This window comes from Rutidosis leptorrhynchoides, chromosome 2 (genome assembly GCF_046630445.1).
Source record: "Rutidosis leptorrhynchoides isolate AG116_Rl617_1_P2 chromosome 2, CSIRO_AGI_Rlap_v1, whole genome shotgun sequence".
Classification (NCBI taxonomy): domain Eukaryota; kingdom Viridiplantae; phylum Streptophyta; class Magnoliopsida; order Asterales; family Asteraceae; genus Rutidosis; species Rutidosis leptorrhynchoides.
The window spans coordinates 240,303,634-240,375,722 of record NC_092334.1 but is presented as its reverse complement, the minus strand read 5'-3'; positions in this window follow the sequence as shown (position 1 = coordinate 240,375,722).

Here is a 72,089-nt window from a genome sequence, read left to right as displayed (position 1 = left end):
CCGTGACATGCTTTTGATTATGGTCTATAACGTGTCGGACGCAATTACTATCCTTGGTAGGAGCAATAGTAAAGCTCACCCTTATAATTTGTCGGTTTGACACAAGGTCCTGTCTTTGACCATGCTATGCAACCACCGTTCTTACGGTTGACACCCGATTTAGTTCAGGTGACCTAATGAATTCCAGGTGAATTCCTAGGATTTTACGTTCAATGGTAATGAACGCATTGAAAATAGGGTTTTCAGAAAACAAATCGATTTATAATTTTGATCAAAATATTTTCTCGTTCAAGCTCGAGTTTAGATATCATTGAATTCCATGAGTTTGTAATTCTCAATCTTTAAGGTCAATCTCTAGGATTGAGTAATATCAGTCTTAAAAGCTGATTTTTAATCTTTAAGGAGATTATCCTTTCTGGGGATCTGATTCATTAGTCTTATCAAGCTAATTTGCACGGTGCCTCCCCATTGTACGAGATAAATCCTTCTCATGGTTAGGATAAATCTGACCACTTGGCGACCCTGTTTAATGCTGAGGTCCGTGGATTTTCTGCTGATTTTAGTGATGACTTTTCTAGATTTTTCGTCAACCTACAGCTGGTCTGAACGACAACTTCATGACCTAAATCAAGAAGCGCGTTTCTTTTTCGGAAGACTTTACTTCCTTTTAATGATGGAATTGATTCATCGTGTAGATCCATCTCTTCTTTTCTTTCATTGGGTAAAACAGTTTAGTTTAGTTCAAAGCAAAAGTATTTTCAGTTATTTGTTACAGACATATGTTAAGATAACTTGGTAAATTTTCCCACACTTGGCTTTTACTTTCTTTTTTTTTATCGTCCTCTATTCCATTTTAAATGAATTTTAACATTTTAGTTTGTTTCTCAATTTATGTCCTTTCCGAGGTAACAATAATTTCGGTGTTAAAACCTAGTTTTATCGTTCATAAATATGTATAAACATGATTTTGAATTCATTTAATTGAAAATTTTTACTAGAATTGGGTAGTCAGTATATAAGACTAGGGCTGTTCTTTTTTATCAGAGAGCACTAGATTCTAATACAACTACTGCTTTACTAGTATTTTTAATAGTAACCAAGTGTATAAAGTAAAAATTTTAAAATCCGAAAGAATTTAACCCCTTCCCACACTTAAGATCTTGCAATGCCCTCATTTGCAAGAAATCAGTAACAATTTAAATTATTGAGGGTGATTTGTGTGAAAATGATTAAATTTTTACCAAAGTTTCCAAATATATTGGCGTTTGTTTGCTGAATGATAAATGGTGCACATCATTTGTTCATTCCGTCTTGTTGTTATTTCACATATATTTTGCATCTTGTCGTCAAAATTAGTTGCTTTTGCTGAACTTAATGCCAGTCTTTGAAAATGCGTTGTTTTACCCTGTTGTGTACATAAGATAAACTGCAAACATATATACATATTTTTGAAGTTTGGTATATTACCCCACATTCAAAAATTATTAAAATCTAAAAATAAAAGTTAGATAATTATAAAAATGATTACAATATTAACAAAAATATTAAATGTATCAATAATTACAAATTACAAAATAATAAAAAAATAATAATTAAACTAAGGATGATATTGGTACCAATAGGGGTTCCAGGCATAACCATAAGTGCTATAGAATGCTTCGGCAGGGTCATACGTAGGATATGGTGGCTGCATCTCTATAGACCAAGGAGGGAAGACGGGTTTCGGTGTAGGAATATAGTTTCTACCTATATGTTGGCAATGCGCTATGATCTGGTTCTGATGAACTTGCCAATCTTCAAATGCTCTCTGTCTAGCATTTTCGTATTCCTGAGAAGCTATAAACCTATGCATTTCTTGCATCTCATTCCCCCCTCCTACATTACCTTGCTCCTGGTTTCTCTCCACCTGTGGATGTCTACCATGGTATCGTACTGCGGCGTTATTTCGCCTCTTCAAAACTTTCGCACCATGGTATACATTTAAACCTATAGTGTCGCGGGGTTCCGGCTCTTCTAGTAATAATCCCCCCCGACTTATATCCACACCGAGATATTCACCAATCAAAGTAATAAAAATACCACCTCCTATTATGCTATGTGGTCGCATCCCCCGAACCATAGCTGATAAATAATAACCCACACAATATGGTATACTTACAGCGCTCTGTGGGTCTCAAATACACATATGGTAAAACAAATCTTGTTCATTTACTTTTTCTTTGTTCTTACCCCTTTGTGTAATCGAATTAGCTAAAAACCTATGTATCACTCTTAATTCGGCTCTATCTATATCCAAATAAGAGTAGTTTCCCCCTTTGAAACGGTGATGGCTTGTCATTTGACTCCACACACCGTGTGTATCAAAATTCTCATCTATCTTTCTACCGTTTAGTATCAATCCTCTACAATCGGCAGACGCTAACTCCTCAGGCGTATATATACGTAAAGCCTGAGCCATGTCCAGTAAAGACATGTGGCGCATCGAACCGCCTAACAAAAATCTAATAAAAGAACGATCGGTTAAACTAGCTACCCGATCATTCAACTCTATACTACATAACAACTCTTCACACCATACTTTATATACAGGTCTGCGTATGGTGAATAAACATATCCAGTCATTAAAAGAAGAATTACCATACCTCTGTACAAGTAATTCCCTAATTGGCCCGGCCAATTCTACAGCTTCTAAGGGTCCCCATTCTATGACCCTCGGTACCTCAACAACCTTGGAATGAAGAGTATGCAAACCCCGTTGATATTTTGGATAATCTATCCAAAGTCTGTCAAATCTCAGGTTCGGGTGCAACTCTTCCAAATGCATATCGGAAAAGGTCATGACTGGATGAGGTACATCCTGCTTGTAGTAATTATCCACCTCCTGTTGTTCTAAATTCTCGGCAGGAGCATTGCGGGCTTGGGATGAAGATTCACCCCTTTCATTCTGCAAAACACATCAAACACAATTTTTGTGCATCCAAATATGCATTAGTGTCAGCAAAATCATCAATCAAAATAATTACAATGACATTATCAATTTATATCAAACTTAAGCTTATTTTCACATTTTTATCAAATCTACACTTTTTCAAATAAGCATATACGAAAATTTTCGCCAAGTTCATAAGCATTCAACTCAAATAACATGTCAAAATAATCATTACTAGCAATTAAACAAGTCTCAATGGCATTATCTTTCAAAAATCAAGTTCATGAATTTTAGACTTGAAAAAGTCCACTTTAATTCTCAAAATCATGTTTAGGCTCAAAGTTTTGATCATTTAACTACCTAGACATGTTACACTACTCAATTTAGCAACAATTCATGACAAAAATCGGCCATAACCTGTTTATATCAAAAAGCCCCAAATTGCTCAAGAACACAAACCCTAGATTATTCAAAATTTGAAGTTTAAGGCTTCTAATCATGTTAAACAACATCAATCTAGGTTATACAAGCATAATACATAAACAATTTAAGTCTAATTACACTAAAAAGCATCAAAATCAAATTGGGGAAAAAATAGCTCAAGAACACCAAAATTCGAATTAAATGGTGTTTAGGTGTAGAAATTTACCGTTTTTCTTGAGTAATTCTTAGATAGCATCCTTCTCAACATGATTTTAGCAAAAGATTTGGTGATTAACGGTTAAAAATTGTGATTTTTGAGGTTTTTTCTCGAGTTTTTTCGGGTTTTTTCGCTGTGAAATTCGCAGTGTTTTGTGTGGGAGAGTGAACTGATCGTTCAGCTCTTTATATTTTTTTCCTGTAATTTGGTCCCTCCGCGAGTCGCGGAGGTTTTGTACTTCAAACTCCGCGAGTCGCGGAGTTTGATATATTTTTTTTTTTTTTTATAATCAATAACTTATTAAAACAATTAAGTAATTAATTTTAAAATTTTGTTTCCTTTGTTATTTAGGACGAGGTCGTTTCGGATCGATGTCCTAGTCCGTCCCTCGACAAAATTTTAAAATTTGTCTTTTTGTAGCGATTGTTTTAAAAGCTAAGATTTTTGGGTTTTTTCAATGTTTTTGGCATACTCTAATTCAATAAGATTAAAAATAATGATAATAAAAGTTCTCGTCCCTCCCTCGGGTAAAGCAATTTCGGTTCAAAGACCTAGTCTTCAACTTACGATGAATTTTTAAAAATCATATTCTTAACTTAATGAGATAAAGTAAATTTTTGTTTTTAAATTCACACAACTTAAATATAAAATTCAAAATTAAAAATTAAAAATTCACACCAAACTTAAAATTTGAAATGCATAAAATTAAAAATTCATATTTTAAAAATTAAAAATTCACACCAAACTTAATTTAAAAATTCATAAATTCATACCAAACTTATATTAATTTTTCAAATATTTACAATTTTAAATATATTGTTTTTACAAAGTTTACAATATTAATTTAAGATTTAAATATTAAGATTAAAAACATGGTAAAAATAAAATTAAAAATCTTTTTGTCTTTTTATCCCACTTTAATCAATCAAATATTATCAAAAATATGCGCCCCTCTTTTCGGTAAAGTAATTTCGGTTCCAAGACCTAATTTAACTCATGACGAATTTTTGAAATATTTTGGGTTGATTGATTAAAGATATTTATACCTTAAGAATAAACGTTAAATTTCGCAGTGATGTAATAAATTTTTGAATGATATCAATAATTTCGGTCGCCAAACCTAATTTTATTTAATACCAGATTAATACTTTTTAGCGAACAAATTAGCGTTTATTATCAAAAGGTTAAAAATAAAAATAAAAACTAAAAACTGTACAGACATACCTGTGAAATAGATTTCTTAGTTATATGATCTATTCCATTCATAAGATAGTCGGTTTAATTGATTTTCCATGGCTACATAGGCGTAACCTCGAGCATTCAGTGTCTTTTCTTCTAAACATATGAACGGTCCGTCTCTGCATAAAGTAACAAATTCGGTATTTGAATAGGTTTGATTATTTGAACATTTACCTCCATGTGACCATTTTCCGCATTTGTGACATCTTTCTAGGTGTCGTGCTCTTCTTTTCACTGCGGATTTTGATTTTCCTTTACCAAATTGTAACTTATTATCTTCGCATCTGGATCCTTTTCTAACTCCGTCCATTCTTTCTCTGATTACTGATACTAATTCGCTCGGTAGTATATCATTATTTCTTTTAGTGATCAAAGCGTGTAGCATTAGACCATGGTTTAGTTCACAGGCAGTCTTCATTTCGTAAAAACCTAAAAAAAATAAAAATTCAGAATGGGGGGAGAAGACTAGTTCTTTAGGGTCTGCTAGGGAAAGACCATACGTGTTCCATTTTCGAGAACTACACGAAAACAGACAATCTAACTCTAACAGAAATACATATTATCCTTTAAAGACTTGATTCTCCCCACACTTAGTTAGCTGTGGTATCGAAATTGTGATTAACTTCGTTGTCGACTTCCATCGGACCATGTATGTAATGTTTAACTCTGTGACCATTAACTTTAAATTCAATCCTATTTGAATTTATTAATTCTATCGTTTCGTATGGGAAAACTCTTTTGACTATGAATGGTCCAGACCATCTTGATTTCAATTTTCCAGGAAATAGCTTGAATCGTGAATTGAAAAGAAGAACTCTGTCTCCTTCTTTAAATTCTTTTGAACTTCTGATTCTTTTATCATGCCATTTCTTCGTTCTTTCTTTATAAATTAACGAATTTTCGTATGCTTCATGTCTTAATTCTTCTAATTCATTTAGCTGACTTAATCGTAGACGTCCGGCTTCATGTAAATCAAGATTACATGTCTTCAAAGCCCAAAATGCTTTGTGTTCAATTTCTACTGGAAGATGACATGCTTTTCCATAAACAAGTCTAAAAGGTGTGGTTCCAATTGGAGTTTTGTAGGCTGTTCTAAAAGCCCAGAGTGCATCCTCCAATTTAATGGACCATTCCTTCGGATTTGATCCTACTGTTTTCTCTAGAATACGTTTTAAAGCTCGGTTGGTATTTTCAACTTGTCCACTTGTTTGTGGATGATATGCGGTGGAGATTTTATGAGTTACTCCATATCTTTTAAGAACTTTCTCAAGTTGATTATTACAGAAATGAGTACCCCGATCACTTATTAAAGCTTTCGGTGTTCCAAACCTTGCAAAAAGACGTTTTAAAAAGTTGACTACAACTCGTGCATCGTTAGTTGGGAGAGCTTGTGCTTCCGCCCATTTAGATACATAATCAATGGCTACGAGTATATATAGATTATTATGAGATTTTGGAAATGGACCCATAAAGTCAATACCCCAAATGTCAAATACTTCACATACTTGGATGACATTTTGTGGCATTTCATCACGTTGACTTATTTTTCCGGCCCTTTGACAAGCATCACAGGATTTGCAAAGAAGGTGTGCGTCTTTGTAAATTGTAGGCCAATAGAATCCAGCTTCATAAACTTTTCTTGCTGTTAGTTGAGGCCCATAATGCCCTCCTGTTGGTCCTGTGTGACAATGGTTTAATATTTTACTGGCTTCATCTCCGAATACACATCGGCGTATTATTCCATCGGGACAACTTTTAAACAGATGTGGATCTTCCCAGAAATAGTGTTTTATATCACTGAAGAATTTCTTTCGTCTTTGGTACGATAATCCTTTTTCAAGGAATCCACAAACTAAGTAGTTTGCATAGTCTGCAAACCATGGAATTTCTTTATAATCTATCTTCAATAGATATTCATCAGGAAAGTTGTCTTGTATGGCTGATTCATTTAGAACTTCTAATTCGGGATTTTCAAGACGAGAAAGATGATCAGCGGCGAGATTTTCTGCTCCTCTTTTATCTCGGATTTCAATATCAAACTCTTGTAAGAGTAAGATCCAACGGATTAATCTTGGTTTAGCATCTTGTTTTGAAAATAGGTATCTAAGAGCAGAATGGTCGGTATAGACCACCGTTTTTGCTAGAACGAGATATGATCGAAATTTGTCAAAAGCAAAGACAATAGCAAGGAGTTCTTTTTCAGTAGTTGTATAGTTCGTTTGTGCTCCTTGTAACGTCTTACTAGCATAATATATAGGTTGAAATCGTTTTTCAATCCTTTGTCCTAAAACGGCTCCCATTGCAAAATCACTTGCATCGCACATTAGTTCAAATGGTAGATTCCAATTTGGTGTTATCATGATCGGTGCATTAGTGAGTTTTTCTTTAAGAATATTAAAAGATTTGATACACTCATCCGAAAAGATGAATGGAGCATCCTTTTCTAGGAGTTTATTCATAGGAGTGGCAATTTTAGAAAAATCTTTTATAAAACGTCGGTAAAAACCGGCATGCCCTAGAAAACCCCTAACTCCTCTAACATTGGTGGGATGTGGAAGTTTAGCAATTACATCTACTTTAGCTCTATCCACTTCAATTCCTTCTTTTAAAATTTTATGTCCAAGAACGATGCCTTCTTTAACCATGAAATGGCATTTCTCCCAATTAAGTACTAGATTTGATTTTTTGCATCTAATTAGCATTCGTTCCAGATTAACTAGACATGATTTAAATGTATCACCGAAGACTGAAAAGTCATCCATGAATACTTCCATGCATTCTTCTATCATGTCGTGAAAAATCGCCATCATACACCTTTGAAAGGTTGCAGGGGCGTTACAAAGTCCAAATGGCATTCTTTTGTAAGCAAAAGTACCATAAGGGCACGTGAATGTGGTTTTCTCTTGATCTTCGGGTGCTATTGGAATTTGAAAATATCCGGAAAATCCATCTAGAAAACAATAGTAACTATTTCCGGCTAATCTTTCCAACATTTGATCTATGAAAGGTAAGGGAAAGTGATCTTTTCTGGTGGCGTCATTTAATTTTCTATAATCAATACATACACGCCATCCTGTTACAGTTCTAGTAGGAATAAGCTCATTTTTCTCATTTGTGATAACAGTCATGCCACCCTTCTTAGGTACGCATTGAACTGGGCTTACCCATGGACTATCAGAAATTGGATATATCAAACCTGCATCTAGCAGTTTAATAATTTCCTTTTTAACAACATCTTGCATATTAGGATTTAGTCTTCGTTGGCGTTGCACATACGTTTTATGACCTTCTTCCATAAGGATTTTATGTGTGCAATACGAAGGACTTATTCCTTTAATATCATGAATCTTCCATGCAATGGCTGGTTTATGAGCTTTCAACACAGAAATGAGTTATGATTTCTCATTTTTAGTAAGAGAAGACGATATTATTACAGGTAATTCAGATTCACCATGTAAATAAGCGTATTCCAAATGGGTTGGAAGTGGCTTTAACTCTAATTTCGGAGGTTCTTCTATCGATGATTTATATCGATATCTGTCTTCTTCTTTTAGCATTTGAATTTCTTCTGTTGTTGGTTCATATCCATTAGCTATAAGTGTAGCTAACATTTCAGCTTCATCAATTGGTTCATTACCTTCTCCTAAAGAACATTCTCCTGTTCCTTGTAATTCTGGAAATTCTTCTAATAATTCTGCATGTGCATCTATAGTTTGAATATAATAACATGTATTATCTGCAGATTGTGGCTGTTGCATTGCTCTATCAACTGAAAAGGTAACACTCTCATCCTCTATACTTAGGGTCAGTTTCTTACCGAACACGTCTATCATTGCTTTAGCCGTGTTTAAGAATGGTCTTCCTAATATGAGAGGAACTTGAGAATCTTCTTCCATGTCCAAAACAACAAAATCTACTGGAAATACTAAAGTACCAACTTTAACTAGCATGTTCTCCATTATCCCTCTAGGATATTTTATTGATCTATCGGCTAGTTGTATGCTTATTCTGGTTGGTTTCAATTCTCCAAGGTCTAGTTTAGCGTATAGTGAATACGGCATTAGATTTATACTAGCACCTAAGTCTGCCAATGCTTCTATTGAACTAAGACTACCCAGAAAACATGGAATTGTGAAACTTCCTGGATCAGATAGTTTTTCTGGTATCTTATTCAACAGCACTGCTGAACAATTAGCATTCATAGTAACAGCCGAGAGTTCTTCCATTTTCTTTCTATTTGAGATTAGATCTTTCAAGAATTTAGCATATCTTGGCATTCCTGAAATCACATCAATGAAAGGAAGATTTACATTTATCTGTTTAAACATATCCAAGAATTTGGATTGCTCGGCTTCAAGTTTTTCTTTCTTCATTTTACTCGGGTAAGGAAGTGGTGGTTGGTATGGTTTAACATAAGGTTTATCCTTAACTGTGTTATCTTCATTAACCTTTTCAACTACCGGTTCTTTTTCCTTATCTTGATCAGGTTGTGGTTCTTGTGGAGTAGGAATAGTTTCATCAGAAGTTACAGGTATTTCAGGTGGTTTAAGTGTTGTACCACTTCTTGTGGTAATAGCTTTAGCTGTTTCATTCCGGGGGTTAGCATTTGTATCACTAGGTAGACTTCCCGATTTTCTTTCACCTATTAACCTTGCTAGGTTACTTACTTCTTGTTCCAGATTTTGAATAGAAGCTTGTTGATTTCTAAATGCTTGAGCATTTTGTTCATTAGTTTGTTTTTGAGATGTGAAAAACTGCGTTTGAGTTTCAACTAGCTTCGTCATCATATCTTCTAAATTCGGCTTTTTATCATCGGTTTGTTGTGGTGGTTTGTTTTGAAAATTAGGTCTTTGCTGATTGTAAGTATTATTGGATACTTGTTGATTGCTAGGACCTTGTTGGTTGTTGTATGGAATATTTCGGTTATAATTCTGGTTTTGATTGTAAATCGGTCTTGGCGGTTGATAATTATTCTGATAATTATTTCCAGGCCTTTGGTTTATGTATGAAATATTCTCTCTTTGTTCCATTGTTAATTCAATACTGAGACAATCTTTTGTCAAATGTGGTCCTCCACACTGCTCACAACTAATTCGTATTGAGTGAATATCCTTAGTCATCTTTTCCATTCGTCTCTCGAAAGCATCTATCTTTGCGGAAATGGAATCTAAGTCATGGCTAGAATCGGCTCTAGCTGCTTTAGATGATCTAATGATGTCTTTTTCTTGGTGCCACTCATGTGAGTGGGAAGCAGTATTATCAATAATTTTGTAAGCATCAGTTTCGGTTTTCTTCATAATAGAACCACCAGCTGCTATATCTATGTCTTTTCTTGTAGTGATGTCGCATCCTCGGTAGAATATTTGTACTATTTGACAGGTGTCTAAACCATGTTGCGGACATCCTCTTAACAACTTTCCATATCTTGTCCACGCCTCATATAGAGTTTCATTTGGTTTCTGTGTGAACGTAACAATTTCTGCTTGAAGTCTTACGGCTTTAGATGCAGGAAAGAATTGTTTAAGAAATTTGTCAATTAAAACATCCCATGTATCGATCGCCCCTTCAGGTAACGATTCCAACCAATCTTTGGCTTCTCCCTTTAAAGTCCAGGGAAATAACATGACATATATCTGTTCATCCTCCACTTCTCGGATTTTAAATAGTGTGCAGATCCTATTAAAGGTACGTAGATGTTCATTTGGATCTTCCTTCGGCGCACCACTAAATTGGCATTGATTAGTCACCATGTGTAGAATTTGTCCTTTGATTTCATAATCTGGCGCATTAATGTCTGGATGAGTAATTGCGTGACCTTGGCCAGTGCGTTTAGCTCTCATTCGGTCTTCCATACTTAAAGGTTCCAGATTCTCCATAATTGAATTTGTTGAATCGGTATCACTAGATGATTCTGTTTTAATAGTTCGTTCCTCAACAATCTCTGTTTGAATGATTGGTGGTTCCGGAGGAAAGTTTAATGGTTCAGGATCTACGAACCGTTCCTGAATATTTTCTGGATTCTCAATTGTGAGGTCGGGTTCAAAAAATGGATTATTGGAAATTTGAACTGAAGTACTTGGTCGACTGGATGACGATTCTAAAGAAAAATCAACGGCGGTTATATTTGTTAAACGATGTCTTGATCGAGTTACAGGTGGTGAACGTACAAAAGGTGATGAACGTCTTGCTCGGTGCATTCACTGAATATCCTATTAGTTTTAAAAAGGAAAGAAAAATTATAATAAGTTATCCAATCAATAGACTTTTCTGATTTTGCCCACGTTTCGAATAGCCAAAAGATGCAGCAGAGGGGCAGGATTCGTTTGGTCTCAATATAATTGAGGACTGTTTGGCTCCAATAACCCGGTCCACGTACAAATCCAACTATTACTAAGAACCAGAAAATTTTGATGTCTATTAATTTAACCACTTAAAATAAATTTTCGTAATTTTAAGAAATTTAGATAAGAAGTAGAATAAAAATCTATGTCCTAAAACTAGAATAGCGAGAAATAAGAGAGAAAAAGAGTTCGTCGAAAAAGGTTGAAAAAGAAAAAAATGGTTGAAAAATAAAAGGTGACGGAAAAATAAAAGAAACTTATAAAAACTTAAAAATACTTAACTAACCTAACCTTATTACTACAACTAACTTAAAATTATAATCGCAAATTGAAATTACTAATTGGAATGATAATTGGTACATAGTAAAAGGTCTAAAAATATTAAAGCTTACAGGAGAAACTAAATCCCAAATGGAAATAACTTAAAAAGAAACTAAAACTTAAAATGGCGTCGCAAAATTCTAAAGCACCTAAATCTTAGTCTAAAGAAAAAGCACTTAAGGAATTCTACGGCAAAGCCTAAAAATCTTAGGAGTAAAAATGACTATAGCAAAAACTAAGTTTAAAATTAAATATGAGCTAAAAAATACAAATATTACGCTACAACGATTAAAAAGGTACAAAATATAAAAATATACAAAAAGTTATAAAAAGTACAATTTTTATAAAAATATTATTTTTATATTATTTTTTTTTTTTTTAAAACTACAAATTTTACAATTTAATAAAAACTAATTAATACTAAATACATAAATAAATAAAAAGTAAAAATAAAACTAAAACTAATAATAATAATAATAATAATTAGGTTTAAATAATAATTATAATTAATAATAATAACCCGTAATTAATGCAGTTTTAGGGTTTCTGTTCGCGTGTCAGATGGTCTCCGCGAGTCGCGACAATTAAAGAAGAAAACCCCGCGAGTCGCGGGGTTCAGAAATTCTGTTGACAGCTTTCAATTTTTACGCGTTTTTCTTTATTTTTTTTTTTATTTGATGTTTTCTGTTTTTTTAAATAAATAAAAGATTTTAAAATAAAACTTATATTTTTATAAACTAAAATAGAAATAAAGAAACTTATAAAACTTAAATATTTAACAAAATCTTAAAAATACTTATATTTTTGTTTTTTTTCTTTTTATATTTTCGAATAATTAAAACGTATTTTTACAAAAACGACTTTTTAATAAAAGTAACTAAAAATCTTTTTTTTTTATATTAGCGTTGCGCTTCCGGCTTTTAAGATAGTTCCCCGGCAGCGGCGCCAAAAATACTTGATGTGCAGCGGGGTAGTATATAAAATAGCTTATATTTTACTAGGAAAAACTATTAAATACGATACAATTTTACACAAGATATTTATTTATTTATAGAATGGATATACTTAAACCTTGCTACAACACTTATAGGCAGTGTACCTAATCGTACAGTAGTGTAGTTTTTAGTAAGTCCGGTTCGTTCCACAGGGAAATCTTTAAACAAAGCTCAACGCTATATTAGTTTACTTTTATACAAATACAAACATATATATAAGTAATATTATTATTATAAAGGGGGGTTTTTACTGTTTAATGACCGGTTTGTCGATTTTAAGACTTTAGTCGCAGTTAAAACCTAATGTAAAATATAAAATAAATACAAGACTTAAATTAAAGCGTAAAGTAAATAACAATAATGAAATTGCGAATAATAAAAGTGCGATAAAATAAACTTGCGATAATTAAAAAGTACGATAATTAAAAGTGCGATTAAATAACAATAAATAAAAGTGCGATAATTAGAAGTGCAATTAAATATAAAATAAAGGAAATTAAATATGAAATAAAAGAATTATGCTTATTTAAACTTCCGTAATCATGATGTTTGACGTGTTGATTTTAGTTTTATGCCCATGGGTTAATTGTCCTTTGTCCTGGATTATTCAATATGTCCGTCTGGTTTTTGTCCATAACAGTCCATCAGTCATAAATATAAAGTGCGAGTGTCCTCATCAAATTATTCTTATACCCGAAGTTAAATATTCCAACTAATTGGGGATTCGAATTGTAACAAGGTTTTAATACTTTGTTTAATGAATACACCAGGTTATCGACTGCGTGTAAACCAAGGTTTTACTACTTTGTTAACAATTACACCAATTACCCTTGAATGTAATTTCACCCCTGTTTTAATTATTCTAGTGGCTATTAATCCATTCCCGTGTCCGGTTAAATGAACGATTATTCGTACATATAAATGTAGTGACCCGAACTTTTCCATGTTTATATATATTAATTGAGATTGATATTTACATGATTAAATGTTTCCAACATGTTAAGCAATCAAACTTGTTAAGACTTGATTAATTGAAATATGTTTCATATAGACAATTGACCACCCAAGTTGACCGGCGATTCACGAACGTTAAAACTTGTAAAAACGACTTGACGATATATATATGGATATACATATGGTTAACATGAGATTATGATAAGTAAGTATCTCCATAAGTATATTAACAATGAGTTATATACATATAAACAAGACTACTAACTTAAGGATTTCGAAACGAGACATATATGTAACGATTATCGTTGTAACGACATTTAAATATATATATATATCATATTAAGATATATTAATATATCATAATATCATGATAATATAATAATTTAACATCTCATTAGATATAATAAACAATGGGTTAACAACATTAATTGAGATCGTTAACTTAAAGGTTTCAAAACAACACTTACATGTAACGACTAACGATGACTTAACGACTCCGTTAAAATGTATATACATGTAGTGTATTTAGATGTATTAAAATACTTTTGGAAGACTTCAAGACATATATCAAAACACTCATACTTAACAAAAATGGTTACAGTTACTTTCCCATTCTTTTCTTTCATCAAGAATTCTAGTCGTATTCTTACCCGTATTATACACAGCTTCAAAACGTACTTACTATGGGTATATACCAATAGGAACTAGCATGGGATTCCACTCTTGATTATGTCATGTATGACTAATCAATTTTAACTTCTACCACGAGCTAGTCAACTAACTAGAACTCCTTTTAACCCCACTCACCACTCACCAATTAACACTCATCATTCACTCCATTTCACTTCCAAATCTCTTTCTAAATCTCTCTCAACACACCCACACTATTATGAACGTATTTTTCCAGTAGTTAATCATCATCTTCATCAAAAATCACTTCAAGAATCAAGATATAATCATCATAGGAAGAACACTTCAAGAATACTTCAAAAATCCCTTCAAGTTTACTAATTTACTTCCAAGCTTTCTAATCCATTCCAAGTAATCATCTAAGATCAAGAAACCTTTGTTATATACAGTAGGTTATCTTTCTTATTCAAGGTAATATTCATATTCAAACTTTGATTCAATTTCTATAACTATAAACTATCTTAATTCGAGCAAAAATCTTACTTGAACTTGTTTTTGTGTCATGATCCTACTTCAAGAACTTTCAAGCCATACAAGATCCTTTGAAGCTAGATCATTTCTTGTCACTTCCAGTAGGTTTACCTACTAAACTTGAGGTAGTAATGATGTTCATAACATCATTCGATTCATATATATAAAACTATCTTATTCGAAGGTTTAAACTCGTAATCACTAGAACATAGTTTAGTTAATTCTAAACTTGTTCGCAAACAAAAGTTAATCCTTCTAACTTGACTTTTAAAATCAACTAAACACATGTTCTATATCTATATGATATGCTAACTTAATGATTTAAAACCTGGAAACACGAAAAATACCGTAAAACCGGATTTACGCCGTCGTAGTAACACCGCGGGCTGTTTTGGGTTAGTTAATTAAAAACTATGATAAACTTTGATTTAAAAGTTGTTATTCTGAGAAAATGATTTTTATTATGAACATGAAACTATATCCAAAAATTATGGTTAAACTCAAAGTGGAAGTATGTTTTCTAAAATGGTCATCTAGACGTCGTTCTTTCGACTGAAATGACTACCTTTACAAAAATGACTTGTAACTTATTTTTCCGACTATAAACCTATACTTTTTCTGTTTAGATTCATAAAATAGAGTTCAATATGAAATCATAGCAATTTGATTCACTCAAAACGGATTTAAAATGAAGAAGTTATGGGTAAAACAAGATTGGATAATTTTTCTCATTTTAGCTACGTGAAAATTGGTAACAAATCTATTCCAACCATAACTTAATCAACTTGTATTGTATATTATGTAATCTTGAGATACCATAGACACGTATACAATGTTTCGACCTATCATGTCGACACATCTATATATATTTCGGAACAACCATAGACACTCTATATGTGAATGTTGGAGTTAGCTATACAGGGTTGAGGTTGATTCCAAAATATATATAGTTTGAGTTGTGATCAATACTGAGATACGTATACACTGGGTCGTGGATTGATTCAAGATAATATTTATCGATTTATTTCTGTACATCTAACTGTGGACAACTAGTTATAGGTTACTAACGAGGACAGCTGACTTAATAAACTTAAAACATCAAAATATATTAAAAGTGTTGTAAATATATTTTGAACATACTTTAATATATATGTATATATTGTTATAGGTTCGTGAATCAACAGTGGCCAAGTCTTACTTCCCGACGAAGTAAAAATCTGTGAAAGTGAGTTATAGTCCCACTTTTAAAATCTAATATTTTTGGGATGAGAATACATGCAGGTTTTATAAATGATTTACAAAATAGACACAAGTACGTGAAACTACATTCTATGGTTGAATTATCGAAATCGAATATGCCCCTTTTTATTAAGTCTGGTAATCTAAGAATTAGGGAACAGACACCCTAATTGACGCGAATCCTAAAGATAGATCTATTGGGCCTAACAAACCCCATCCAAAGTACCGGATGCTTTAGTACTTCGAAATTTATATCATATCCGAAGGGTGTCCCGGAATGATGGGGATATTCTTATATATGCATCTTGTTATTGTCGGTTACCAGGTGTTCACCATATGAATGATTTTTATCTCTATGTATGGGATGTGTATTGAAATATGAAATCTTGTGGTCTATTGTTACGATTTGATATATATAGGTTAAACCTATAACTCACCAACATTTTTGTTGACGTTTTAAGCATGTTTATTCTCAGGTGATTATTAAGAGCTTCCGCTGTTGCATACTTAAATAAGGACAAGATTTGGAGTCCATGCTTGTATGATATTGTGTAAAAACTGCATTCAAGAAACTTATTTTGTTGTAACATATTTGTATTGTAAACCATTATGTAATGGTCGTGTGTAAACAGGATATTTTAGATTATCATTATTTGATAATCTACGTAAAGCTTTTTAAACCTTTATTGATGAAATAAAGGTTATGGTTTGTTTAAAAATGAATGCAGTCTTTGAAAAACGTCTCATATAGAGGTCAAAACCTCGCAACGAAATCAATTAATATGGAACGTTTTTAATCAATAAGAACGGGACATTTCAGTTGGTATCAGAGCGTTGGTCTTAGAGAACCAGAAAATTTGCATTAGTGTGTCTTATCGAGTTTGTTAGGATGCATTAGTAAGTCTGGACTTCGACCGTGTTTTCTTTAAAAATGATTGCTTAACATTTTTGTTGGAAACTATATATTTTTAACATATGAATATTATGTGATATATTAATCTCTTAACGTGTTTGATATTATGTGATAGATGTCTACCTCTAGAACAAGTCCCATTGACTCACCTAATAATAATGAAGAGTCAAATGTAAATTGGAATGATTTGTGGACTGATTCACAAGTTCCCGAAGAGGAACCGGAAGAAGAGTCGGAACCGGAAGAAGAATCGGAACCGGAAGAAGAATCGGAACCGGTTGAAGAAATAGAACCGGTGGGGGAAATAATAAAACGGTTAAGTAAAAGAAAATCCTCAACCAACCGACCAAAGTTAATTATGGTCAATGGTGTTTCCGCCAAGGAAGCAAAATATTGGGAGGATTACCAATTCTCCGATGAATCGGATTCCGACGAGAATCCCGATGATGTTATAGAAATTACCCCAACTGAATTTAAAAAGGCAAAAGAAAATAATAAGGGAAAGGGCATAAAAATAGAGAAATCTAATTCCAACCCCGATGAACTTTATATGTATCGTCAACCCCCGAAGTCCTTAAGTTGTAACAATGACCCGGGAACCTCTAAACCACCAGGTTTTTCTAAACCAATGTGGAAAATAACGGCTCGTATTAGGGGAACATCATATATCCCTAGAAACTTGGGAAAACGAACCAAAACCAAAGAAGAAGAAACAAGCGAGTCGGAATAAGATAGTTGTATTCGTGTGGTGTAATATATGTAATATAGTGTGCTTATGCTTTATGATATATGTAAAAATTGCTTGTATTAATAAGTATTTTTTATGAATCTAACTCTTGTCTATTTTACAGTATAAAAACACAAAATGGATAGACAACCCAATATTTTAAGAGACCTACCCGGAGACATGATTGATGAAATCTTGTCTAGAGTCGGTCAGAATTCCTCGGCACAACTATTTAAGGCGAGATCAGTTTGTAAGACATTCGAAGAACGTTCCAAGAATGATTTGGTTTATAAAAGGCTTTCGTTCGGAAGATGGGGGATATCACATTGGGAAATCCATAAGTTACGATGTGTTTACTTTGACGCATATATTGCGGGGAACCCAAATGCTATTTTGCGCAACGGGTTAAGAAATTATTTTGACTCAGTATATCCAAATATAGGACTTCGTGATTTAGAAAAAGCGGCTAACATGCAACATAAGGAAGCATGTTATGCTTACGGGTTAGTAATGTTCGCTTCTCACCAAAGTGAGAACAAGAACATCGGGCTACAACTATTAAACAAAACGTTCCCTCAAGTGACGGAGTCGGTAATTGGGGTAAGAAATGAGGTTTTTAGGTTATTACGAGACTGTTGGTCATTACGTAACCCTCGTCCCTTTGACGACGTTACAACACGCTGTCTTATCAACGGCCATAATGGTTATGTTCCACAAGACCAAGGATGGGAAGTAATCCTAGTAAAACCAGAATGCATGACTTGTTTCTGGACGTATGAATTACGTGTCTTTATTGCCTTTGCTGAACGACTTGTGTACTAGCTAGAATTGTCTTCACAACTATCTTGTATCAAAGTTATTGTGTGCTATATTTCATGCTTTATGTAAAATAAGCGGTATTGTAAGTTTGTAAAATATTGTATAAAAGTTTGAACGCGAAATATTATTACAATCAGTTTTTCATATAGAATTGTAGTAGTTGAATTGTATATTAGCTACTAAGTATGAACTTAACGGGTAGGTACTACCCGAATTTAAACTTATAAAACGCTAATATGAAGAAAAAGCTTTTATAAATGAGTTCATATTATGCTACGAAATACTATTAACTACTCTTAATATTCTGTATGATTAACTTGTTCCATTTAACTATTTTGAAGGAAATGGCACCGACTACTCGACACACCGTGAATATGAACGAAGAGGAATTCCGTACTTTTCTAGCTTCAAACATAGCCGCAGTACAGGCTGCGCTATATACCAACAATAACCTTGGATCTGGCAGTACAGGAAATCGTGTAGGATGCACCTACAAAGAATTCACTGCCTGCAAACCTTTGGAATTTGATGGAACCGAAGGACCGATCGGATTGAAACGGTGGACCGAGAAGGTTGAATCGGTGTTTGCCATAAGTAAGTGTACTGAAGAGGACAAAGTGAAGTACGCTACGCATACCTTTACAGGTTCTGCGTTAACATGGTGGAATACCTATCTAGAGCAAGTGGGACAAGATGATGCGTACGCACTACCGTGGTCAGCATTCAAGCACTTGATGAACGAGAAGTACCGTCCCAGAACCGAGGTCAATAAGCTCAAAACAGAACTTAGAGGGTTACGAACCCAAGGATTTGATATTACCACGTATGAAAGACGATTCACAGAATTGTGCCTATTGTGTCCGGGAGCATTCGAAGATGAGGAAGAGAAGATCGACGCGTTTGTGAAAGGATTACCAGAAAGAATCCAAGAAGATATAAGTTCACACGAGCCCGCCTCCATACAACAGGCATGTAGAATGGCTCACAAACTAGTGAACCAGATTGAAGAAAGAATTAAAGAACAGACTGCTGAAGAGGCCAATGTGAAGCAAGTCAAAAGAAAGTGGGAGGAAAACGGTGATAAGAATCACCAATACAACAACAACAGCAATTACAACAATAATCGCAACAATTATCCCAACAATCGCAACATCAATCGCAACTACAACAAACGGCCCAACAACAACAACAACAACAACAACAACAGCAACTACAACAATCATCCCAACAACAATAATAACCGCAACAACAACAACAATCAGAAGCAGCTATGCCAAAGGTGTGAAAAGAATCACTCGGGGTTCTGCACCAAATTTTGCAACAAGTGTAAAAGAAATGGTCATAGCGCGGCGAAGTGTGATGTCTACGGACCAGGGGTTAACAGAACGAAAGGAACAAATGGTGTCGGAACAAGTAATGGCGGAGCAAGTAGTGTCGGAGCAAGTTATGCCAATGTAGTTTGTTATAAATGTGGAAAACCAGGCCACATTATTAGAAATTGCCCGAACCAGGAGAACACGAATGGACAAGGCCGTGGAAGAGTTTTCAATATTAATGCGGTAGAGGCACAGGAAGACCCGGAGCTTGTTACGGGTACGTTTCTTATTGACAATAAATCTGCTTACGTTTTATTTGATTCGGGTGCGGATAGAAGCTATATGAGTAGAGATTTTTGTGCTAAATTAAGTTGTCCATTGACGCCTTTGGATAGTAAATTTTTACTCGAATTAGCAAATGGTAAATTAATTTCAGCAGATAATATATGTCGGAATCGAGAAATTAAACTGGTTAGCGAAACATTTAAGATTGATTTGATACCAGTAGAGTTAGGGAGTTTTGATGTGATAATCGGTATGGACTGGTTGAAAGAAGTGAAAGCAGAGATCGTTTGTTACAAAAATGCAATTCGCATTATACGAGAAAAAGGAAAACCCTTAATGGTGTACGGAGAAAAGGGCAACACGAAGCTACATCTTATTAGTAATTTGAAGGCACAAAAACTAATAAGAAAAGGTTGCTATGCTGTTCTAGCACACGTCGAGAAAGTACAAACTGAAGAAAAGAGCATCAATGATGTTCCCATTGCAAAAGAATTTCCCGATGTATTTCCGAAAGAATTACCGGGATTACCCCCACAGCGATCCGTTGAATTTCAAATAGATCTTGTACCAGGAGCTGCACCAATAGCCCGTGCTCCTTACAGACTCGCACCCAGCGAGATGAAAGAACTGCAAAGCCAATTACAAGAACTTTTAGAGCGTGGTTTCATTCGACCAAGCACATCACCGTGGGGAGCTCCTGTTTTGTTTGTCAAGAAGAAAGATGGTACATTCAGGTTGTGTATCGACTACCGAGAGTTGAACAAACTTACCATCAAGAACCGCTACCCACTACCGAGAATCGACGACTTATTTGATCAACTACAAGGCTCGTCTGTTTATTCAAAGATTGACTTACGTTCCGGGTATCATCAAATGCGGGTGAAAGAAGATGATATTCCAAAGACTGCTTTCAGAACACGTTATGGTCATTACGAGTTTATGGTCATGCCGTTTGGTTTAACTAATGCACCAGCTGTGTTCATGGACCTTATGAACCGAGTGTGTGGACCATACCTTGACAAGTTTGTCATTGTTTTCATTGATGACATACTTATTTACTCAAAGAATGACCAAGAACACGGTGAACATTTGAGAAAGGTGTTAGAAGTATTGAGGAAGGAAGAATTGTACGCTAAGTTTTCAAAGTGTGCATTTTGGTTGGAAGAAGTTCAATTCCTCGGTCACATAGTGAACAAAGAAGGTATTAAGGTGGATCCGGCAAAGATAGAAACTGTTGAAAAGTGGGAAACCCCGAAAACTCCGAAACACATACGCCAGTTTTTAGGACTAGCTGGTTACTACAGAAGGTTCATCCAAGACTTTTCCAGAATAGCAAAACCCTTGACTGCATTAACGCATAAAGGGAAGAAATTTGAATGGAATGATGAACAAGAGAAAGCATTTCAGTTATTGAAGAAAAAGCTAACTACGGCACCTATATTGTCATTGCCTGAAGGGAATGATGATTTTGTGATTTATTGTGACGCATCAAAGCAAGGTCTCGGTTGTGTATTAATGCAACGAACGAAGGTGATTGCTTATGCATCTAGACAATTGAAGATTCACGAGCAAAATTATACGACGCATGATTTGGAATTAGGCGCGGTTGTTTTTGCATTAAAGACTTGGAGGCACTACTTATATGGGGTCAAAAGTATTATATATACTGACCACAAAAGTCTTCAACACATATTTAATCAGAAACAACTGAATATGAGGCAGCGTAGGTGGATTGAATTGTTGAATGATTACGACTTTGAGATTCGTTACCACCCGGGGAAGGCAAATGTGGTAGCCGATGCCTTGAGCAGGAAGGACAGAGAACCCATTCGAGTAAAATCTATGAATATAATGATTCATAATAACATTACTACTCAAATAAAGGAGGCGCAACAAGGAGTTTTAAAAGAGGGAAATTTAAAGGATGAAATACCCAAAGGATCGGAGAAGCATCTTAATATTCGGGAAGACGGAACCCGGTATAGGGCTGAAAGGATTTGGGTACCAAAATTTGGAGATATGAGAGAAATAGTACTTAGAGAAGCTCATAAAACCAGATACTCAATACATCCTGGAACGGGGAAGATGTACAAGGATCTCAAGAAACATTTTTGGTGGCCGGGTATGAAAGCCGATGTTGCTAAATACGTAGGAGAATGTTTGACGTGTTCTAAGGTCAAAGCTGAGCATCAGAAACCATCAGGTCTACTTCAACAACCCGAAATCCCAGAATGGAAATGGGAAAACATTACCATGGATTTCATCACTAAATTGCCAAGGACTGCAAGTGGTTTTGATACTATTTGGGTAATAGTTGATCGTCTCACCAAATCAGCACACTTTCTGCCAATAAGAGAAGATGACAAGATGGAGAAGTTAGCACGACTGTATTTGAAGGAAGTCGTCTCCAGACATGGAATACCAATCTCTATTATCTCTGATAGGGATGGCAGATTTATTTCAAGATTCTGGCAGACATTACAGCAAGCATTAGGAACTCGTCTAGACATGAGTACTGCCTATCATCCACAAACTGATGGGCAGAGCGAAAGGACGATACAAACGCTTGAAGACATGCTACGAGCATGTGTTATTGATTTCGGAAACAGTTGGGATCGACATCTACCGTTAGCAGAATTTTCCTACAACAACAGCTACCATTCAAGCATTGAGATGGCGCCGTTTGAAGCACTTTATGGTAGAAAGTGCAGATCTCCGATTTGTTGGAGTGAAGTGGGGGATAGACAGATTACGGGTCCGGAGATTATACAAGAAACTACCGAGAAGATCATCCAAATTCAACAACGGTTGAAAACCGCCCAAAGTCGACAAAAGAGCTACGCTGACATTAAAAGAAAAGATATAGAATTTGAAATTGGAGAGATGGTCATGCTTAAAGTTGCACCTTGGAAAGGCGTTGTTCGATTTGGTAAACGAGGGAAATTAAATCCAAGGTATATTGGACCATTCAAGATTATTGATCGTGTCGGACCAGTAGCTTACCGACTTGAGTTACCTCAACAACTCGCGGCTGTACATAACACTTTCCACGTCTCGAATTTGAAGAAATGTTTTGCTAAAGAAGATCTCACTATTCCATTAGATGAAATCCAAATCAATGAAAAACTTCAATTCATCGAAGAACCCGTCGAAATAATGGATCGTGAGGTTAAAAGACTTAAGCAAAACAAGATACCAATTGTTAAGGTTCGATGGAATGCTCGTAGAGGACCCGAGTTCACCTGGGAGCGTGAAGATCAGATGAAGAAGAAATACCCGCATCTATTTCCAGAAGATTCGTCAACACCTTCAACAGCTTAAAATTTCGGGACGAAATTTATTTAACGGGTAGGTACTGTAGTGACCCGAACTTTTCCATGTTTATATATATTAATTGAGATTGATATTTACATGATTAAATGTTTCCAACATGTTAAGCAATCAAACTTGTTAAGACTTGATTAATTGAAATATGTTTCATATAGACAATTGACCACCCAAGTTGACCGGCGATTCACGAACGTTAAAACTTGTAAAAACGACTTGACGATATATATATGGATATACATATGGTTAACATGAGATTATGATAAGTAAGTATCTCCATAAGTATATTAACAATGAGTTATATACATATAAACAAGACTACTAACTTAAGGATTTCGAAACGAGACATATATGTAACGATTATCGTTGTAACGACATTTAAATATATATATATATCATATTAAGATATATTAATATATCATAATATCATGATAATATAATAATTTAACATCTCATTAGATATAATAAACAATGGGTTAACAACATTAATTGAGATCGTTAACTTAAAGGTTTCAAAACAACACTTACATGTAACGACTAACGATGACTTAACGACTCCGTTAAAATGTATATACATGTAGTGTATTTAGATGTATTAAAATACTTTTGGAAGACTTCAAGACATATATCAAAACACTCATACTTAACAAAAATGGTTACAGTTACTTTCCCATTCTTTTCTTTCATCAAGAATTCTAGTCGTATTCTTACCCGTATTATACACAGCTTCAAAACGTACTTACTATGGGTATATACCAATAGGAACTAGCATGGGATTCCACTCTTGATTATGTCATGTATGACTAATCAATTTTAACTTCTACCACGAGCTAGTCAACTAACTAGAACTCCTTTTAACCCCACTCACCACTCACCAATTAACACTCATCATTCACTCCATTTCACTTCCAAATCTCTTTCTAAATCTCTCTCAACACACCCACACTATTATGAACGTATTTTTCCAGTAGTTAATCATCATCTTCATCAAAAATCACTTCAAGAATCAAGATATAATCATCATAGGAAGAACACTTCAAGAATACTTCAAAAATCCCTTCAAGTTTACTAATTTACTTCCAAGCTTTCTAATCCATTCCAAGTAATCATCTAAGATCAAGAAACCTTTGTTATATACAGTAGGTTATCTTTCTTATTCAAGGTAATATTCATATTCAAACTTTGATTCAATTTCTATAACTATAAACTATCTTAATTCGAGCAAAAATCTTACTTGAACTTGTTTTTGTGTCATGATCCTACTTCAAGAACTTTCAAGCCATACAAGATCCTTTGAAGCTAGATCATTTCTTGTCACTTCCAGTAGGTTTACCTACTAAACTTGAGGTAGTAATGATGTTCATAACATCATTCGATTCATATATATAAAACTATCTTATTCGAAGGTTTAAACTCGTAATCACTAGAACATAGTTTAGTTAATTCTAAACTTGTTCGCAAACAAAAGTTAATCCTTCTAACTTGACTTTTAAAATCAACTAAACACATGTTCTATATCTATATGATATGCTAACTTAATGATTTAAAACCTGGAAACACGAAAAATACCGTAAAACCGGATTTACGCCGTCGTAGTAACACCGCGGGCTGTTTTGGGTTAGTTAATTAAAAACTATGATAAACTTTGATTTAAAAGTTGTTATTCTGAGAAAATGATTTTTATTATGAACATGAAACTATATCCAAAAATTATGGTTAAACTCAAAGTGGAAGTATGTTTTCTAAAATGGTCATCTAGACGTCGTTCTTTCGACTGAAATGACTACCTTTACAAAAATGACTTGTAACTTATTTTTCCGACTATAAACCTATACTTTTTCTGTTTAGATTCATAAAATAGAGTTCAATATGAAATCATAGCAATTTGATTCACTCAAAACGGATTTAAAATGAAGAAGTTATGGGTAAAACAAGATTGGATAATTTTTCTCATTTTAGCTACGTGAAAATTGGTAACAAATCTATTCCAACCATAACTTAATCAACTTGTATTGTATATTATGTAATCTTGAGATACCATAGACACGTATACAATGTTTCGACCTATCATGTCGACACATCTATATATATTTCGGAACAACCATAGACACTCTATATGTGAATGTTGGAGTTAGCTATACAGGGTTGAGGTTGATTCCAAAATATATATAGTTTGAGTTGTGATCAATACTGAGATACGTATACACTGGGTCGTGGATTGATTCAAGATAATATTTATCGATTTATTTCTGTACATCTAACTGTGGACAACTAGTTATAGGTTACTAACGAGGACAGCTGACTTAATAAACTTAAAACATCAAAATATATTAAAAGTGTTGTAAATATATTTTGAACATACTTTAATATATATGTATATATTGTTATAGGTTCGTGAATCAACAGTGGCCAAGTCTTACTTCCCGACGAAGTAAAAATCTGTGAAAGTGAGTTATAGTCCCACTTTTAAAATCTAATATTTTTGGGATGAGAATACATGCAGGTTTTATAAATGATTTACAAAATAGACACAAGTACGTGAAACTACATTCTATGGTTGAATTATCGAAATCGAATATGCCCCTTTTTATTAAGTCTGGTAATCTAAGAATTAGGGAACAGACACCCTAATTGACGCGAATCCTAAAGATAGATCTATTGGGCCTAACAAACCCCATCCAAAGTACCGGATGCTTTAGTACTTCGAAATTTATATCATATCCGAAGGGTGTCCCGGAATGATGGGGATATTCTTATATATGCATCTTGTTATTGTCGGTTACCAGGTGTTCACCATATGAATGATTTTTATCTCTATGTATGGGATGTGTATTGAAATATGAAATCTTGTGGTCTATTGTTACGATTTGATATATATAGGTTAAACCTATAACTCACCAACATTTTTGTTGACGTTTTAAGCATGTTTATTCTCAGGTGATTATTAAGAGCTTCCGCTGTTGCATACTTAAATAAGGACAAGATTTGGAGTCCATGCTTGTATGATATTGTGTAAAAACTGCATTCAAGAAACTTATTTTGTTGTAACATATTTGTATTGTAAACCATTATGTAATGGTCGTGTGTAAACAGGATATTTTAGATTATCATTATTTGATAATCTACGTAAAGCTTTTTAAACCTTTATTGATGAAATAAAGGTTATGGTTTGTTTAAAAATGAATGCAGTCTTTGAAAAACGTCTCATATAGAGGTCAAAACCTCGCAACGAAATCAATTAATATGGAACGTTTTTAATCAATAAGAACGGGACATTTCAATAAATACCCCGCCCATCGTGTCCGATCGAGTGTATATGGTAATTTATAGGGACGCCCAATTGTAAATCTTTATATTAACATTAACAAACTTTCATTTAGTTAAACAAATATAAAGCCCATTAATAGCCCATAGTCTAGTTTCCACAAGTGTCGTTCTTTTGTCCAAACCCCAATTATGGTACAAAGCCCAATTACCCAATTTTAGTAATTAGCCCAACATCATGATTACTTCGTTTTAAATAAGCATAATAATAACTTAGCTACGAGACATTAATATAAAAAGGTTGAACATAACTTACAATGATTAAAAATAGCGTAGCGTTACACGGACAGAATTTCGACTTACACCTTTACAACATTCGCTAACATACCCTTATTATTAGGATTTAAAATTAAAATTAAAATTAAAATATAAATTATATATATATATTACGTATATATTGAGAGAGAGATAGAAATAGAATATGAAATTTGATCAGAATTCGGTTTGCTTTATAGCCAGAGTTGAATTTTGGGGCTCCGCGACTCGCGGCAAAATGCTCTTCAAACTCCGCGAGTCGCGGAGATAGTATTTACAGCTCAGTCCTTGGAGTTTTCTCTGCCGACGGTTTTTTTATATATAAATATAATATATATATAATTAATATAATTAATTATATATTATATTATATTTATATACATAGTTAACTTGTAATTTTTAGTCCGTTGCGTCGAGCGTTAAGAGTTGACTCTGGTCCCGGTTCCGGATTTTCGAACGTCCTCGCGTACAATTTAATATCTTGTACTTTGCGTTTTGAATCTTGTACTCTTGTGATTTCGAGACGTTTCTTATCAATAATTGGAACCTTTTTGATTGTCTTTTGTACTTTTGAGCTTTTTGGTCGTTTGCGTCTTCAATTCGTCGAATCTGTCTTTTGTCTTCACCTTTTATTATTTAAACGAATATCACTTGTAAATAGAACAATTGCAACTAAAAGCTTGTCTTTCTTGAGGAATAATGCTATGAAATATATGTTCGTTTTTAGCATTATCAGGAACAGACACCCTAATTGACGCGAATCCTAAAGATAGATCTATTGGGCCTAACAAACCCCATCCAAAGTACCGGATGCTTTAGTACTTCGAAATTTATATCATATCCGAAGGGTGTCCCGGAATGATGGGGATATTCTTATATATGCATCTTGTTAATGTCGGTTACCAGGTGTTCACCATATGAATGATTTTTATCTCTATGTATGGGATGTGTATTGAAATATGAAATCTTGTGGTCTATTGTTACGATTTGATATATATAGGTTAAACCTATAACTCACCAACATTTTTGTTGACGTTTTAAGTATGTTTATTCTCAGGTGATTATTAAGAGCTTCCGCTGTCGCATACTTAAATAAGGACGAGATTTGGAGTCCATTCTTGTATGATATTGTGTAAAAACTGCATTCAAGAAACTTATTTTGTTGTAACATATTTGTATTGTAAACCATTATGTAATGGTCGTGTGTAAACAGGATATTTTAGATTATCATTATTTGATAATCTACGTAAAGCTTTTTAAACCTTTATTGATGAAATAAAGGTTATGGTTTGTTTTAAAATGAATGCAGTCTTTGAAAAACGTCTCATATAGAGGTCAAAACCTCGCAACGAAATCAATTAATATGGAACGTTTTTAATCAATAAGAACGGGACATTTCAGTTGGTACCCGAGCGTTGGTCTTAGAGAACCAGAATTTTGCATTAGTGTGTCTTATCGAGTTTGTTAGGATGCATTAGTGAGTCTGGACTTCGACCATGTTTACTTGAAAAATGATTGCTTAACAAATTTTGTTGGAAACTATATATTTTTAACATGTGAATATTATGTGATATATTAATCTCTTAACGCGTTTGATATTATATGATAGATGTCTACCTCTAGAACAAGTCCCATTGACTCACCTAATAATAATGAAGAGTCAAATGTAAATTGGAATGATTCGTGGACTGATTCACAAGTTCCGGAAGAGGAACCGGAAGAAGAGTCAGAACCGGAAGAAGAATCGAAACCGGAAGAAGAATCGGAACCGAATGAAGAAATAGAACCGGTGGGGGAAATAATAAAACGGTTAAGTAAAAGAAAATCCTCAACCAACCGACCAAGGTTAATTATGGTCAATGGTGTTTCCGCCAAGGAAGCAAAATATTGGGAGGATTACCAATTCTCCGATGAATCGGATTCCGACGAGAATTCCGATGATGTTATAGAAATTACCGCAACTGAATTTAAAAAGGCAAAAGAAAATAATAAGGGAAAGGGCATAAAAATAGAGAAATCTAATTCCAACCCCGATGAACTTTATATGTATCGTCAACCCCCGAAGTCCTTAAGTTGTAACAATGACCCGGGAACCTCTAAACCACCAGGTTTTTCTAAACCAATGTGGAAAACGACGGCTCGTATTAGGGGAACATCATATATCCCTAGAAACTTGGCAAAACGAACCAAAACCGAAGAAGAAGAAACAAGCGAGTCGGAATAAGATAGTTGTATTCGTGTGGTGTAATATATGTAATATAGTGTGCTTATGCTTTATGATATATGTAAAAATTGCTTGTATTAATAAGTATTTTTTTTATGAATCTAACTCTTGTCTATTTTACAGTATAAAAACACAAAATGGATAGACAACCCAATATTTTAAGAGACCTACCCGGAGACATGATTGATGAAATCTTGTCTAGAGTCGGTCAGAATTCTTCGGCACAACTATTTAAGGCGAGATCAGTTTGTAAGACATTTGAAGAACGTTCCAAGAATGCCTTGGTTTATAAAAGGCTTTCGTTCGAAAGATGGGGGATATCACATTGGGAAATCCATAAGTTACGATGTGTTTACTTTGACGCATATATTGCGGGGAACCCAAATGCTATTTTACGCAATGGGTTAAGAAATTATTTTGACTCAATATATCCGAATATTGGACTTCGTGATTTAGAAAAAGCGGCTAACATGCAACATAAAGAAGCATGTTATGCTTACGGATTAGTAATGTTCGCTTCTCACCAAAGTGAGAACAAGAACATTGGGCTACAACAATTAAACAAAACGTTCTCACAAGTGACGGAGTCGGTAATTGGGGTAAGAAATGAGGTTTTTAGATTGTTACGGGACTGTTGGACATTACGTAACCCTCGTCCCTTTGACGACGTTACAACATGATGTCTTATCAACGGCCATAACGGTTATGTTCCACAAGACCAAGGATGGGAAGTAATCCTAGTAAAACCAGAATGCATGACTTGTTTCTAGACGTATGAATTACGTGTCTTTATTGCCTTTGCTAAACAACTTGTGTACTAGCTAGAATTATCTTCACAACCATCTTGTATCAAATTTATTGTGTGCTATATTTCATGCTATATGTAAAATAAGCGGTATTGTAAGTTTGTAAAATATTGTGTAAAAGTTTGAACGCGAAATATTATTATAATCAGTTTTTCATATAGAATTGTAGTAGTTGAATTGTATATTAGCTACTAAGTATGAACTTAACGGGTAGGTACTACCCGAATTTAAACTTATAAAACGCTAATATGAAGAAAAAGCTTTTATAAATGAGTTCATATTATGCTACGAAATACTATTAACTACTCTTAATATTCTGTATGATTAACTTGTTCCATTTGACTATTTTGAAGGAAATGGCACCGACTACTCGACACACCATGAATATGAATGAAGAGGAATTCCGTACTTTTCTAGCTTCAAACATAGCCGCAGTACAGGATGCGCTACATACCAACAATAACCTTGGATCTAGCAGTACAGGAAATCGTGTAGGATGCACCTACAAAGAATTCACTGCCTGCAAACCTTTGGAATTTGATGGAACCGAAGGACCGATCGAATTGAAACGATGGACCGAGAAGGTCGAATCGGTGTTTGCCATAAGTAAGTGTACTGAAGAGGACAAAGTGAAGTACGCTACACATACCTTCACAGGTTCTGCGTTAACATGGTGGAATACCTATCTAGAGCAAGTGGGACAAGACGATGCGTATGCACTACCGTGGTCAGCATTCAAGCACTTGATGAACGAGAAATACCGTCCCAGAACCGAGGTCAATAAGCTCAAGACAGAACTTAGAGGGTTACGAACCCAAGGATTTGATATTACCACGTACAAAATACGATTCACAGAATTGTGCCTATTGTGTCTTGGAGCATTCGAAGATCAGGAAGAGAAGATCGACGCGTTTGTGAAAGGATTACCGGAAAGAATCCAAGAAGATATAAGTTCACACGAGCCCGCCTCCATACAACAGGCATGTAGAATGGCTCACAAACTAGTGAACCAGATTGAAGAAAGAATTAAAGAACAGACTGCTGAAGAGGCCAATGTAAAGCAAGTCAAAAGAAAGTGGGAGGAAAACGGTGATAAGAATCACCAATACAACAACAACAGCAATTACAATAATAATCGCAACAATTATCCCAACAATCGCAACATCAATCGCAACTACAACAAATGGTCCAACAACAACAACAACAACAATAACAACAGCAACTACAACAATCATCCCAACAACAATAATAACCGCAACAATAACAACAATCAGAAGCAGCTATGCCAAAGGTGTGAAAAGTATCACTCGGGGTTCTGCACCAAATTTTGCAACAAGTGTAAAAGAAATGGTCATAGCGCGGCGAAGTGTGAGGTCTACGGACCAGGGGTTAATAGAACGAAAGGAACAAATGGTGTCGGAACGAGTAATGGCGGAGCAAGTAGTGTCGGAGCAAGTTATGCCAATGTAGTTTGTTATAAATGTGGAAAACCGGGCCACATTATTAGAAATTGCCCGAACCAGGAGAACACGAATGGACAAGGCCGCGGAAGAGTTTTCAATATTAATGCGGCAGAGGCACAGGAAGACCTGGAGCTTGTTACGGGTACGTTTCTTATTGACAATAAATCTGCTTACGTTTTATTTGATTCGGGTGCGGATAGAAGCTATATGAGTAGAGATTTTTGTGCTAAATTAAGTTGTCCATTGACGCCTTTGGATAGTAAATTTTTACTCGAATTAGCAAATGGTAAATTAATTTCAGCATATAATATATGTCGGAATCGAGAAATTAAACTGGTTAGCGAAACATTTAAGATTGATTTGATACCAGTAGAGTTAGGGAGTTTTGATGTGATAATCGGTATGGACTGGTTGAAAGAAGTGAAAGCAGAGATCGTTTGTTACAAAAATGCAATTCGCATTATACGAGAAAAAGGAAAACCCTTAATGGTGTACGGAGAAAAGGGCAACACGAAGCTACATCTTATTAGTAATTTGAAGGCACAAAAACTAATAAGAAAAGGTTGCTATGTTGTTCTAGCACACGTCGAGAAAGTACAAACTGAAGAAAAGAGCATCAATGATGTTCCCATTGCAAAAGAATTTCCCGATGTATTTCCAAAAGAATTATCGGGATTACCTCCACATCGATCCGTTGAATTTCAAATAGATCTTGTACCAGGAGCTGCACCAATAGTGTGAAGACCCGTCCTAATCCATCCGGACAAAGTCCACATCGATTACAAACGATTCACAATAGTTGGTTACATCGCGAGGTACTTGACCTCTATATGATACATTTTACAAACATTGCATTCGTTTTGAAAAGAAAAACTTCCTTACATCGAAAATTGACGATATTCATACCATTTCATAATGTATCTAATTATAATTATCTTAATAATAATCTTGATGAACTTGACGACTCGAATGCAACATTTTTTGAAATATGTCATGAATGACTCCAAGTAATATCTTTAAAGTGAGCAAATGCACAGCGGAAGATTTCTTTCATACCTGAGAATAAACATGCTTTAAAGTGTCAACCAAAAGGTTGGTGAGTTCATTGGTTTAACATAAATAATCATTTCCATCATTTTAATAGACCACAAGATTTTCATTTCTCATAAACATACGTCCCATACATAGAGACAAAAATATCATTCATATGGATTGAACACCTGGTAACCGACATTCACAATATACATATAAGAATATCCCCATCATTCTGGGATCCTCCTTCGGACATGATATAAATTTCGAAGTACTAAAGCATCCGGTACTTTGGATGGGGCTTGTTGGGCCCGATAGATCTATCTTTAGGATTCGCGTCAATTAGGGTGTCTGTTCCCTAATTCTTAGATTACCAGACTAAATAAAAGGGGCATATTCGATTTAATAATTCAACCATAAAATGTAGTTTCGATTACTTGTGTCTATTCCGTAAAACGGTTATAAAAGCAGCGCATGTATTCTCAGTCCCAAAAATATATATAGCAAAAGCATTTAAAAAAGGGAGTAATGAAACTCACGCATATAAATATTGTAAAACAGTTAATAAAGCATTTGCATGTATTCTCAGCCCAAAAACGTAAAGAGTAAAAGGGTGCAAATGAAACTCACTTAGTGTATTTTGTAGTAAAAATACATATGACTGTATTGAACAATGCAGGGTTGGCCTCGGATTCACAAACCTATATCATTTGTATATTTATTAATATACATTATTGTAATCGAACAAATATATATATGTATTTATTATTAGTGATATAATTGTTATATTACTTATAGGTTACATTAATAATGTAGTTATTATTTGTACTTTAAATAGTTAATTTTTATTATTAACTTATCATAATAAATTTTTATTATTATAAATATAGTAATTGCTTATTAGAATATTTTGATAAATAATTTATATATAACAAATATATCTTTTACTAAAATATTTTAATGTTATATATGTAGTAATATTTGTAATATATTTTATTTAATATTATGTCAATGTTTTATAATATATTTATAATATATCTTATATAAATGTATTTACGTAGCATATAAATATTTATATACATAATATTGATAATATTATATACATAATTATATAATTTTAACATATTAAAATATAATAATATGTAATGTATTATGTGAATTTTTATATGTAAATTTTTATAATAACTATAATAATAATAATAATAATAATAATAATAATAATAATAATAATAATAATAATAATAATAATAATAATAATAATAATAATAATAATTAATATAATTGTACCTAATATATATATAAGGTCACGCGTTATTTGGGGTTTCCAGAAACAGATCGAAAAAGCAAAAACAACGCAAATTAAATTAGGGTTCATGGGTCTTCGATTCTCCAGTCAATCCATCGATAGATCGTTCAATCAACAATCATTGGAGCATAACAGGTCGTCTATTTATCATCATCATCGTTTCCCTCATCTCCACCAGTGTTCATCATTATCGTATCATCATCCTTTGTCAGTTTTAGTAATCGATTCATCAATTGATAAAGTAGGTAATTAATTCTTTGTTTTCATTTTCCTAATTTGTTTCATCCTTCTTAATATATATATTCTGTATTTTATTTATTTATTTATTTATTTTTTTACTTATTTATTTAATTATTATTTTTTTTTATTTAATCGGTCATGAACATTAATGAATGGTGTTCTTGAAAGGTCAGTAATTGTCTATATTCAATTATTTGATTATGGTTTTGGTTAATGATAGCAGTAGTAATGAATAACAGAGAACAATAGTGGTAATGTTTATTTGATTGAATCGTACCAAAGGTAATAGGTAAATTGATGGTAATGGTCGTTTGCAGGGTGTTGATTGAACCACGATATGTTCACAGTCTCTCCTTCGTATGCAGCAGATATGGTCCGTATTGATTCATCTGGAAGGTTAGCCAATTGTAAATCAGTCAACAGGTAAAAAAAACTTTTATATGGAAATTTTGATTTCTCTTATAAATATAAATTAGTTTGATGTATGTCTAACAGTTAAGGTCTACTTGATTTGGAAGTTTGCTAACTGTTTTTCACTTGTTAAATGGTTATGGGATTTGCTTAAAGTCTAACTCATATTGATTTGTTTGAGGTCTCATTGTAATGAGATTATGGGTAAGGTTGTTTGTGAGTGTAAACAAGTTAACTTGGGTTTTGTCACTGCAATAACCACTTGACCCTGAAATGATCTCTTTTGAAGATAACCTTCGGATCATAGATGAAGGTAATATACCATGTACTTGTATCCATTCATTTTAATTAATTTAAATGGAATCTTATATATCTATTAATCATACTTTTACTCTTTCATATCTATATATGTATATGTTTAGTCATGTGCTTAAATCAAAGGTTTTGTTGTGGGTCTTACAGGTTTGCAGCAAAAGCTGTAGCAGTAACCAATAATGGTTATGGTGAGGATTCGGTTGTAAGCAGAAACAGCATATGGTCTGCGTAGCAGCAGCAGCTGGTGTAGCAGTTGTAGGGAGACAGGAGGCATAGTAGCAACAGCAGGAATGAATATGTACGTTAGCAGCAGATTTCGTGGATTTCAAAGTGGTGGTGTTGGGTTGTGATTTAGGATGGTGTGTTGATGGTGATGAAGTGGGTTCTAAATGGTGATTAAGATGGTGGTCTTCTCGGCTGTACAACAGAAACAGAAACAATATATTGCAGTTTGTCTAAAGTGATTCGAGGGTGATGATAGAGTGATTGTGATGGTGGTTTACAACTGTTTACAGTCTTGGAGCAACAGAAAAGTTAATAGAAAACGCAGCTGCAATTGCAGCAGTGGAGTGTAACTAGAAAAAAATAAAAGTAATATGGATTTTGGTTTATTGTTGTTGTAAGGTAGTAGAAGAGGTGATTATGTAGAGAATAATTAATAACTTTACAGCTCAGTGGATTGAATTAGAGTTTGTTTGCTAATGAAATTGGGTCGTCATAAACATGGTCAATCAGTACATAGATATAAATAAAAAATATAAAGTGGATGTTGATTGTTATAGAATTTGATTATGAAGGATACAGTTAAATAGGTATATCCAAAACTGATATATTTCGATATGGATATGTACAAGGTCAATCCTATATTTGGTTTTCATATACAACTCAATATAAGTATTTATGTATATGTATATATTCATTTGTGTTGTTTTTATATATTTCTGCAATCATTTTATAAGTAATCTTTTTATATGAATGTGTTGATATTATATTTAATATTATAAATGGTAATAAAAATAATGATATATTAATAATACAGATATTAACATTAATGAAAATAATGATCCTAATATAACATTTATACTTTGTCTTGTATTTACATATAATACATTAACTTTATATATATACATATACTTATTTATTTATTTATTCATAAACAATCGTTCGTGAATCGTCAGAAATAGCCAAAGGGTAAATGCATACATGAACACAGTTCAAAGTTTTCGAGACTCAACATTATAGACTTTGCTTATCGTGTCGAGAACATATAAAGATTAAGTTTAAATTTGGTCGAAAATTCTCGGGTCATCACAGTACCTACCCGTTAAAGAAATTTCGTCCCGAAATTTGAGTAAGGTGGTCATGGTTAACGATAAAATGTTTTCATGACGAATATGAGTTGATAAATAGAGTTTTATTATCATTGAGTAGTATGGATAAAACGGTTCGATTTCTCGAAGCGTACGAGTGAAGTTATCACTATATAGTGAAATGAGAAAGACATGTTTCATCATAACTTTTGACTAATCGTGGTTGAATTTAGAAGATATGGTGCGTCATAGCTTTTGACGTAGAGGGTTGAATTCCGGAATTCAAGGAATTTAAAGAAGATCTTCAAAATCTAAAAGATTTGGTTCTTCGGCGAATAAGAAAATTAAGATCTCTATAATTAAATACGGTGATCTGCCTCGATTTCTCCGTCTGATATTTCCCTTATAAATTTACCTTTTCCGTTCCATTAGTTTCCACCACTTCTATGCCTTCTTTCTCAGTTCATATATCCAAAAGATTATAATAATGCTTAATCCGGTTCTGATCCTTGTCCTCATCCTTATTATCGCAACAATTATTCTTCTTTTCCAACTTCCACCAGAGGAATCTGCTTACTTCTACTTTGCCGTTGGGGTTATAGTACTTATAATTCTCCCGTGTCTTTATGTTGCGATAAACATTGATATACACGGTTTTTAATTTAGGTGTTGTTATCGGGCTTTATATCTTTCCTTATATTTCAATGTCCCTATATCTGTTTTCTATAATCATTGTCATCCACAGTTAATACTCCTTCCTCTTTGCTGCGATTTATACTCCAATTTCCATTTCTTTTGGAGCTTTTGTCCCTTCGTTTCTTCTTTTTACGATTGGACACCTCTTGTAATGGTCCAGAATTCGTAAGTATGGAGTTTCGAATGAATATAATGTTCTAAACAAGGAAGAACGTAATAATACAATTTGATTTGTCAAATTACTAGAGTCACTGAGAATAGAACTATCAAGAATATATTTTCTTGATATGTTCAGAAGTTAATCAGAATGAAAGAGTTATGTAACATGTCACATGATGACGTTATAATCTGTGAATCATCATGTTCCATTTAGAAACTCAGCATGACTTACTGTAATATAATCACGTTGATCAAGTGTCATTATATTATACTAAATCATGCTTCAGTTCCCAACATTACTTCAATAACATTCATATTTTAAGTTCGAAAGTTTACAGAATATAGAAACTAACTGTTTCTATATGATGTAACACTGATATCATGAAGAGATTAATGATTTCAGATAAGAATACTTATGGAAATAACTTCAGGAATATGGAGGATATTTATAATGAAAGATACGATGATATATTGGAATTTCTAAGTTCGATGGTTGATGGAGAAAGATTTTCCGCAAGATTTTAACATGAGTACGGAGCAAGATATTCGTTGAAGGTTTCATCGGATCCAGAATTATCTGGATTCTTTGAATATATGGTATGGTCCTTGTATTTGTCCTTGGTCTCCTTCGTGGTTAACTCTATTCGTTTTCCAGTTCCAATGTTTCTGAGCTTTTCCAACATATTTTTCTTTATCATCAAACTTCCGACGACTAAGGTCGTTTACGGTTGCCTACAGTTTCTGCTGCTTCATTCAGCTTTTTCAACATTCAGAGTATTGATTTGTGACTGAGTGATTTTCAGAATTCCAGAAGGAGAGATCATAATTCTAAGAGATAAATGTCATACATATAATTGTTAAAGTAGATATGCTGTGAGTTTTCAAAGTACTGATTGCTGATTCCCGATAATTGGTATGGCAATTCTCGTTACAAGATACGGATGAGTATATGATAGGGTTTCAATGAATAAATATAATGATTTGTCAGAGAGATTTAAGCCAAGAAGTAACGAGGTTGCTGGTATGTCTGCTGGTAATATGGTGGAATATAAAAGGTTTCCCGATAACAATAAAAGAGTACGCATATATATCAAGGTTATAATAAGGTTGTTTCGAATGAAAGTCGATGTTGACTTGTTGGAGCTGTGACAAAATTGGCTAATTTGAAAAAGAACTACAAAGTTATTTTGGGTAATAATAACACTAAAGGAATTAGCACAGCTACGTGTTAAACGTTGACTCAGTTTCCGAGAGTTTTCGGGTGCATAACTATACACATCAATCTTTCTTTCTGTAGATGAAGTGTGGTTGGTTCATCCTCCCGGTTGAGATGTTTTCAAGAATCATGAAAGGTTTGAATACAGATTAGAATTGTCAAGATACAAATGAAGTTTAGAATGAAATCAAGTGGCAAACTTGAAGAGTTGTTTAGTTTCATATGTTATAATCAATATTTTAATTCATTTTAAATTGTCCAATTTTGATAGTCCACAGTCGATAGTCCACAGTAACAGTCCAATAATTCATATATAGTTTAATATACAATATTCGAATTAATTAATACGTATCGTGACCCGTATACGTCTCAGAATCGATCACAACTCAAAGTATATATATTATTTGAGAATCAACCTCAACCCTGTATAGAGAACTCGATCATTACTGCATATAGAGTGTCTATGGTGATTCCAAATAATATATATAGATGCGTCGATATGATATGTCAAAACCTTGTATACGTGTCCCGATATTTAAAGTGCGTAAAATGAATAGCAGAAAATAAATGACGATGAATAAAATTGCGAGAATATAAATTACGATAATTAAATTGCGGAAAAATAAAATGTAACCAGTTAGCTAGGAACAGTTAGCGTGGATTCTTAACAATATTTCAATTAGTTAATTCGTTTGTTTCTAGCAAATTTTATTTTGTTCAATGTTTTCTTCATTATGCCACTTGTTGAATTCTGAGAAGTCAAAATCCAAATATGAAATTGAATAAAAATGGTTATTCTGTGGTGAACGGATTCGTATATCGATGAATGTAAATAGGATAGTAAATTACTGTTGAATCAGCTTCGTCGAATGTACAGTGTAACTTATTAAAGTGAAATCTAAATATTCCTCGAGTATTACCTACCCGTTAAAAATATTTTCACCATTAACAGTTTGTACAAAAGAATTTTTAATTACAATCTTTATGAAATTATATAGACATATATATTTTCTTCAGATATAATCATGAATTTAATGAGTTAATGTGATATTAATCTCATTTGATTTACCATTAGAACAAGAATATATAATCTCTAAAACATTAGAGATTACATAATCGCCATGTTGAACGAAAATAAAATAGATAGAACGATACGTAGAACGATGATTATACTCGAGGTACAGAATGAGATGTCGAAGCTGGTGATGCGGATGTTGTTGTTGGTGGTACTAATGCTGTTGGTGCTAAGGTTGGTGATGTTACTGGTGTTGCTGATACTGCTGGTGCTTGCAAATTGTGTACCGTGCTCTCTAAAGTTAACACTCGAGCTCAGAGTTCTTTAACTTCTTCTACTAACCCTGGTTGATTATCAGTGTGAGGTAGTGGTCGTATATCTTCTCTAGTTCCGTTAATGGTAGATTCAAGACGAAAAATTCTTGCAAATAGGGTATAAACGGTGTTGCGAACGGGTTCGCCGGTGAGCGGGTCAAGTACTCCAAGGTTAGGTGGTAGATTCGATTCATGATATGGAGTACCTTCTTCCCTTCTCCATAGGGTGAGTATGTCGCGAACCCACCCCCATTTTCTCCAGTAATCACGGTAGTTGGTTGGTTGGTGTGCTCCTGTCACGCTGTCTTCGGAGTCAGAGGAACTTGGTTGATTCGTAGAGGCCATCTTACGCGATCTCAGGAAAGATTTTTGATATGAAGAGTTTAGTGACAGCAATAGATAGTTGGATGGTATTCTCAATGCATAATTTGCATAGATATATATAGTACTAGGATCCCTTAAATTAAGGAGAAATTTATGAGAGATATCAGGCAAGGTCTACAGTAACAGATACGCTAAGATATGAATTGTCAGATACGCTAAGATATGAATTTTATCTATACACTATTCATGCAGTCAATGCAGTAAAACGTGTCTAGACTAAGAATAATGAGTAAGTGATTTCCTAAGGATGATAAGCAGATGGTTTTCGACAAAAATGATAAGCAAAACTTTTGACATGCAGACACGGTCGAAGTCCAGACTCACTAATGCATCCTAACAATTATCAGTTAGACGTACTAATGCAAGACGTGGTTCGCTAAGACCACCGCTCTGATACCAACTGTGAAGACCCGTCCTAATCCATCCGGACAAAGTCCACATCGATTACAAACGATTCACAATAGTTGGTTACATCGCGAGGTACTTGACCTCTATATGATATATTTTACAAACATTGCATTCGTTTTGAAAAGAAAAACTTCCTTACATCGAAAATTGACGATATTCATACCATTTCATAATGTATCTAATTATAATTATCTTAATAATAATCTTGATGAACTTGACGACTCGAATGCAACGTTTTTTGAAATATGTCATGAATGACTCCAAGTAATATCTTTAAAGTGAGCAAATGCACAGCGGAAGATTTCTTTCATACCTGAGAATAAACATGCTTTAAAGTGTCAACCAAAAGGTTGGTGAGTTCATTGGTTTAACATAAATAATCATTTCCATCATTTTAATAGACCACAAGATTTTCATTTCTCATAAACATATGTCCCATACATAGAGACAAAAATATCATTCATATGGATTGAACACCTGGTAACCGACATTCACAATATACATATAAGAATATCCCCATCATTCCGGGATCCTCCTTCGGACATGATATAAATTTCGAAGTACTAAAGCATCCGGTACTTTGGATGGGGCTTGTTGGGCCCGATAGATCTATCTTTAGGATTCGCGTCAATTAGGGTGTCTGTTCCCTAATTCTTAGATTACCAGACTAAATAAAAGGGGCATATTCGATTTAATAATTCAACCATAAAATGTAGTTTCGATTACTTGTGTCTATTCCGTAAAACGGTTATAAAAGCAGCGCATGTATTCTCAGTCCCAAAAATATATATAGCAAAAGCATTTAAAAAAGGGAGTAATGAAACTCACGCATATAAATATTGTAAAACAGTTAATAAAGCATTTGCATGTATTCTCAGCCCAAAAACGTAAAGAGTAAAAGGGTGCAAATGAAACTCACTTAGTGTATTTTGTAGTAAAAATACATATGACTGTATTGAACAATGCAGGGTTGGCCTCGGATTCACAAACCTATATCATTTGTATATTTATTAATATACATTATTGTAATCGAACAAATATATATATGTATTTATTATTAGTGATATAATTGTTATATTACTTATAGGTTACATTAATAATGTAGTTATTATTTGTACTTTAAATAGTTAATTTTTATTATTAACTTATCATAATAAATTTTTATTATTATAAATATAGTAATTGCTTATTAGAATATTTTGATAAATAATTTATATATAACAAATATATCTTTTACTAAAATATTTTAATGTTATATATGTAGTAATATTTGTAATATATTTTATTTAATATTATGTCAATGTTTTATAATATATTTATAATATATCTTATATAAATGTATTTACGTAGCATATAAATATTTATATACATAATATTGATAATATTATATACATAATTATATAATTTTAACATATTAAAATATAATAATATGTAATGTATTATGTGAATTTTTATATGTAAATTTTTATAATAACTATAATAATAATAATAATAATAATAATAATAATAATAATAATAATAATAATAATAATAATAATAATAATAATAATAATTAATATAATTGTACCTAATATATATATATAAGGTCACGCGTTATTTGGGGTTTCCAGAAACAGATCGAAAAAGCAAAAACAACGCAAATTAAATTAGGGTTCATGGGTCTTCGATTCTCCAGTCAATCCATCGATAGATCGTTCAATCAACAATCATTGGAGCATAACAGGTCGTCTATTTATCATCATCATCGTTTCCCTCATCTCCACCAGTGTTCATCATTATCGTATCATCATCCTTTGTCAGTTTTAGTAATCGATTCATCAATTGATAAAGTAGGTAATTAATTCTTTGTTTTCATTTTCCTAATTTGTTTCATCCTTCTTAATATATATATTCTGTATTTTATTTATTTATTTATTTATTTTTTTACTTATTTATTTAATTATTATTTTTTTTTATTTAATCGGTCATGAACATTAATGAATGGTGTTCTTGAAAGGTCAGTAATTGTCTATATTCAATTATTTGATTATGGTTTTGGTTAATGATAGCAGTAGTAATGAATAACAGAGAACAATAGTGGTAATGTTTATTTGATTGAATCGTACCAAAGGTAATAGGTAAATTGATGGTAATGGTCGTTTGCAGGGTGTTGATTGAACCACGATATGTTCACAGTCTCTCCTTCGTATGCAGCAGATATGGTCCGTATTGATTCATCTGGAAGGTTAGCCAATTGTAAATCAGTCAACAGGTAAAAAAAACTTTTATATGGAAATTTTGATTTCTCTTATAAATATAAATTAGTTTGATGTATGTCTAACAGTTAAGGTCTACTTGATTTGGAAGTTTGCTAACTGTTTTTCACTTGTTAAATGGTTATGGGATTTGCTTAAAGTCTAACTCATATTGATTTGTTTGAGGTCTCATTGTAATGAGATTATGGGTAAGGTTGTTTGTGAGTGTAAACAAGTTAACTTGGGTTTTGTCACTGCAATAACCACTTGACCCTGAAATGATCTCTTTTGAAGATAACCTTCGGATCATAGATGAAGGTAATATACCATGTACTTGTATCCATTCATTTTAATTAATTTAAATGGAATCTTATATATCTATTAATCATACTTTTACTCTTTCATATCTATATATGTATATGTTTAGTCATGTGCTTAAATCAAAGGTTTTGTTGTGGGTCTTACAGGTTTGCAGCAAAAGCTGTAGCAGTAACCAATAATGGTTATGGTGAGGATTCGGTTGTAAGCAGAAACAGCATATGGTCTGCGTAGCAGCAGCAGCTGGTGTAGCAGTTGTAGGGAGACAGGAGGCATAGTAGCAACAGCAGGAATGAATATGTACGTTAGCAGCAGATTTCGTGGATTTCAAAGTGGTGGTGTTGGGTTGTGATTTAGGATGGTGTGTTGATGGTGATGAAGTGGGTTCTAAATGGTGATTAAGATGGTGGTCTTCTCGGCTGTACAACAGAAACAGAAACAATATATTGCAGTTTGTCTAAAGTGATTCGAGGGTGATGATAGAGTGATTGTGATGGTGGTTTACAACTGTTTACAGTCTTGGAGCAACAGAAAAGTTAATAGAAAACGCAGCTGCAATTGCAGCAGTGGAGTGTAACTAGAAAAAAATAAAAGTAATATGGATTTTGGTTTATTGTTGTTGTAAGGTAGTAGAAGAGGTGATTATGTAGAGAATAATTAATAACTTTACAGCTCAGTGGATTGAATTAGAGTTTGTTTGCTAATGAAATTGGGTCGTCATAAACATGGTCAATCAGTACATAGATATAAATAAAAAATATAAAGTGGATGTTGATTGTTATAGAATTTGATTATGAAGGATACAGTTAAATAGGTATATCCAAAACTGATATATTTCGATATGGATATGTACAAGGTCAATCCTATATTTGGTTTTTATATACAACTCAATATAAGTATTTATGTATATGTATATATTCATTTGTGTTGTTTTTATATATTTCTGCAATCATTTTATAAGTAATCTTTTTATATGAATGTGTTGATATTATATTTAATATTATAAATGGTAATAAAAATAATGATATATTAATAATACAGATATTAACATTAATGAAAATAATGATCCTAATATAACATTTATACTTTGTCTTGTATTTACATATAATACATTAACTTTATATATATACATATACTTATTTATTTATTTATTCATAAATAATCGTTCGTGAATCGTCAGAAATAGCCAAAGGGTAAATGCATACATGAACACAGTTCAAAGTTTTCGAGACTCAACATTATAGACTTTGCTTATCGTGTCGAGAACATATAAAGATTAAGTTTAAATTTGGTCGAAAATTCTCGGGTCATCACAAATAGCTCGTGCTCCTTACAGACTCGCACCCAGCGAGATGAAAGAACTGCAAAGCCAATTACAAGAACTTTTAGAGCGTGGTTTCATTCGACCAAGCACATCACCGTGGGGAGCTCCTGTTTTTATTGTCAAGAAGAAAGATGGTACATTCAGGTTGTGTATCGACTACCGAGAGTTGAACAAACTTACCATCAAGAATCGCTACCCACTACCGAGAATCGACGACTTATTTGATCAACTACAAGGCTCGTCTGTTTATTCAAAGATTGACTTACGTTCCGGGTATCATCAAATGCGGGTGAAAGAAGATGATATTCCAAAGACTGCTTTCAGAACACGTTACGGTCATTACGAGTTTATGGTCATGCTGTTTGGTTTAACTAATGCACCAGCTGTGTTCATGGACCTTATGAACCGAGTGTGTGGACCATACCTTGACAAGTTTTTCATTGTTTTCATTGATGACATACTTATTTACTCAAAGAATGACCAAGAACACGGTGAACATTTGAGAAAGGTGTTAGAAGTATTGAGGAAGGAAGAATTGTATGCTAAGTTTTCAAAGTGTGCATTTTGGTTGGAAGAAGTCCAATTCCTCGGTCACATAGTGAACAAAGAAGGTATTAAGGTGGATCCGGCAAAGATAGAAACTGTTGAAAAGTGGGAAACCCCAAAAACTCCGAAACACATACGCCAGTTTTTAGGACTAGCTGGTTACTACAGAAGGTTCATCCAAGACTTTTCTAGAATAGCAAAACCCTTGACTGCATTAACGCATAAAGGGAAGAAATTTGAATGGAATGATGAACAAGAGAAAGCATTTCAGTTATTGAAGAAAAAGCTAACTACGGCACCTATATTGTCATTGCCTGAAGGGAATGATGATTTTGTGATTTATTGTGACGCATCAAAGCAAGGTCTCGGTTATGTATTAATGCAACGAACGAAGGTGATTGCTTATGCGTCTATGAATCTATGAATATAATGATTCATAATAACCTTACTACTCAAATAAAGGAGGTGCAACAAGGAGTTTTAAAAGAGGGAAATTTAAAGGATGAAATACCCAAAGGATCGGAGAAGCATCTTAATATTCGGGAAGACGGAACCCGGTATAGGGCTGAAAGGATTTGGGTACCAAAATTTGGAGATATGAGAGAAATGGTAGTTAGAGAAGCTCATAAAACCAGATACTCAATACATCCTGGAACGGGGAAGATGTACAAGGATCTCAAGAAATATTTTTGGTGGTTGGGTATGAAAGCCGATGTTGCTAAATACGTAGGAGAATGTTTGACGTGTTCTAAGGTCAAAGCTGAGCATCAGAAACCATCAGGTCTACTTCAACAACCCGAAATCCCGGAATGGAAATGGGAAAACATTACCATGGATTTCATCACTAAATTGCCAAGGACTGCAAGTGGTTTTGATACTATTTGGGTAATAGTTGATCGTCTCACCAAATCAGCACACTTCCTGCCAATAAGAGAAGATGACAAGATGGAGAAGTTAGCACGACTGTATTTGAAGGAAGTCGTCTCCAGACATGGAATACCAATCTCTATTATCTCTGATAGGGATGGTAGATTTATTTCAAGATTCTGTCAGACATTACAGCAAGCATTAGGAACTCTTCTAGACATGAGTACTGCCTATCATCCACAAACTGATGGACAGAGCGAAAGGAAGATACAAACGCTTGAAGACATGCTACGAGCATGTGTTATTGATTTTGGAAACAGTTGGGATCGACATCTACCGTTAGCAGAATTTTCCTATAACAACAGCTACCATTCAAGCATTGAGATGGCGCCGTTTGAAGCACTTTATGGTAGAAAGTGCAGGTCTCTGATTTGTTGAAGTGAAGTAGGGGATAGACAGATTACGGGTCCGGAGATTATACAAGAAACTACCGAGAAGATCATCCAAATTCAACAACGGTTGAAAACCGCCCAAAGTCGACAAAAGAGCTACGCTGACATTAAAAGAAAAGATATAGAATTTGAAATTGGAGAGATGGTCATGCTTAAAGTTTCACCTTGGAAAGGCGTTGTTCGATTTGGTAAACGAGGGAAATTAAATCCAAGGTATATTGGACCATTCAAGATTATTGATCGTGTCGGATCAGTAGCTTACCGACTTGAGTTACCTCAACAACTCGCGGCTGTACATAACACTTTCCACGTCTTGAATTTGAAGAATTGTTTTGCTAAAGAAGATCTCACTATTCCGTTAGATGAAATCCAAATCAACGAAAAACTTCAATTCATCGAAGAACCCGTCGAAATAATGGATCGTGAGGTTAAAAGACTTAAGCAAAATAAGATACCAATTGTTAAGGTTCGATGGAATGATCGTAGAGGACCCGAATTCACCTGGGAGCGTGAAGATCAGATGAAGAAGAAATGCCCGCATCTATTTCCAGAAGATTCGTCAACACCTTCAACAGCTTAAAATTTTGGGACGAAATTTATTTAACGGGTAGGTACTGTAGTGACCCGAACTTTTCCATGTTTATATATATTAATTGAGATTGATATTTACATGATTAAATGTTTCCAACATGTTAAATAATGAAACTTGTTAAGACTTGATTAATTGAAATATGTTTCATATAGACAATTGACCACCCAAGTTGACCGGTGATTCACGAACGTTAAAACTTGTAAAAACTATATGATGACATATATATGGATATATATATAGTTAACATGATACTATGATAAGTAAACATATCATTAAGTATATTAACAATGAACTACATATGTAAAAACAAGACTACTAACTTAATGATTTTTAAACGAGACATATATGTAACGATTATCGTTGTAAAGACATTTAATGTATATATACCATATTAAGAGATATTCATACATGATAATATCATGATAATATAATAATTTAAAATCTCATTTGATATTATAAACATTGGGTTAACAACATTTAACAAGATCGTTAACCTAAAGGTTTCAAAACAACACTTACATGTAACGACTAACGATGACTTAACGACTCAGTTAAAATGTATATACATGTAGTGTTTTAATATGTATTTATACACTTTTGAAAGACTTCAATACACTTATCAAAATACTTCTACTTAACAAAAATGCTTACAATTACATCCTCGTTCAGTTTCATCAACAATTCTACTCGTATGCACCCGTATTCGTACTCGTACAATACACAGCTTTTAGATGTATGTACTATTGGTATATACACTCCAATGATCAGCTCTTAGCAGCCCATGTGAGTCACCTAACACATGTGGGAACCATCATTTGGCAACTAGCATGAAATATCTCATAAAATTACAAAAATATGAGTAATCATTCATGACTTACTTACATGAAAACAAAATTACATATCCTTTATATCTAATCCATACACCAAGGACCAAAAACACCTACAAACACTTTCATTCTTCAATTTTCTTCATCTAATTGATCTCTCTCAAGTTCTATCTTCAAGTTCTAAGTGTTCTTCATATATTCTACAAGTTCTAGTTACATAAAATCAAGAATACTTTCAAGTTTGCTAGCTCACTTCCAATCTTGTAAGGTGATCATCCAACCTCAAGAAATCTTTGTTTCTTATAGTAGGTTATCATTCTAATACAAGGTAATAATCATATTCAAACTTTGGTTCAATTTCTATAACTATAACAATCTTATTTCAAGTGATGATCTTACTTGAACTTGTTTTCGTGTCATGATTCTGCTTCAAGAACTTCGAGCCATCCAAGGATCCGTTGAAGCTAGATCCATTTTTCCCTTTTCCAGTAGGTTTATCCAAGGAACTTAAGGTAGTAATGATGTTAATAACATCATTCGATTCATACATATAAAGTTATCTTATTCAGAGGTTTAAACTTGTAATCACTAGAACATAGTTTAGTTAATTCTAAACTTGTTCGCAAACAAAAGTTAATCCTTCTAACTTGACTTTTAAAATCAACTAAACACATGTTCTATATCTATATGATATGCTAACTTAATGATTTAAAACCTGGAGAAACGAAAAACACCGTAAAACCGAATTTACGCCGTCGTAGTAACACCGCGGGCTATTTTGGGTTAGTTAATTAAAAACTATGATAAACTTTGATTTAAAAGTTGTTATTCTGAGAAAATGATTTTTATTATGAACATGAAACTATATCCAAAAATTATGGTTAAACTCAAAGTGGAAGTATGTTTTCTAAAATGGTCATCTAGACGTCGTTCTTTCGACTGAAATGACTACCTTTACAAAAACGACTTGTAACTTATTTTTCCGACTATAAACCTATACTTTTTCTGTTTAGAGTCATAAAATAGAGTTCAATATGAAACCATAGCAATTTGATTCACTCAAAACGGATTTAAAATGAAGAAGTTATGGGTAAAACAAGATTGGATAATTTTTCTCATTTTAGCTACGTGAAAATTGGTAACAAATCTATTCCAACCATAACTTAATCAACTTGTATTGTATATTATGTAATTTTGAGATACCATAGACACGTATACAATGTTTCGACCTATCATGTCGACACATCTATATATATTTCGGAACAACCATAGACACTCTATATGTGAATGTTGGAGTTAGCTATACAGGGTTGAGGTTGATTCCAAAATATATATAGTTTGAGTTGTGATCAATACTAAGATACGTATACACTGGGTCGTGGATTGATTCAAGATAATATTTATTGATTTATTTCTGTACATCTAACTGTGGACAACTAGTTGTAGGTTACTAACGAGGACATCTGACTTAATAAACTTAAAACATCAAAATATATTAAAAGTGTTGTAAATATATTTTGAACATACTTTGATATATATGTATATATTGTTATAGGTTCGTGAATCAACCAGTGGCCAAGTCTTACTTCCCGACGAAGTAAAAATCTGTGAAAGTGAGTTATAGTCCCACTTTTAAAATCTAATATTTTTGGGATGAGAATACATGCAGGTTTTATAAATGATTTACAAAATAGACACAAGTACGTGAAACTACATTCTATGGTTGAATTATCGAAATCGAATATGCCCCTTTTTATTAAGTCTGGTAATCTAAGAATTAGGGAACAGCCACCCTAATTGACGCGAATCCTAAAGATAGATCTATTGGGCCTAACAAACCCCATCCAAAGTACCGGATGCTTTAGTACTTCGAAATTTATATCATATTCGAAGGGTGTCCCGGAATGATGGGGATATTCTTATATATGCATCTTGTTAATGTCGGTTACCAGGTGTTCACCATATGAATGATTTTTATCTCTATGTATGGGATGTGTATTGAAATATGAAATCTTGTGGTCTATTGTTACGATTTGATATATATAGGTTAAACCTATAACTCACCAACATTTTTGTTGACGTTTTAAGCATGTTTATTCTCAGGTGATTATTAAGAGCTTCCGCTGTCGCATACTTAAATAAGGACGAGATTTGGAGTCCATGCTTGTATGATATTGTGTAAAAACTGCATTCAAGAAACTTATTTTGTTGTAACATATTTGTATTGTAAACCATTATGTAATGATCGTGTGTAAACAGGATATTTTAGATTATCATTATTTGATAATCTACGTAAAGCTTTTTAAACCTTTATTGATGAAATAAAGGTTATGGTTTGTTTTAAAATGAATGCAGTCTTTGAAAAACGTCTCATATAGAGGTCAAAACCTCGCAACGAAATCAATTAATATGGAACGTTTTTAATCAATAAGAACGGGACATTTCAAAACACCCCCATATCAACACACCTGTTTAACCTCCAATATCTTCGTGAACAGCTGCTATAGCTATTCCCTATTGATGTTATGCGAGGTGTATATAAAATAGCTTTATATTTTTAGCAGGAAATACTATTAAATACGATACAATTTTACACAAGATATTTATTTATTTAGAGAATGGATATACTTAAACCTTGCTACAACACTTATAGGCAGTGTACCTAATCGTACAGTAGTGTAGTTTTTAGTAAGTCCGGTTCGTTCCACAGAGAAAATCTTTAAACAAAGCTTAACGCTATATTAGTTTACTTTTATAAAAATACAAATATATATATAAGTAATATTATTATTATAAAGAGGGGTTTTTACCGTTTAATGACCGGTTTGTCGATTTTAAAACTTTAGTTGCAGTTAAAACCAAATGTAAAATAATAAATAAATACAAGACTTAATTTAAAGCGTAAAGTAAATAACGATAATGAAATTGCGAATAATAAAAGTGCGATAAAATAAACTTGCGATAATTAAAAAGTACGATAATTAAAAGTGCAATTAAATACAATAACAATAAAAATGCGATAATTAGAAGTGCAATTAAATATAAAATAAAGGAAATTAAATATGAAATAAAAGAATTATGCTTATTTAAACTTCCGTAACCATGATGTTTGACGTGTTAATTTTAGTTTTATGCCCATGGGTTAATTGTCCTTTGTCCTGGATTATTTAATATGTCTGTCTGGTTTTTGTCCATAACAGTCCATCAGTCATAAATATAAAGTGCGAGTGTCCTCGTCAAATTATCCTTATACCCGAAGTTAAATATTCCAACTAATTGGGGACTTAAACTGTAACAAGATTTTAATACTTTGTTTAATAATTACACCAGGATGTCGACTGAGTGTAACCCAAGGTTTTAATATTTTGTTATCAATTATACCAAGTGTCCTTGTACATAATTTCACCCCTGTTTTAATTATTCTAGTGGCTATTAATCCATTCCCGTGTCCGGTTAAATGAACGATTATTCGTACATATAAATACCCCGCCCATCGTGTCCGATCGAGTGTATATGGTAATTTATAGGGACGCCCAATTGTAAATCTTTATATTAACATTAACAAACTATCATTTAGTTAAACAAATATAAAGCCCATTAATAGCCCTATAGTCTAATTTCCACAAGTGTCGTTCTTTTGTCCAAACCCCAATTATGGTACAAAGCCCAATTACCCAATTTTAGTAATTAGCCCAACATCATGATTACTTCGGATTAAATAAGCATAATAATAACTTAGCTACGAGACATTAATGTAAAAAGGTTGAACATAACTTACAATGATTAAAAATAGCGTAGCGTTACACGGACAGAATTTCGACTTACACCCTTACAACATTCGCTAACATACCCTTATTATTAGAATTATAATTAAAATTAAAATTAAAATATAAATATAAATATATTTACGTATACATATATAGAGAGAGATTGAATTTTTTTTATGAAAATGATCAGAATTCGGTTGGCTTTATAGGGAATTGAGTTCAGGGGTACTCCGCGACTCGCGGCAACTTTTGCCTTCAAAATCCACGAGTCGCGGAGTTTGAAAATACAGCTCACCCTCCTTTGGCTTCTTTCTTACCGACGATTTATAAATATATTATAATATATATATTAATTTTAAGAATTAATTATATATTATATTATATTTATGTGCATAGTTGACTCGTAATTTTTAGTCCATTACGTCGAGCGTTGAGAGTTGACTCATGTCCCGGTTCCGAATTTTCGAACGTCCTTGCGTACAATTTAATATCTTGTACTTTGCGTTTTGAATCTTGTACTCTTATAATTTCGAGACGTTTCTTATCAATAATTGGAACCTCTTTGATTGTATTTTGTACTTTTGAGCTTTTTGGTCGTTTGCGTCTTCAATTCGTCGAATCTGTCTTTTGTCTTCACCTTTTATTATTTAAACGAATATCACTTTTAAATAGAACAATTGCAACTAAAAGCTTGTCTTTCTTGGGGAATAATGCTAAGAAATATATGTTTGTTTTTAGCATTATAAAATATTCTCACACTTGAGTGTTGCTTGTCCTCAAGCAATATCGTCTTGAAATACTAAAATCACTTCTTTATTCTTCACACTTTGTACATCAGTGATTTCTATACGGCGGTATAAACAATGGTAGTAACGATATGGTTTACAGTCCCACATGACTATAAAATTTAGATCCATTAAGGAAATTGGATCTTTTATGAAAACATTTGATCTTTTGAAAATTAAATCTAGTTTTTTCCCTAGATAAGTTTTCCGGAATAACCCTTCACCGGTGTTTGCAAAATATTTTTGTGGGCTTGGTGGGTTTCAGATTTGAAAATTTTAGCTCAAAACTTATGGTTTTGTGTCACCCACTTGCTAACCTTGTATTTGGAAAGCAACACGTCCAGTTTACTTGTCCCGTATATTACCTTTCGGTAAACTACCATCCGGTTGTAAAGGAAAGCGTTGAACAAGCAACTGTTAAGGCAATGTCCCTTGACATGCTTTTAATTATGGTCTATAACGTGTCGGACGCAATTACTATCCTTGGTAGGAGAAATAGTAAAGCTCACCCTTATAATTTTTCGGTCTGGCACAAGGTCCTGTCCTTGACCATGCTATGCAACCACCGTTCTTACGGTTGACACCCGATTTGGTTCAGGTGACGTAATGAATTCCAGGTGAATTCCTAGGATTTTACGTTCAATGGTAATGAACGCATTGAAAATGGGTTTTTAGAAAACAAATCGGTTTGTAATTTTATCAAAATATTTTCTCGTTCAGGCTCGAGTTTAGATATCATTGAATTCCATGAGTTTGTAATTCTCAATCTTTAAGGTCAATCTCAAGGATTGAGTAATATCAGGCTTAAAAGCTGATTTTTGACCTTTTAAGGAGATTATCCTTTCTGGGGATCTGATTCATTAGTCTTATCCAGCTAATTTGCATGGTGCCCCCCCATTGTACGAGATAAATCCTTCTCATGGTTAGGATAAATCTGACCACTTGGCGACCCTGTTTAATGCTGAGGTCCGTGGATTTCCTGCTAATTTTAGTGATGACTTTTCTAGGTTTTTCGTCAACCTACAGCTGGTCTGGACGACAACTTCATGACCTAAATCAAGAAGCGCGTTTCTTTTTCGGAAGACTTTACTTCCTTTTAATGATGGAATTGATTCATCGTGTAGATCCATCTCTTCTTTTCTTTCATCGGGTAAAATAGTTTAGTTTAGTCCAAAGTAAAAGTATTTTCAGTTATTTGTTACAGAAATATGTGACATATGTTTAAGATAACTTGGTAATTTTTCCCACACTTGGCATTTATTTTCCTTTTTATTGTCCTCTATTCCATTTTAAATGAATTTTAACATTTTGGTTTGTTTCTCAATTTATGTCCTTTCCGAGGTAACAATAATTTCGGTGTTAAAACCTAGTTTTATCATTCATAAATATGTATAAACATGATTTTGAGTTTATTTAATTGAAAATTTTGAAAATTTTTACTAGAATTGGGTAGTCAGTATATAAGACTAGGGCTGTTCTTTATTATCAGAGAGCACTAGATTCTAATATAACTACTACTTTACTAGTATTTCTAATGGTAACCAAGTGTATAAAGTAAAAATTTTATAATCCAAAAGAATTTAATCCCTTCCCACACTTAAGATCTTGCAATGCCCTCATTTGCAAGAAATCAGTAACAATTTAAATTATTGAGGGTGATTTGTGTGAAAATGATTAAATTTTACCAAAGTTTCCAAACATATTTGTGTTTGCTTGCTGAATGATAAATGGTGCATATCATTTGTTCATTCCGTCTTGTTGTTATTTCACATATATTTTGCATCTTGTCGTCAAAATTAGTTGCTTTTGCTGAACTTAATGCCAGTCTTTGAAAATGCATTATTTTACCCTGTTGTGTACATAAGATAAACTGCAAACATATATACATATTTTTGAAGTTTGGTATATTACCCCACATTCAAAAATTATTAAAATCTAAGAATAAAAGTTAGAAAATTATAAAAACTATTACAATATTAACATAAGTATTAAACGTATCAACATTACAAATTACAAAATAAATAAAACTAAGTATACTTGGGATGATACTGATACCAGTAGGGGTTCCATGCATAACCATAGGTTCTATAAAATGCTTCGGCTGGGTTATACGTAGGATACGGTGGTTGAATCTCTATAGACCAGGGAGGGAATATGGGCTTTGGAGTAGGAATATAGTTTCTACCTATATGTTGGCAATAAGCTATGATTTGGTTTTGATGAACTTGCCAATCTTCAAATGCTCTTTGTCTAGCATTTTCGTACTCCTGTGAAGCTATAAACCTTTGCATTTCTTGCATTTCATTTCCCCCTCCTACATTACCTTGCTGTTGGTTTCTCTCAACCTGTGGATATCTACCATGGTATTGTACTGCGGCGTTATTTCGCCTCTTCAAAACTTTCGCACCATGGTATACATTTAAACCTATTGTATCGCGGGGTTCTGGTTCTTCGACTAATAATCCCCCCGACTTATATCCACACCGAGATATTCAGCAATCAAAGTAATAAATATACCACCTCCTATTATGCTATGTGTGATGACCCGGGAATTTCCGACCAAATTTAAACATAATCTTATATGATTCGACTCGATAAGCAAAGTCTATTAAACCGAGTCTCATTATGTTTGAACTATTTCATGATAACATTTGACCTTTAACTATTTCCGACGATTCACGAACCTTTAATTGTAACTAAGAATGTAAATATAAATAATTATATATAAAACTAATTATATTAGTATTAATGAACTATTAAGTAATTTTGTTATTATAAAAGATAACATTTAATAACTAAAGATTTTCATTTTGAATATATATAGTATATTGTATATAAATGATTCAAACATATTTTACCAACGTTATCAAAATATTAAATGTACAATGTTATACTTTGTAGTTAATTGTTTAATATACATAATTAATCATCTACTCAACATTTAAAATATGATTTTATATATATGGTAGTATACATATATACATAAATATAACTATATATATATGATTTTATACATAATTATTATATTATGTATATGTAGAAATTTATAATATATCTATGATGAAATAATGTACTATTTTAATAAATATATATAATACTTACATATATAAAGCATTTATATTTTTCATAATTACATACATAAGTATAATATAATTAGTATGTAAATAAATATTATAATATATTTATATTAAAATGCATAAATATATAATATTCAGTATATGTTACAATACATATTACATAATTATTAAATATTACATAATAATAGATGATATTAATAAATTAAATTTAAATACAAATATAGTTGTTGTAGTAATGTTATTTGTATCGTCAAATATCAATATTTGTATTCATAATATCACTTTATATCATATAAAGATGAAATTGGATGTATAAATTAGATTATTATTACTAATATTATTATTATCGATAAAATATTAATATTATCATAATTAGTATGGTATTATTATTATTATTATCATTTTTACAATTATTATTATCATTAATATTATATTTATCATTATTATTAATTTTATTAATATTATTAGATATTAATAGTATTGTTATTATATATTATTATTATTAATTAAAAAAAAAACAGTAGGGATCTATATTATACGCGTGACCTCTGTATCCTTTATCTCTATTATTATTATTTTTTTGTTTCTTTCCTGCTCCCACTCGTGAACCTGTGTTGACATTTTCTCCATTTTTTATCAACCGATCTCTATTATTACAACATGATTATGTATAATTGCAAATCAAATAAAAAGGAAATCCAATGGGATTAAAGAGCACAGCGATATTTTTTTTTTCTTCTCCTCTGCACGCTCCAATTTTTTTTTCTCTTAATTCAATTTCGAATAAAGTTTCAAAATCTAAAAATGCAGAAGGGTTAGAAATCTTTCTTTGAATCTATCTGCAAAATCTCAACTCTCAAATCTTTATATCGATCTTGAATTTTGAAGTCAAAGTTTAGTTTTAAAAAAGTCAACAATTGTTCTTGAGACAAATTCGCGTTCGTGTATATGTTTCTAATCAAATTGACGATTCCAGTAGTTTTTATACATGTTTAGAAAACTATTTCGTGTTATAAATATTATCTATAATGTTATCTATTACGAAATCAATTTTTTTTGTTTTGTTCCAAGAACCGACGCTGCAGTAGGCCTTTAGTATTTTTTTTTTTATTTTAGAACCCAAATTATTATTTTTTTCTGTAATGTTTTGAAGCTTTAAAGGGAACCCCGATTTTTTTTTTTTTTTTTTTTTTTTTTTTGGTTATTGATGTTTTGTTGAATCCATGAGACTTGTGGAGAAGAAGAGGAATAGAAGAAAAACAGTTTATATATAAAATTTAAATTCGATATTAGTACAGAGAATCAGAATTGGTGGGATGGTCGAGAGTGTTTGCGTGTGAGCATGTGGTCACGAGATCGAGTCCAGAGGACGGTAGTTTCTTTTTTTTTTTTTTTTGAAACTCTTTTCATGTGAGGTAGTTTTCTTTTCTAATTTTATTATTGTTATTATATATTAATTATTATTAGTATTATTATTATTATTATTATTGTGATTGTTTTGATTGTTATTGTTATTGTTATTATTAGTATCATACTTGTTATCATATTTGAAAGTATTATAGACATTACTATTATTATTATGATAGGTATTAATAATATTATTATTAGTAATAAACTTATCATTTTAGTATTTTATCATCATTAGGATTATGATTATGATTATCATTATTATTATTATGAAGGAAATAAAAATATATTATTATCATCAATATTAGAATTTGTACCGGTTTATAAATAATAGTATCATCAGTACATTTACAATTAATAATATCATATTTATCAGTATCATCATTAATATTTACTAGTATTATTATGATTATCATTTATCATTTTATAAATATTAGAACCCTTATTATTAACATAAGTATGGTATTAGTATTAATATTATTTTAGAGTTATTATTATTAGTATCATTAACAGTTATCATTTTCATTTTTTTTGCTATTAGTATTATCATTATTAATAAAATTATTATTATTATTATTAGTAAATCATTATTATCTAAATTATTATTTTAACAAATAAATCTTTTGTACACTATATATATACTTATGGTATATACTAGGATTGTATTAATAATTCACATAACAAACTAATAAAATTTCATAAATACAATACTAACCACAAATATATGTATATAAATATATTAATGTCACTATTTATATAAACGTAAATCATTATAGATATATATACATAAAATCGATATATATATAAAATATAACTTAAAATATAATATAAGTATACGTTTTAAAATAAAGGTTAGAATAAATTCTACAAAACTATAATATATAAATAATACATATTAATAAATGAAATTTTGTAACTTACATTATACGTATTAATATATACATAATTGATATAGGTTCGTGAATCCGAGGCCAACCCTGCATTGTTCAATGACGTCATATGTATTTTTACTACAAAATACAGTATCGTGAGTTTCATTTGTCTTTTTACCCTTTATATTTTTGGGCTGAGAATACATGCGCAACTTTTATAACTATTTTACGAAATTGACACAAGTACGTGAAACTACATTCTATGGTTGGATTATCGAAGTCGAATATGCCCCTTTTTATTAAGTCTGGTAATCTAAGAATTAGGGAACAGACACCCTAATTGACGCGAATCCTAAAGATAGATCTATCGGGCCCAACAAGCCCCATCCAAAGTACCGGATGTTTTAGTACTTCGAAATTTATATCATGTCCGAAGGAGGATCCCGGAATGATGGGGATATTCTTATATATGCATATTGTTAATGTCGGTTACCAGGTGTTCAATCCATATGAATGATATTTTTGTCTCTATGCATGGGACGTATGTTTATGAGAAATGGAAATCTGAAATCTTGTGGTCTATTAAAATGATGGAAACGATTGTTTAAGTTAAACTAATGAACTCACCAACCTTTTGGTTGACACTTTAAAGCATGTTTATTCTCAGGTACGAAAGAAATCTTCCGCTGTGTATTTGCTCATTTTATAGATATTACTTGGAGTCATTCATGGCATATTTCAAAAGACGTTGCATTCGAGTCGTCGAGTTCATCAAGATTATTATCAAGTCAATTATAGTTGGATATATTATGAAATGGTATGCATGCCTGTCAACTTTCGATGTAATGAAAGTTTGTCTTTTCAAAAACGAATGCAATGTTTGTAAAATGTATCATATAGAGGTCAAGTACCTCGCGATGTAATCAACTGTTGTGAATCGTTTATAATCGATATGGACTTCGTCCGGATGGATTAGGACGGGTCTTCACAGTTGGTATCAGAGCGGTGGTCTTAGCGAACCAGGTCTTGCATTAGTGAGTCTAACTGATAGTCGTTAGAATGCATTAATGAGTCTGGACTTCGACCGTGTTTGCATGTCAAAAGTTTTGCTTATCATTTAGTATCGAAAAATTATTTGCTTATCATCCTTAAAGTCTAAGACACGTCTTACTGCCTTTATTGCATAGACAGTGTATAGTTAAATTCATATCTTAGCGTATCTGTTATTGTTACCTTTGCCTGACAGCTTCCGTAGATTCCTCCGTAGCTTATGGGATTTTAGTATTATATATGCATATGTAAATTATGTATTGCAGGGTACTAATCTACATCCTATAATCTATTTCTTATCGAAAATCCTTCATCTGATCGTACGAGATGAATCCCTCAACCAGTTCGAGTCCATCAGATTTTGATAGCTATTTCGATAGTTATTCCGACAGCTATTTCGATATGAATTTCCACTCGAGCTCCGAAAGCAGAGTAACCGGAATGAATCGATCAATTAGCCATCATCTATTCTGAATGAATTGGAGATGGGTTCGTAGTCGACTTAATCAATGGAAACGCGAAGAAGGCGATCATTTCCACTAACCAAATTCACCTCTTGACAATGAACCTAAAACGTTTACCGGCGAACCTGTTCGAGACACCATTTTCTCTCTCATTTCCAAAGTATCTCATCACGATCATATACTATCTCAGATTCTAAACCTCATTCATCCGCTCGTCCGAACCGACAATCATCCCGGTGTAATAAAAGAAGTTAACGAACTTCGCGCATAAGTTGTAGTCTTGGAAAATATGGTGCAAAACGTACCAGCTTCATCCAAATCACCGGCACCAACAGTACCACCAACAACCCAAATTTCAATATCACATGCCTCAACATCTCAATCTATACTTCGAGTATAATCATCATTCTACATGACATTCTACATCAGTTATCTTCGTTCGACATGGTGATTATGTAATCTCTAATGTTTTAGAGATTATTTATTCTAGTTCCAACTGAAAACTAAATGAGTTTAATATCATGTTAACTCATTAAATTCATGATTACATTTGAAGAAAATATATATGTATATATGTTTTCATAAAGATTGTAATTAAAAATTCTTTTGTACAAACTGTTAATAATAAAAATATTTTAACGGGTAGGTAATACCTGAGGAATATTTAAATTTCACATTAATAAGTTACACTGTATATTCTTCGAATCTGATTCAACAGTTATTCACTATCCTATTTACAACCACCGGGATACTTATCCATTCACCAAAGAATAACTATTTTCATTCAAATTCAATTTCATATTTGAATTTTAACCTATCAGAATCCAACAAGTGGCATAATGAAGAAATAATGGACACAATAAAAATTGATTAGAAACAGACTAATTAACAATATTAAATTTTATTAAGAAACCACGCTAACAAAATCCTAGCTAACTGTTCCTAGCTAACTGTTAATTCCGTATTACATTTTATTTATCGCAATTTATTTATCGCAATTTATTTTATCGCAATTTATATTCTCGCAATTTTATTTATTGTCATTTAATTTCTGTTATTTACTTTATGCACTTTATTTATCGTCATTTAATTTCTGTTATTTATTTTACGCACTTTAAATATCGGGACACGTATACAAGGTTTTGACATATCATATCGACACATCTATATATATTATTTGGAATCACCATAGACACTCTATATGCAGTAATGATCGAGTTCTCTATACAGGGTTGAGGTTGATTCTATAATAATATATATACTTTGAGTTGTGATCGAGTCTGAGACATGTACACGGGTCACGATACGTATTAATTAATTCAAATATTATATATTAAACTATATATGAATGATTGCACTGTCAACTGTGGACTATCGACTGTGGACTAATAACATTGGACAATTAAAATGAATTAAAATATTGAATATAACATATGAAACTAAACAATTCTTCAAGTTTGCCACTTGATTTCGTCTTAAACCTCATTTGTATCTTCACGATTACATTCTGCGTTCAAACCTTTCATGATTCTTGAAAACACCTCAATCGATAGGATGAATCAACCGCACTTCATCTACGGAAGGAAAGATATATGCATATAGTTATGCACCTGAGAAACTCTCGGCAATTGAGTAAAAGTTCAACACGTAGCTGCGTCAGATCCTTTGGCATTTATTAACAAAAACAACTTTGCGATCCCTTTTCAAAATTAGCCAATTTTGTCACAGCTCCAACAAGTCAACTTCGACTTTTCGTACGAAACAACCTTATTATAACGTTTATATATACGCGTGCTCTTTTATTGTTACCAGGTAACCTTTCATATTCCATCATATTACCATCAGCGTTTAATCATCTAAAAACACAATTCTCCTGAATCCACCTCGGATTAATAATCGATGATTCAGATATCATAGCATTAAATGCAGAGGAAACAGAAAAATGGTAGATGGTCTAAACGGACAAAAGTTTGATGATAAAGAAAGGAGTGTTAGGAACGCTCGATAGAAAATTGGGTATTGAAAAACAGATTGAGTTACCCATGAAGGAGACCAAGGACAAATACAAGGACCAAATTCTATATTCAAAGGATTCAGGTAATTCTGGATCCATTGAAATCTTTAGAGAATATCTTGCTCCGAAGTCATGTTAAAATCTTGCGAAAAATCATTCTCCATCAACCGTCGAACTTAGAAATTCCAAAATATCATCATCAATATCTTTGATATTTCTGAGGATATTTTCATAAATATTCTCGTCCGAAATTATATACCTCTTCGTGCTTCCTGTGTATCAATATATTGGAAACATTCAATAGAAAATATAGTACCGAAAAGCAGATTATGCGAAACTATGAAGAAAGCCGTGGATAAATCACAAAGAATAAGTTTGACTTCAAAGAATCCAAATAATTCAATGTCTGCTAAAGTCTATAGTGAATAACTTGCTCCTTACTCTAAACCCTTGCAGACAATAGTTTCTATCATCCTCTGATCTTAGATATTCTGAGATATTATCGTACCTTTCATTATAAATATCCTCCATATTTCTGGAGATATTTTTATAACTATTCTTATCTGAAATCATTAATCTTTTCGTGCTATCAGTATTACATCATATAGAAACTGTTAGTTTCTATATTCTGTAAATTTTCAAGCTTAAAATATGAATGTTATTGTAGTAATGATGGGAACTGATGCATGAGTTAGTATAATATAATGACACTTGATCAACGTGATTATATTACAGTAAGTCATGCTGAGTTTCTAAATGAAACGTGATGATTCACAGATCATAACGTCATCATGTGCCATGTTACATAACTCTTTCATCCTACTTAACTCCGTAACAAATCAAGAAAATGTATTCTTGATGGTTCTATCTTCCGTGATGTTGATAAATTTGAAAATCAAATCGTGCTATCACGTTCCTTCATGCTTAGAACATTATAATCATTCGAAACTCTATATCTATAAATTCTGGACCATTATTCGCTTGACTTGAAGTCGGGAAGAGAAAACAAAAGCATAGAGCTTTGAAATATAAGGGAGAATATAAAGTCCGATAACAACACATAAATTACAAACCGTGTATATCAATGTTAAATTTATCAACATAAAGACACGGGAGAATTAAAAACATTATAATCCCGAGGGCGAAGTAGAAGAAAGCAGATTCCTCTGGTGGAAGTTGGAAAAGGAGAATGATTGTTGCGATAGTAAGGATGAGGACAAGGATCAGAACTGGATTAATCATTTTCAGAATCTTTTGGATGTATGAACTAAGAAAGAAAGTATAAGAATGGTGAGAATAATGGAAAGGAAGAGCTTAATTTATACTGGAAATATCAGACGTAGTAATCGGGGCAGATCACCGTATTTAATTAAAGAGATCTTAATTTCCATAAATCCCGAAGAATCAGATTTTATAGATCTTCAAGATTTTCTTTAAATCCCTTAAATTCCGGAATTCAACCAAGGCAATGTCAAAAGTTAAGACGCGCCTTATTTTCTAAATTCAAACCTGACTACGTCAAAAGTTAAAAACAAATCTTTGTTTCTCATTTCATCCTTTTGTGAATAGCTTCATTCGCACTCTTCGAATAATCGAATTATTTTTATCCATATTACTCAATAATTTAACCCGGGAATTTCCGACCAAATTTAAACATAATCTTATATGATTCGACTCAATAAGCAAAGTCTATTAAACCGAGTCTCATTATGTTTGAACTATTTCATGATAACATTTGACCTTTAACTATTTCCGACGATTCACGAACCTTTAATTGTAACTAAGAATGTAAATATAAATAATTATATATAAAACTAATTATATTAGTATTAATGAACTATTAAGTAATTTTGTTATTATAAAAGATAACATTTAATAACTAAAGATTTTCATTTTGAATATATATAGTATATTGTATATAAATGATTCAAACATATTTTACCAACGTTATCAAAATATTAAATGTACAATGTTATACTTTGTAGTTAATTGTTTAATATACATAATTAATCATCTACTCAACATTTAAAATATGATTTTATATATATGGTAGTATACATATATACATAAATATAACTATATATATATATGATTTTATACATAATTATTATATTATGTATATGTAGAAATTTATAATATATCTATGATGAAATAATGTACTATTTTAATAAATATATATAATACTTACATATATAAAGCATTTATATTTTTCATAATTACATACATAAGTATAATATAATTAGTATGTAAATAAATATTATAATATATTTATATTAAAATGCATAAATATATAATATTCAGTATATGTTACAATACATATTACATAATTATTAAATATTACATAATAATAGATGATATTAATAAATTAAATTTAAATACAAATATAGTTGTTGTAGTAATGTTATTTGTATCGTCAAATATCAATATTTGTATTCATAATATCACTTTATATCATATAAAGATGAAATTGGATGTATAAATTAGATTATTATTACTAATATTATTATTATCGATAAAATATTAATATTATCATAATTAGTATGGTATTATTATTATTATTATCATTTTTACAATTATTATTATCATTAATATTATATTTATCATTATTATTAATTTTATTAATATTATTAGATATTAATAGTATTGTTATTATATATTATTATTATTAATTAAAAAAAACAGTAGGGATCTATATTATACGCGTGACCTCTGTATCCTTTATCTCTATTATTATTATTTTTTTGTTTCTTTCCTGCTCCCACTCGTGAACCTGTGTTGACATTTTCTCCATTTTTTATCAACCGATCTCTATTATTACAACATGATTATGTATAATTGCAAATCAAATAAAAAGGAAATCCAATGGGATTAAAGAGCACAGCGATATTTTTTTTTTTCTTCTCCTCTGCACGCTCCAATTTTTTTTTTCTCTTAATTCAATTTCGAATAAAGTTTCAAAATCTAAAAATGCAGAAGGGTTAGAAATCTTTCTTTGAATCTATCTGCAAAATCTCAACTCTCAAATCTTTATATCGATCTTGAATTTTGAAGTCAAAGTTTAGTTTTAAAAAAGTCAACAATTGTTCTTGAGACAAATTCGCGTTCGTGTATATGTTTCTAATCAAATTGACGATTCCAGTAGTTTTTATACATGTTTAGAAAACTATTTCGTGTTATAAATATTATCTATAATGTTATCTATTACGAAATCAATTTTTTTTGTTTTGTTCCAAGAACCGACGCTGCAGTAGGCCTTTAGTATTTTTTTTTTTATTTTAGAACCCAAATTATTATTTTTTTCTGTAATGTTTTGAAGCTTTAAAGAGAACCCCGATTTTTTTTTTTTTTTTTTTTTTTTTTGGTTATTGATGTTTTGTTGAATCCATGAGACTTGTGGAGAAGAAGAGGAATAGAAGAAAAACAGTTTATATATAAAATTTAAATTCGATATTAGTACAGAGAATCAGAATTGGTGGGATGGTCGAGAGTGTTTGCGTGTGAGCATGTGGTCACGAGATCGATTCCAGAGGACGGTAGTTTCTTTTTTTTTTTTTTTTGAAACTCTTTTCATGTGAGGTAGTTTTCTTTTCTAATTTTATTATTGTTATTATATATTAATTATTATTAGTATTATTATTATTATTATTATTGTGATTGTTTTGATTGTTATTGTTATTGTTATTATTAGTATCATACTTGTTATCATATTTGAAAGTATTATAGACATTACTATTATTATTATGATAGGTATTAATAATATTATTATTAGTAATAAACTTATCATTTTAGTATTTTATCATCATTAGGATTATGATTATGATTATCATTATTATTATTATGAAGGAAATAAAAATATATTATTATCATCAATATTAGAATTTGTACCGGTTTATAAATAATAGTATCATCAGTACATTTACAATTAATAATATCATATTTATCAGTATCATCATTAATATTTACTAGTATTATTATGATTATCATTTATCATTTTATAAATATTAGAACCCTTATTATTAACATAAGTATGGTATTAGTATTAATATTATTTTAGAGTTATTATTATTAGTATCATTAACAGTTATCATTTTCATTTTTTTTGCTATTAGTATTATCATTATTAATAAAATTATTATTATTATTATTAGTAAATCATTATTATCTAAATTATTATTTTAACAAATAAATCTTTTGTACACTATATATATACTTATGGTATATACTAGGATTGTATTAATAATTCACATAACAAACTAATAAAATTTCATAAATACAATACTAACCACAAATATATGTATATAAATATATTAATGTCACTATTTATATAAACGTAAATCATTATAGATATATATACATAAAATCGATATATATATAAAATATAACTTAAAATATAATATAAGTATACGTTTTAAAATAAAGGTTAGAATAAATTCTACAAAACTATAATATATAAATAATACATATTAATAAATGAAATTTTGTAACTTACATTATACGTATTAATATATACATAATTGATATAGGTTCGTGAATCCGAGGCCAACCCTGCATTGTTCAATGACGTCATATGTATTTTTACTACAAAATACAGTATCGTGAGTTTCATTTGTCTTTTTACCCTTTATATTTTTGGGCTGAGAATACATGCGCAACTTTTATAACTATTTTACGAAATTGACACAAGTACGTGAAACTACATTCTATGGTTGGATTATCGAAGTCGAATATGCCCCTTTTTATTAAGTCTGGTAATCTAAGAATTAGGGAACAGACACCCTAATTGACGCGAATCCTAAAGATAGATCTATCGGGCCCAACAAGCCCCATCCAAAGTACCGGATGTTTTAGTACTTCGAAATTTATATCATGTCCGAAGGAGGATCCCGGAATGATGGGGATATTCTTATATATGCATATTGTTAATGTCGGTTACCAGGTGTTCAATCCATATGAATGATATTTTTGTCTCTATGCATGGGACGTATGTTTATGAGAAATGGAAATCTGAAATCTTGTGGTCTATTAAAATGATGGAAACGATTGTTTAAGTTAAACTAATGAACTCACCAACCTTTTGGTTGACACTTTAAAGCATGTTTATTCTCAGGTACGAAAGAAATCTTCCGCTGTGTATTTGCTCATTTTATAGATATTACTTGGAGTCATTCATGGCATATTTCAAAAGACGTTGCATTCGAGTCGTCGAGTTCATCAAGATTATTATCAAGTCAATTATAGTTGGATATATTATGAAATGGTATGCATGCCTGTCAACTTTCGATGTAATGAAAGTTTGTCTTTTCAAAAACGAATGCAATGTTTGTAAAATGTATCATATAGAGGTCAAGTACCTCGCGATGTAATCAACTGTTGTGAATCGTTTATAATCGATATGGACTTCGTCCGGATGGATTAGGACGGGTCTTCACAGTTGGTATCAGAGCGGTGGTCTTAGCGAACCAGGTCTTGCATTAGTGAGTCTAACTGATAGTCGTTAGAATGCATTAATGAGTCTGGACTTCGACCGTGTTTGCATGTCAAAAGTTTTGCTTATCATTTAGTATCGAAAAATTATTTGCTTATCATCCTTAAAGTCTAAGACACGTCTTACTGCCTTTATTGCATAGACAGTGTATAGTTAAATTCATATCTTAGCGTATCTGTTATTGTTACCTTTGCCTGACAGCTTCCGTAGATTCCTCCGTAGCTTATGGGATTTTAGTATTATATATGCATATGTAAATTATGTATTGCAGGGTACTAATCTACATCCTATAATCTATTTCTTATCGAAAATCCTTCATCTGATCGTACGAGATGAATCCCTCAACCAGTTCGAGTCCATCAGATTTCGATAGCTATTTCGATAGTTATTCCGACAGCTATTTCGATATGAATTTCCACTCGAGCTCCGAAAGCAGAGTAACCGGAATGAATCGATCAATTAGCCATCATCTATTCTGAATGAATTGGAGATGGGTTCATAGTCGACTTAATCAATGGAAACGCGAAGAAGGCGATCATTTCCACTAACCAAATTCACCTCTTGACAATGAACCTAAAACGTTTACCGGCGAACCTGTTCGAGACACCATTTTCTCTCTCATTTCCAAAGTATCTCATCACGATCATATACTATCTCAGATTCTAAACCTCATTCATCCGCTCGTCCGAACCGACAATCATCCCGGTGTAATAAAAGAAGTTAACGAACTTCGCGCATAAGTTGTAGTCTTGGAAAATATGGTGCAAAACGTACCAGCTTCATCCAAATCACCGGCACCAACAGTACCACCAACAACCCAAATTTCAATATCACATGCCTCAACATCTCAATCTATACTTCGAGTATAATCATCATTCTACATGACATTCTACATCAGTTATCTTCGTTCGACATGGTGATTATGTAATCTCTAATGTTTTAGAGATTATTTATTCTAGTTCCAACTGAAAACTAAATGAGTTTAATATCATGTTAACTCATTAAATTCATGATTACATTTGAAGAAAATATATATGTATATATGTTTTCATAAAGATTGTAATTAAAAATTCTTTTGTACAAACTGTTAATAATAAAAATATTTTAACGGGTAGGTAATACCTGAGGAATATTTAAATTTCACATTAATAAGTTACACTGTATATTCTTCGAATCTGATTCAACAGTTATTCACTATCCTATTTACAACCACCGGGATACTTATCCATTCACCAAAGAATAACTATTTTCATTCAAATTCAATTTCATATTTGAATTTTGACCTATCAGAATCCAACAAGTGGCATAATGAAGAAATAATGGACACAATAAAAATTGATTAGAAACAGACTAATTAACAATATTAAATTTTATTAAGAAACCACGCTAACAAAATCCTAGCTAACTGTTCCTAGCTAACTGTTAATTCCGTATTACATTTTATTTATCGCAATTTATTTATCGCAATTTATTTTATCGCAATTTATATTCTCGCAATTTTATTTATTGTCATTTAATTTCTGTTATTTACTTTATGCACTTTATTTATCGTCATTTAATTTCTGTTATTTATTTTACGCACTTTAAATATCGGGACACGTATACAAGGTTTTGACATATCATATCGACACATCTATATATATTATTTGGAATCACCATAGACACTCTATATGCAGTAATGATCGAGTTCTCTATACAGGGTTGAGGTTGATTCTATAATAATATATATACTTTGAGTTGTGATCGAGTCTGAGACATGTACACGGGTCACGATACGTATTAATTAATTCAAATATTATATATTAAACTATATATGAATGATTGCACTGTCAACTGTGGACTATCGACTGTGGACTAATAACATTGGACAATTAAAATGAATTAAAATATTGAATATAACATATGAAACTAAACAATTCTTCAAGTTTGCCACTTGATTTCGTCTTAAACCTCATTTGTATCTTCACGATTACATTCTGCGTTCAAACCTTTCATGATTCTTGAAAACACCTCAATCGATAGGATGAATCAACCGCACTTCATCTACGGAAGGAAAGATATATGCATATAGTTATGCACCTGAGAAACTCTCGGCAATTGAGTAAAAGTTCAACACGTAGCCGCGTCAGATCCTTTGGCATTTATTAACAAAAACAACTTTGCGATCCCTTTTCAAAATTAGCCAATTTTGTCACAGCTCCAACAAGTCAACTTCGACTTTTCGTACGAAACAACCTTATTATAATGTTTATATATACGCGTGCTCTTTTATTGTTACCAGGTAACCTTTCATATTCCATCATATTACCATCAGCGTTTAATCATCTAAAAACACAATTCTCCTGAATCCACCTCGGATTAATAATCGATGATTCAGATATCATAGCATTAAATGCAGAGGAAACAGAAAAATGGTAGATGGTCTAAACGGACAAAAGTTTGATGATAAAGAAAGGAGTGTTAGGAACGCTCGATAGAAAATTGGGTATTGAAAAACAGATTGAGTTACCCATGAAGGAGACCAAGGACAAATACAAGGACCAAATTCTATATTCAAAGGATTCAGGTAATTCTGGATCCATTGAAATCTTTAGAGAATATCTTGCTCCGAAGTCATGTTAAAATCTTGCGGAAAATCATTCTCCATCAACCGTCGAACTTAGAAATTCCAAAATATCATCATCAATATCTTTGATATTTCTGAGGATATTTTCATAAATATTCTCGTCCGAAATTATATACCTCTTCGTGCTTCCTGTGTATCAATATATTGGAAACATTCAATAGAAAATATAGTACCGAAAAGCAGATTATGCGAAACTATGAAGAAAGCCGTGGATAAATCACAAAGAATAAGTTTGACTTCAAAGAATCCAAATAATTCAATGTCTGCTAAAGTCTATAGTGAATAACTTGCTCCTTACTCTAAACCCTTGCAGACAATAGTTTCTATCATCCTCTGATCTTAGATATTCTGAGATATTATCGTACCTTTCATTATAAATATCCTCCATATTTCTGGAGATATTTTTATAACTATTCTTATCTGAAATCATTAATCTTTTCGTGCTATCAGTATTACATCATATAGAAACTGTTAGTTTCTATATTCTGTAAATTTTCAAGCTTAAAATATGAATGTTATTGTAGTAATGATGGGAACTGATGCATGAGTTAGTATAATATAATGACACTTGATCAACGTGATTATATTACAGTAAGTCATGCTGAGTTTCTAAATGAAACGTGATGATTCACAGATCATAACGTTATCATGTGCCATGTTACATAACTCTTTCATCCTACTTAACTCCGTAACAAATCAAGAAAATGTATTCTTGATGGTTCTATCTTCCGTGATGTTGATAAATTTGAAAATCAAATCGTGCTATCACGTTCCTTCATGCTTAGAACATTATAATCATTCGAAACTCTATATCTATAAATTCTGGACCATTATTCGCTTGACTTGAAGTCGGGAAGAGAAAACAAAAGCATAGAGCTTTGAAATATAAGGGAGAATATAAAGTCCGATAACAACACATAAATTACAAACCGTGTATATCAATGTTTATCGCAACATAAAGACACGGGAGAATTAAAAACATTATAATCCCGAGGGCGAAGTAGAAGAAAGCAGATTCCTCTGGTGGAAGTTGGAAAAGGAGAATGATTGTTGCGATAGTAAGGATGAGGACAAGGATCAGAACTGGATTAATCATTTTCAGAATCTTTTGGATGTATGAACTAAGAAAGAAAGTATAAGAATGGTGAGAATAATGGAAAGGAAGAGCTTAATTTATACTGGAAATATCAGACGTAGTAATCGGGGCAGATCACCGTATTTAATTAAAGAGATCTTAATTTCCATAAATCCCGAAGAATCAGATTTTATAGATCTTCAAGATTTTCTTTAAATCCCTTAAATTCCGGAATTCAACCAAGGCAATGTCAAAAGTTAAGACGCGCCTTATTTTCTAAATTCAAACCTGACTACGTCAAAAGTTAAAAACAAATCTTTGTTTCTCATTTCATCCTTTTGTGAATAGCTTCATTCGCACTCTTCGAATAATCGAATTATTTTTATCCATATTACTCAATGATGATAAAACTCAAGTTATCAACTCATATTCGTCAGGAAAACATATTTATTGTTAGCTATGACGACCTCACTCAAATTTCGGGACGAAATTTCTTTAACGGGTAGGTACTGTGATGACCCGGGAATTTCCGACCAAATTTAAACATAATCTTATATGATTCGACTCGATAAGCAAAGTCTATTAAACCGAGTCTCATTATGTTTGAACTATTTCATGATAACATTTGACCTTTAACTATTTCCGACGATTCACGAACCTTTAATTGTAACTAAGAATGTAAATATAAATAATTATATATAAAACTAATTATATTAGTATTAATGAACTATTAAGTAATTTTGTTATTATAAAAGATAACATTTAATAACTAAAGATTTTCATTTTGAATATATATAGTATATTGTATATAAATGATTCAAACATATTTTACCAACGTTATCAAAATATTAAATGTACAATGTTATACTTTGTAGTTAATTGTTTAATATACATAATTAATCATCTACTCAACATTTAAAATATGATTTTATATATATGGTAGTATACATATATACATAAATATAACTATATATATATGATTTTATACATAATTATTATATTATGTATATGTAGAAATTTATAATATATCTATGATGAAATAATGTACTATTTTAATAAATATATATAATACTTACATATATAAAGCATTTATATTTTTCATAATTACATACATAAGTATAATATAATTAGTATGTAAATAAATATTATAATATATTTATATTAAAATGCATAAATATATAATATTCAGTATATGTTACAATACATATTACATAATTATTAAATATTACATAATAATAGATGATATTAATAAATTAAATTTAAATACAAATATAGTTGTTGTAGTAATGTTATTTGTATCGTCAAATATCAATATTTGTATTCATAATATCACTTTATATCATATAAAGATGAAATTGGATGTATAAATTAGATTATTATTACTAATATTATTATTATCGATAAAATATTAATATTATCATAATTAGTATGGTATTATTATTATTATTATTATCATTTTTACAATTATTATTATCATTAATATTATATTTATCATTATTATTAATTTTATTAATATTATTAGATATTAATAGTATTGTTATTATATATTATTATTATTAATTAAAAAAAAAACAGTAGGGATCTATATTATACGCGTGACCTCTGTATCCTTTATCTCTATTATTATTATTTTTTTTGTTTCTTTCCTGCTCCCAACTCGTGAACCTGTGTTGACATTTTCTCCATTTTTTATCAACCGATCTCTATTATTACAACATGATTATGTATAATTGCAAATCAAATAAAAAGGAAATCCAATGGGATTAAAGAGCACAGCGATATTTTTTTTTTCTTCTTCTCTGCACGCTCCAATTTTTTTTTTCTCTTAATTCAATTTCGAATAAAGTTTCAAAATCTAAAAATGCAGAAGGGTTAGAAATCTTTCTTTGAATCTATCTGCAAAATCTCAACTCTCAAATCTTTATATCGATCTTGAATTTTGAAGTCAAAGTTTAGTTTAAAAAAAGTCAACAATTGTTCTTGAGACAAATTCGCGTTCGTGTATATGTTTCTGATCAAATTGACGATTCCAGTAGTTTTTATACATGTTTAGAAAACTATTTCGTGTTATAAATATTATCTATAATGTTATCTATTACGAAATCAATTTTTTTTGTTTTGTTCCAAGAACCGACGCTGCAGTAGGCCTTTAGTATTTTTTTTTATTTTAGAACCCAAATTATTTTTTTTTTCTGTAATGTTTTGAAGCTTTAAAGGGAACCC